The sequence below is a fragment of the Gossypium hirsutum genome, chromosome A12 (assembly GCF_007990345.1).
Source record: "Gossypium hirsutum isolate 1008001.06 chromosome A12, Gossypium_hirsutum_v2.1, whole genome shotgun sequence".
Classification (NCBI taxonomy): Eukaryota; Viridiplantae; Streptophyta; class Magnoliopsida; order Malvales; family Malvaceae; genus Gossypium; species Gossypium hirsutum.
In genome coordinates, this window is record NC_053435.1 from 59765214 (window position 1) to 59837302 (window position 72089).

The 72089-nt window shown below is 37.3% G+C and overlaps 1 protein-coding gene and 1 long non-coding RNA gene across 3 annotated transcripts; one reads left to right on the forward strand and one right to left on the reverse strand.

Annotated features, from left to right (window-relative positions):
• The first annotated feature begins 29815 nt into the window (after positions 1 to 29815).
• Positions 29816 to 41113, forward strand: LOC107933825 (S-adenosylmethionine carrier 1, chloroplastic/mitochondrial). Of its 2 annotated transcripts, none has more exons than XM_016866119.2 (13): positions 29816 to 29983; positions 30154 to 30274; positions 30661 to 30768; positions 31106 to 31192; positions 31972 to 32044; positions 38536 to 38626; positions 38882 to 38935; positions 39025 to 39120; positions 39369 to 39458; positions 40186 to 40237; positions 40490 to 40551; positions 40645 to 40725; positions 40833 to 41113. In XM_016866119.2, the coding sequence occupies exons 2-13, from the start codon at positions 30220 to 30222 to the stop codon at positions 40956 to 40958; spliced, it is 975 nt and encodes a 324-aa protein (XP_016721608.1). In that variant the 5' UTR covers positions 29816 to 29983; positions 30154 to 30219; the 3' UTR covers positions 40959 to 41113. The 2 variants fall into 2 exon arrangements, with proteins under 2 accessions (XP_016721608.1, XP_016721614.1); XM_016866125.2 differs by lacking the exon at positions 29816 to 29983 and adding an exon at positions 30406 to 30559.
• Positions 37227 to 38529, reverse strand: LOC107933835 (uncharacterized). The gene is made up of 2 exons (XR_001693715.2): positions 38077 to 38529; positions 37227 to 38034 (listed from the first exon to the last, which is right to left on the reverse strand). It is a non-coding gene; the product is annotated as an uncharacterized lncRNA (long non-coding RNA).
• Positions 41114 to 72089: the final 30976 nt, after the last annotated feature.

A 72089-nucleotide genomic window follows, 5' to 3' on the forward strand; every position in this document is an offset into this window, starting at 1 on the left:
CCTTAAACAGTTTATTCACTCTTACTGACTGCCCTAATGGACTTAACACAGTAACTTCACTCGTAGTGTTTTCACACACCGCACCCAAAGTCTCAAACACAGTGCATGCTATATAAGAGTGCGTAGACCCAACATCAATCAATGCAGAGTAAGGTACATGATGAAAAAAGAACATACCCATAATAACATCTGGGGCATCTCTGTCCTCTCAGCGATGTGCAGCATAAAACCAGTGCCGACTGCTTCACCTCAATATGACCAGTACCTCTACCCGGTGCTCCACGACTACGACCCATACCAATTCCACCTCTGGCCTGACCACGGCCTCTCGGTGGCTGCTGAAAACCCCTCTGCAGTTGAACAGTACCCATACCAGCAGCTTGTATCTAATCGGGCCTCTGTGGACAATCTCTGATACGGTGCTCTATAGATCTGCACCTCAAACATGCCCCTAACCTCTTCCAAAACTCGCCCTGATGGCGCTTTCCACAATCAGCACAAGGTTGCGGTCCAGTAACAGCAACAGGGGCCCTAACTCTAGCTGGCCCATCAAATCTGGCCTTTTTTGAAGGCCACAAAGCTGAACCTGAGGGCTCACAAACCCTCTTGTTCTTTCCCTTATCCTTTTCTCAGTTCTGGCGTTCAGTGCGCTTCACATCTTCGGCGATCTTTGCGTTCTCTACTAACACGGCAAAATCTCGCTCCCTCTGTGGAGCTATCAGAACCCGTAAATAATCTCAAGGTTGTCCTCGAAATGAACACAGTGCTCATATTCAGTTGCCACTATCCCATGTGCATAGCGGCTAAGTCATAGAAACTCAGACTCATATTCAGCTACCAACTTATCTCCTTGAGTCAGATTCAAAAACTCTCTCCTCCGGGCATCTACATAACTAGCGACCACAATTTCCCTTAGAACACATTCTTGAAAAACTTTCAAGTCAACCGTTAGGGTTGAGTACCCTCTTTCACTGTAAGCCACCACTGATAGGCTTCATCTCGCAACAACGACACTGCACCTTTCAGTTTCTACTCTGGGGTGTAGTCAAGATCATCCATAATCCTCTCTGTGGCCTTTATCTAATATTCAGCCACATTAGGGTCAACTCTAACCATACCCCTAAAGATGTTAGTCCTATTAGACTTGATTTGTTCCATTACCGACCCACGGCCCACAGTACCAGTATTGGGTCCAGCGACCCTTTTCAGAATTCGTAGCATAGCTTGGGACAATGCGTCGTCCTAGCCACCCAATCGTGTGACCTAGTCTCAATCATAGGTGAAGCTGGTGCCTCTCTTGCCTCAACGTTAGGTATATGGCCCGATGCTGAAGCCCAGCTCGAGCACCTCCACAGCATCTGCTGCGGCCTCTTGTACCCCTTCCACGAGTACCTCTGGTGCTCATTATGCATCAGTTTTACAGTTCTAGTGTTTATTAACGGATGTTTTATGAAAAAATAGCTTCAATAATTCAAAGTTGTTTGTTTTTGCAGATTATAGTCTTACTACAGTTTTAGGTTACCCTAAGAAAGGTTTCAGTACAGTCTATTATCTATGATAATCTCAGTATTTTAATTAAATCGAACAGTAGTTTTAGAGAACTTAAAGAATTGGCATCAGAGACTCAGTAAAAACAACATTTGGAAAAAACACTTTAAAATATTTTTTCATCATTTGAAATAATTCTTTTAAAATTCATGTTTTTAGGAAAAACCCAAATCCACAGTCGAGTTTTGCAACCTGGGTCTGATACCACTAAATATAACACCCCAAACCCAGCCTAGACGTTATGGCCGAATCTATGATGTCACATTGGAGTGTGTTTTGAAAAGCGTAGTTCTATTAGAAAAGTTCATTTATGTTAAAACCTCGTTTGTGATCTTTATGAGAAGATAAGTTATTTTATTCATTTGTCAAGTTACAGGTTTGTCTATCAAAACATGTTTCATACTAAATCGTAATTACATCTTAAAACATTGTTCGTTGTGGAAGCTTTTAAAACAAGTTACGTGGTAGTAGTTGAAAATCATTTACCTTTTGAAAACCCGAGTCCTACTGCTAATAGATTTAAGCCAATTTAAATAAATCCCCAAATAAAAATAAAAATTTAAAACGGCCTTATTACATTAAATTTATCCAAATAAAACTACCTTTACTAGAAATCAAAAACGAAAAACATAAACAGTGGTGTGGCCATCTCCGAGTCCCTCACAGCACCGACCTGCCTAAGGATTAACTGCGCAGATAAGCAGAAGAGTGAGTTTATAGAAACTCAGTGTGTAATCCCTATTTATCAAATAGTAAATCATGCAGTGTAAACAGTCTGGGCCTAAGGCCTTATCAGTAGCAATATTAGTATGGGCCTTAGCCCATTACGGTAATAGTAGCAGTGTGGGCCTTAGCCCAATTTAGTACAGTATTGAGATGCAAAAAGAGATCCTACCCATCCATCCTCTACACTCCACTCCGTCCAACCTTACACTCCATGTGGGGATAAAATCGACCCACCCATCCCTATACTCCAGAATATAGCACCGATTGCAGCACTAAACAGTATATTCAGCAGAGCTACCAGTACAGTACACTTCCTCCAAACATATCAAACCCACCCCCATGCAACATTTCATGTCATAATATATAGGTGTATGTAAAATATCATGCTCGAATACAGTGAAATATAGCATAGGGGTATATTAGTCATTTTACCTCTAGGGGTATAACAGTCATTTCATCAGTATAGGGCTTAAGTGTACTTACCGGTCCATCAGTAGGCCTACAGTAGTCTTAGGCGACCCATGCGACCTTAACAGACAAATAGAGGAAATGGCCCAAAGCCCATAATACGACCCATGTGGGCCCACACGCTCGTGTGGCCCAATAAGCCCAAATAATGGCCTTGGCCATGTAAACTACACAGCCGACCCTATTTATCTCTACACGTAGTGTGGTTTACCCGTAGGGGCCCACGGGCCTGTGGGGCCTACATGGACCATTTCAGCCCAACGTCGCCCAAAACGACCTAAGCCCACGAAATCACTCGTGGTGGTCTCTACAATCAGATGCTCACACTTATGCGTTTAGATGACCACACGAGCGAGCTTACGCCCGTGTGGCATCGATCCAACTTTTTTCGTTTCACAATTGAAGTAGTGTGATTACACACCTGGTTGTGAAACCGAGTGAATTAGCCCACGTGCACTCCACCTAACACAACAAAAACTTCGGTTAAAATCCAGCATGCGTATTTAAAAGAAACCCAAACTGAAACTTGTTCCAAAAGACTATTTACTGACGTCTTGCTTGAACGAGCATGGTTTAAGCCCGCTTAGAACACTGACGAAAGTTAATATCAAACACTTGATGATTATCTGTAAGACAAGCGAACCCATTAAACATTGTAACACCCCTAACCTGAATCCGAACGCCAGATTAAGGCTAAGAGGTATTACCGAACTAAACATTTAATTATCTCATTCACAGTGTCAATAAATATAAACAGAGATCGAGTTGAAATACATACTGATATTTAAGTTATACGCAATTTTCGTATGGCCAAAATATTTACAATTTCAAAACATAATTATCATCAGCCTAACCTATACATGCCATATCGAGTCCAAAATATAACTATACCAAAAAGATCGATAGTGTGATGAACTGCTGACGATCCCCGAGTCGGTGGCCAAAATCAACAATCTATAAAACAGAAAAATAAAGAACAGAGTAAGCTTTCAAAGCTTAGTAAGTTTTAAGCATCAAAAACAATTAAAGACTTATCGAAAATCAAAACATTCATTCACACTTAAGTATCATTCTTTAGTACTAATAATTCACAAAAATCATTGACTGAATGTACATGAGTACATAAATAAATTTTAACATATAATTCATATACAAATATACCATGACCGATTAAATCATTCTCATATTCACAAATATAACCATCAATCATATTTATATATATATTCTTCTTTGATGCTAATGATTCACTTCGAAATCAATTCACCGATGAGTAAGTAATACGTACCTGAACATTTTAAATGTATAGTACTTACTCGACAATGGTTTACTGCGAACATTCAATATCGTAATCTTACTTAACTTACTGGCATTAAACCTGTTAGGTCTTAGGACTTGAAACCAATTACCAGCACAAGCCCGCGGGAATTTAAACCCGGTATAATACCAGCTCGAAGCCTACGGGACTTTAGCCCGGACATATTTCTAGCACGTAGCCTGCGGACCTTAAGTCCAGATATAATTCCAGCACATAGCCTGCGGACCCTAAGTCCGGATATAATTCCAGCACATAGCCTGCGGACCCTAAGTCCGGATATACATCACTGAATGTCATGCATACTTATTCGCAAGAAAATTCAATTCACATAACATCTCACAATCATAGTTCATTTATTCTATTCGAATAATAGCATAACATGGGCACCATTCATATAACTTTTGGCTCAATAACATACATAAGAATATATGTCCATTTACTTTCCAAGCTTAACTTCTAATGTCTATTTGGCTTTAAGCCTTAAACATAAATTATTTGTCACTCAACTATATTCAAATAGAATCAATAGATCGCAGTACAGTTATCATACACATATCAAGACAATATCAATTACGTACTAAATGTGACTATTCAAAACTTACCTCGGATATACTTGAACGGTTGCGGAAAGGCTACTCAATTACTTTCTCTTTTCCCCTATCCAACTTCGACCCTCTTTGCTCTTAAGCTTGATTTAAGCCTATGGTAACCGAATGAAGTTTTCTCCCCTTTCCTCTCTTACATTTCGGCCCAGAAGAACAAAGGTGAAGCTTTGTTTTCATCACCCATTTTCTTTTTATTAATTCATTACTAAATTAAAATTATAAAGCCATTATAATTAAATAATACATATATTCCATAAAACATATCATCATTGCCGGCCACTACCTAAATAAAATGAATATTTGACATGCAAGTCCATCCTCTTTGTCACATGCATTAATAGGCCACTTAAGATTAACCTATCACATTTCAGAATTTTCTCACATAAGTCCTATTTAATAATTTCACATACAATTGACCAAATTAAAACATGAAACTTTCACACGTGCATGTACACATACAGTAAGCATAGATTATAATGGTTAATTATTTTTATGACTCGGTTTTGTGGTCCCAAAACCACTTTCCGACTAGGGCCAAATTAGGGCTGTCACAACTCTCCCCCACTTAAGGAATTTCCGTCCCCGAAAATCTTACCAGTGAATAGATTTGGGTATCGTTCTTTCATAGATTTCTTGGTTTCCCATGTAGCTTCTTCGATCCCGTGGTTGAGCCATAACACCTTTACTAACGGAACCTTTTTGTTTCGCAACTCTTTCACCTCGTGAGCTAGGATACGAATCGGTTCTTCTTCATAACTCAAATCAAATTGAATTTTAACCTCTGATGGGTTAAATATGTGCGATGGATTGGATCTATAACGTCGAAGCTTCGAGACATGAAAAACGTTGTGAATCTTTTCAAGATCAGGGGGTAAAATCAATCTGTATGCGATTGGCCCAATTCGTTCGGATATCTCATACGGTCCGATGAACCTCGAACTCAATTTGCCTTTACGGCTAAATCTGAGCACCTTTTTCCAAGGTGAAACTTTAAGAAATACTTTGTCTCCAACCTGATATTCAATGTCTTTTCATTTTAAATCCGCATACGACTTCTGATGATCTGAAGCTGCCTTCAGACTTTCACGGATTACTTTTACTTTTTGCTCAGCATCTTTAATCAAATCGACCCCGAAGATTTTATTTTCACTAAGCTCGGTCCAAAATAACGGTGTACGACATTTACGACCATACAAAGCCTCATAAGGTGCCATCCTAATGCTTGATTGAAAACTATTGTTGTACGCGAATTCAATCAAAGGTAAATACCGTTCCCATGAACCACTAAACTCAAGGATGCAACATCTCAACATATCCTCGAGTATCTGAATTATCCGCTCTGATTGACCATCAGTCTGAGGATGAAAAGCGGTGCTAAAATGCAACTTGGTACCCAATGCTTCTTGCAATTTCTTCCAAAATCGCGATGTGAATCTCGGATCTCTATCCGACACAATAGAAATAGGTACCTCGTGTAACCTTACAATTTGAGAAACGTACAATTCAGCTAGTTTGTCCAGTGAATAATCCGTACGTACGGAAATAAAATGAGCCGACTTAGTCAGTCTATCAACAACAACCCAAATCGCATCTTTCTTACTTGACGATAATGGCAACCCAGATACAAAATCCATCGTGACTTGATCCCATTTCCATTCGGGTATCATGATCGGTTGAAGTAACCCTGAAGGCACTTGATGTTCCGCTTTCACTTGTTGACATATCAAACACTTCGAAACAAAATCAGAAATGTCTAGTTTCATACTGGGCCACCAAAATTGACGTTTCAGATCGTTGTACATTTTTGTACTTCCCGGGTGGACTGACATTCGGCTACTATGAACCTCGCTCAAAATCACCGAAATAAGTTTCAAATTTCTTGGAATACACAATCGACTTTTGAACTTCAAACAATCATTGTCTGTGACAACCCAAATTAGACCCTGGTCGGAATGTGGTTTCGAGACCACATTACCGAGCCAAAAATTTATTTTCGTGTTTTAATTGCATAAATTGTTGTGTGACAGTGAATGTATGAGAAATTAAATGCTTAATATTAGCATTAGGATTGTGAATTCATTCAAAAAGGACCTAGTTGACGAAGTTAGGAAAGATGATAGATGAATTATAAGGATTAATTAATAATAGGTTGGAGGAACTATGGTATGGTTCGGTATGGATGGAGTAAATTGTCTCATTCCATTTTGTTTCCTCTTGTGATAATGTTATTGATGTATAGTAGTGCATTGCTTATGACTTACTGAGTTATAAACTCACCCGGTGTTTCCTTGTCACCCATTATAGGCTGCTTGGACTCATCTATTTTTTGCGGGGTCGGGCCGTCATCGAAGTCATCACACCGGATAGCAAGTTTTGGTATTTTCTTCTTAGTTGGCTTAGAAGAACATTTTGGCATGTATAAGCTATTACGTTGTGTTTGAATTTTGGCATGTAAACTTTAAGCCATGCGAAAATGGCACGAATGTTCGATTGAGTTGGATCAAGGGTAGGCATGAAATGGACCTAGTTACTTTCGTAACAGATGCTGGCAGCAGCAGTGTCATGAGATTGAAAAATCACTAAAAATAGTAGGAGTGGAATTAATTGATGAATAAATTATGTAGTCGAAGCTCGATGAGTCTGCTTTCATGAGGAAGTAACGAAAAGATCATATGGGCAGTATATTAAGAGATAATCAGATTTTTGTGGGACAGGGCCAGAACGGTTTCTGGATTCCCTGCTCTGACTTTGGAATTTCATTAAAAATTAACCAGAGATAATTAGGGGTCGTACCATATATGTACAGATTCCTCTCTGAGTCTAGTTTTCATAGAAACAAACGGCATCAGTATTGGAGCCCCGTGCAGGGAGATATCCAAGTCGTAATGGGCAAAGGTCAGTGTAGTCGACCCCTGCAACTTGGGAGACTTTGACTAATAAACTGTACTAATTGGCCCGACCAAAAATTCTAGAAAAAAATACATAGATGGGCACATGAGTCTAGTTTCGGGGAAAAATTACGAAACTGATTTTCGAGTTACGAAACTCAAGATATGATTTTTAAAACGACTAGTACACAGATTGGGCAGTGTCTGGAAAATAAATTTTGTGAGGGGTTAAAGCCAGTTAACACCTCGTGTTCGACTCCGGTGTCGGTTTCGGGTTCGGGGTGTTACATTTTATTGGTATCAGAGCCATGGTTTAGTCGGTTCTAGGACTACCATAGCACGTATGAGTCTAGCTATACATGCCTTAATGTTAATGTTTAAAAGGGTGATGACTTCTGACGGTTGAAATGTTTTTGTTTTGATTAGTAAATGGATCCCGGTGAAGAAAGAACCCTAGCGGATGACGTTGAGAGCGTAGCGGATGCTCCTGCACAAGGGACGCCGCCTGTTGAACCTCAGTCATCTGCGAATAATCAAGGTGAGGGGGCTAAACAAGCCTTCTTTACCATGATGAATGAGTGGGTCGCGCAATATGCCCGAACCAACCCGGCTGTCCAACAATTCCCAAATTTGAATAATCCACCCCAAGAGCCTGTAAGGCCATCAGTCGCTGATCCTGTGAGGCTGAGTAAGCCACCTGTAGACTTGATTAGGAAGCGTGGGGCCGAGGAGTTCAAGGCCATAGTAACTGATGATGCCGAAAGGGCCGAGTTCTGGCTTGATAATACCATTCGGGTGTTCGATGAATTGTCATGCACACCCGATGAATGTCTAAAATGTGCCGTATCTTTGTTGCGAGACTCAGCCTACTATTGGTGGAGGACCTTGATTTCCATAGTCCCGAACGAGCAAGTAACTTGGGACTTCTTTCAAACGGAATTCCGGAAGAAATTTATTAGCCAACGGTTCATTGACCAGAAGCGTAAGGAGTTCTTGGAACTCAAGCAAGGCCGTATGACTGTATCTGAATACGAACATGAATTCGTAAGACTTAGTAGGTATGCCCGGGAGTGTGTAGCTGATGAGGTTGCTATGTGCAAAAGATTCGAGGAAGGATTGAATGAAGATTTAAAGCTACTAATGGGTATTTTGGAAATAAAAGAATTCGTAACACTAGTCGAACGAGCCTGCAAGGCGGAAGAACTTGGAAAGGAGAAGAGGAAGACTGAATTTGAAGCTAGAGATTATCGTAAAAGATCGACGGGTAAAGCTCCGTTCTCAGCTGTAAAGAAGTTCAGGGAGGACATTAATAAGTCGAGGGCGACTGCGGGAATTTCCATCAGGGCAAGACCATCGATGGGCTCCCGAGCTACTTCGGTAGCTAGTGTGGGCAATAATCGTCACGAGAAACCTGAATGTCCCCAATGTGGAAGACGACACCTAGGTGAATGTTGGGGCAAGTCTACTAGCAGGGCCTGTTACGGATGCGGTTCGAAGGACCACCTCATTAGAGATTGCACGGAGCTGGATGAGAAGAATAAGATTCAAGGTGCAAGACCTAGTGGAGTGACATCTAGAGGTAGACCACCGAGAATTTTTGGAGGCAGGGGTGGTAGTCAGAGGGGGGCTTCTGATACGGCCGATCGCACCGAGAACCGTGCTCCTGCTAGAGCATATGCCATTCGCGCACGAGAGGAGGCATCCTCCCCCGACGTCATCACTGGTACCTTCACTCTCTTTGATACTAATGTGATTGCATTGATTGACCCTGGTTCTACTCATTCATATGTATGCGAAACCTTAGCAACCAGTAAGACTCTACCTGTTGAGTCTACTGAGCTCGTAATTCGAGTATCAAACCCTTCGGGCCAATGCGTACTTGTTGATAAAGTGTGTAAGAGATGCCCTCTAATAATCCGAGAATCCTGTTTTTCGGCCGATTTGATGCTTTTGTCGTTCGACGAGTTTGATGTTATTCTTGGTTTGGATTGGTTAACCGCGCATGATGCGGTTGTGAATTGCAAAAGCAAGACTATCGATTTGAGGTGCGCAAATAACGAAATAATCCGAGTTGAGTCTGCGGACTTAAGGGGGTTGCCAGCTGTAATATCAGTAATGTTGGCCCAGAAATATGTAAGGAAAGGGTGCGAAGCATACCTCGCGTATGTACTTGATGACAAGGAGTTAGAAAAGAAACCCGAATCGGTGCCGGTGGTCTGTGAATACCCGGATGTTTTTCCTGAAGAGTTACCGGGTTTGCCACCTGTTCGGGAGGTAGAGTTTGGTATTGAGCTTGTACCTGGAACTACGCCTATTTCGATCGCTCCGTATCGTATGGCACTAACCGAGTTAAAAGAGTTGAAAGCTCAGTTGCAAGAATTGACGGATAGAGGTTTCGCTCGACCGAGTTTCTCACCTTGGGGTGCCCCAGTATTGTTCGTGAAAAAGAAGGACGGAACCATGAGGTTGTGCATTGATTATCGTCAACTGAATAAAGTGACGATAAAGAATAAGTATCCGTTACCGCGTATTGAGGATCTGTTCGATCAATTAAAGGGAGCATCGGTGTTTTCAAAGATAGATTTGAGATCGGGTTATTATCAGTTGCGGATTCGAGATTCGGACGTACCCAAAACTGCTTTCAGAACGAGGTACGGTCACTACGAGTTCTTAGTGATGCCGTTCGGGCTCACTAATGCCCCTGCGGTGTTTATGGATTTGATGAATCGGATCTTCAGGCCGTATTTGGATCGGTTCGTAGTTGTGTTTATTGATGACATCTTGGTCTATTCAAGAGATGAGACCGAACATGCTGAGCATCTGAGGCAAGTGTTGCAAATTTTGCGGGATAAGCAGTTATATGCTAAGTTCAGTAAGTGTGAGTTCTGGTTAAGAGAGGTTAGCTTCTTGGGTCATGTGGTATCCGCATTGGGTATTCGAGTTGACCCGAACAAAAATTTCAGCCATACTTAACTGGAAGCCTCCGAGAAATGTTACCGAAGTCCGGAGCTTTCTAGGGCTTGCCGGTTATTACCGACGATTTGTCAAAGGTTTCTCGATGATAGCCACACCAATGACGAAGCTACTTCAGAAGGATGTTAAGTTCGAATGGACGGAGAAATGTCAGAAAAGCTTCGATCAACTGAAAACTCATCTGACTGAAGCTCCAATTTTGGTGCAACCCGAATCGGGTAAAGAGTTTGTCGTTTATAGTGACGCATCCCTACTTGGGTTGGGTTGCGTATTGATGCAGGAAGGTCGAGTTGTGGCCTATGCGTCGAGACAATTGAAGCCACACGAGAGAAATTATCCGACCCATGATCTCGAACTAGCCGCCATTGTGTTTGCATTGAAAATATGGCGACATTATTTGTTTGGTGAGAAGGGCCATGTGTTTTCGGATCACAAAAGTCTCAAATATTTGATGACTCAACGAGACTTGAATCTGCGACAAAGACGTTGGCTTGAGTTGTTGAAAGATTACGAGCTTGTCATTGATTACCACCCGGGAAAGGCTAATGTGGTTGCGGACGCCTTAAGCCGGAAATCACTGTTTGCTTTGCGAGCGATGAATGTACACTTGTCTGTTCTACCTGACAATGTGTTAGTAGTTGAATTAAAAGCCAAACCATTATTGACTCATCAAATTCGTGAAGCTCAGAAAGTTGATGATGAATTGGTTGCAAAACAAGCTGAGTGTGTTCCGAACAAGGAATCGGAGTTTCAGATTGATGATGATGGTTGTTTGAGGTTTAGAAGTCGTTTGTGCGTTCCAAGGAATTCGGAACTCATTCCGATGATACTGAACGAAGCCCATTGTAGCCGAATGTCAATTCACCCGGGGAGCACGAAAATGTACAACGACTTGAAACGTCAGTTTTGGTGGCATGGTATGAAGCGAGACATCTCCGACTTTGTTTCGAGATGTTTAATATGTCAACAGGTGAAAGCGGAACATCAAGTGCCTTCAGGATTACTTCAGCCGATCATGATACCCGAGTGGAAATGGGACCGAGTCACAATGGACTTTGTGTCCGGACTGCCATTGTCCTCAAGTAAGAAGGAGGCGATTTGGGTTGTTGTTGATAGGCTGACTAAGTCGGCTCACTTTATCCCCGTGCGTACGGATTTTTCATTGGATAAACTAGCCGAATTGTATGTTACTCAGATTGTGAGATTACATGGAGTACCTATTTCTATCGTGTCGGATAGAGATCCGAGATTCACCTCGCGATTTTGGAAGAAATTGCAAGAAGCTTTGGGTACCAAGCTGCATTTTAGCACCGCTTTTCATCCCCAAACCGATGGTCAATCCGAGCGGATAATTCAGATACTCGAGGATATGCTGAGATGCTGCATCCTTGAGTTTAGTGGTTCATGGGAACGGTATGTACCTTTGATTGAATTCGCTTACAACAATAGTTTTCAATCAAGTATTAAGATGGCACCTTACGAGGCTTTGTACGGTCGTAAATGCCGAACGCCATTGTTTTGGACCGAGCTCGGTGAAAGTAAAATTTTCGGAGTTGATTTGATTAAAGAAGCCGAACAGAAAGTAAAGGTAATCCGTGAAAGTCTGAAGGTAGCCACAGATCGTCAAAAATCGTATGCGGATCTGAAACGGAAGGACATTGAATATCAGGTGGGAGATAAAGTGTTCCTCAAAGTTTCGCCTTGGAAAAAGGTACTCAGATTTGGCCGTAAAGGCAAGTTGAGCCCGAGATTCATTGGGCCGTACGAAATTTCCGAACGAGTGGGGCCGGTTGCATATAGATTGATTTTGCCTCCTGAACTTGAAAAGATTCACGACGTCTTTCATGTTTCGATGCTTCGGCGCTATAGATCTGATCCTTCGCACATAATTAGTCCGTCGGAGGTTGAAATTCAGGCTAATATGAGCTATGAAGAAGAACCGATTCGTATCCTAACTCGTGAAGTGAAAGAGTTGCGAAATAAAAAGGTTCCGTTGGTTAAGGTGTTGTGGCTTAAACACGGGATCGAGGAAGCAACCTAGGAAACCGAGAGCTCGATGAAAGAACGATACCCAAACCTATTTACCGGTAAGATTTTCGGGGACGAAAATTTCTTATGTGGGGGAGAGTTGTGACAACCCAAATTAGACCCTGGTCGGAATGTGGTTTCGAGACCACATTACCGAGCCAAAAATTTATTTTCGTGTTTTAATTGCATAAATTGTTGTGTGACAGTGAATGTATGAGAAATTAAATGCTTAATATTAGCATTAGGATTGTGAATTCATTCAAAAAGGACCTAGTTGACGAAGTTAGGAAAGATGATAGATGAATTATAAGGATTAATTAGTAATAGGTTGAGGAAGCATGGCTTTGCATGTCAATTTGCCCATAAAATTCAGGTGGCCGGCCAAGGAGTGATAATGCTCCACTCATTCTAATTTAATATGTTTCTTTGGTGAACAAATGATGGGGATAATAATAGAAAAGGGAACAAAAAAAAATGGGTGTCATACTTGCCATCTCCTAGCCGAAAAACCAAGAAAAAGAAGGGGAGAAAAGAACTTGGAAGGAATTCGGCCATTGCTTGTGCCTAGGGAGAGTGTTTGATGTTGTGGCATGAAAAATGAGGGAGTTTGAATGCTTAATAAGGAGGGAAGAAGGAGTGTTCATATTTTCTTTCTTTTGCAATTGTTCTAACTAGAGGAAGAAGAGGAAGCAAGATTCGGCCAAGGTGGTCCTTTAGACCAAGGTATGTTCAATGATATTTTTGGAAGCTTACCCTACCTTTGGGGTGATGAGTCTAGATTCTATCTATTCCATGGTTGGATTTGGGGTTGTTGGAGAGTTAGGATTCGGCTAAGGAGTTTAAAAATAAAAGCTAGTTGATACCTTGATGCTATTAGCATGCTAGTTATATGGATGTGTTAAGTTGCTTGTTATGTTAGCATGAAAGTTGAAAATTGTTAAGCTATTTTGTTGGAGGTGCCGAACTTAGGACTAGGAAGAGAATGAGTATTCGGCTAACATAGTGGAAAGGTGGTGTTGCCGATTGCTAGATTTAGACTAGGGGAGTGGCTATAATGGGCATTAAGATGTGGGACTTAAGAAATGTAGTTATATGTGGACTTACATGATGTTATAAATAGATGTGAAAATATGCTAGATTAGGAAAACTCGATTAAGTGTTCATGAGATGAAATTAGGTGTTTAAATGATGTTATAGTTGACATTGTACATGTATACATGCATTTCGGCCATGGTCTTTGCTTGAATTTGAGATTTGTAATGTGATTTTCCTAAATTGTCTATGAATTTTTGGTTGTTGATTCCATGGTAATGGTATATTGAATCCATGAAAATTTAGTAAGGTTGCATTCGGCAACTTGCTTGGAATTAAAAATTGATGTCTAAGCTTAGGTGATTTCGATGATGATATATATATATATTCATAAGTATATTTAGTTGATTCGGCTTTGGTAGTTGCATGAGGCTATTGGCCGAATATACTAACATACATATACATGTGAAATTGGATTGTAAATATTTAGCAAGGTGGTTAAACTAGTTAAATTATTGATTTAGCTCAAGGAGTTAAAGGAGGTGAATCGAGCAAAGGCAAAGAAAAGGTTATCGAGTAGCCGAGTTGGAACCGTCTTACCCAACACGAGGTAAGTCATTAAGCATGTAGTTGGTATTATTTCAAATGGTCATAATGTGTATGTATTGATGCTGAATGGAATGAATAAATATACATATATATATATGCATGTACGTATGTGATGATGAAATTGTTGAATGAAAGAAAAGAGGTAAGATGTACTGAGTTGTTGATCTCGGCACTAAACGTGCGGGATAACCATTTATGACCATGAGATTGGCGCTAAGTGCGCGGGATTAAATTGTACAGCACTAAGTGTGCGATTTGACTATGTTGCACTAAGTGTGCGAAATGAATATGATGCACTAAGTGTGCGAATTGACCATGCGGCACTAAGTGTGCGAGTTTGACTATGTAGCACTAAGTGTGCGATTTGATTACGTAGCACTAAGTGTGCGAGTTGATTATATAGCACTGAGTGTGCGGGCTCAATATACATTCGTGAATCATTATGGACACTATGTGTGCGACACTATTGAGTCGATCGCGGACAGCGGATCAGGTAAGTGTCTTGAGTACATGGCTAATAGGTGCTATGCTTATACTTGGTGTTGAGCTCGGTAAGTTGAACCTATGTGACAAATATACTTGAAGTCACGTACATAAAATTTATCATAGAATGGGTGAAAGGCCGTTTAGTTGTATGTTTGTAACGAAAATAAAATGATTTATGAAAATGCCTCGAATATCCTATTGATGAGTAGGTGGATTGTGAATACATAAATTGGTATGAAATTGAATCGATAGGTTGGAGGAACTATGGTATGGTTCGGTATGGATGGAGTAAATTGTCTCATTCCATTTTGTTTCCTCTTGTGATAATGTTATTGATGTATAGTAGTGCATTGCTTATGACTTACTGAGTTATAAACTCACCCGGTGTTTCCTTGTCACCCATTATAGGCTGCTTGGACTCATCTATTTTTTGCGGGGTCGGGCCGTCATCGAAGTCATCACACCGGATAGCAAGTTTTGGTATTTTCTTCTTAGTTGGCTTAGAAGAACATTTTGGCATGTATAAGCTATTACGTTGTGTTTGAATTTTGGCATGTAAACTTTAAGCCATGCGAAAATGGCACGAATGTTCGATTGAGTTGGATCAAGGGTAGGCATGAAATGGACCTAGTTACTTTCGTAACAGATGCTGGCAGCAGCAGTGTCATGAGATTGAAAAATCACTAAAAATAGTAGGAGTGGAATTAATTGATGAATAAATTATGTAGTCGAAGCTCGATGAGTCTGCTTTCATGAGGAAGTAACGAAAAGATCATATGGGCAATATATTAAGAGATAATCAGATTTTTGTGGGACAGGGCCAGAACGGTTTCTGGATTCCCTGCTCCGACTTTGGAATTTCATTAAAAATTAACCAGAGATAATTAGGGGTCGTACCATATATGTACAGATTCCTCTCTGAGTCTAGTTTTCATAGAAACAAACGGCATCAGTATTGGAGCCCCGTGCAGGGAGATATCCAAGTCGTAATGGGTAAAGGTCAGTGTAGTCGACCCCTGCAACTTGGGAGACTTTGACTAATAAACTGTACTAATTGGCCCAACCAAAAATTCTAGAAAAAAATACATAGATGGGCACATGAGTCTAGTTTCGGGGAAAAATTACGAAACTGATTTTCGAGTTACGAAACTCAAGATATGATTTTTAAAACGACTAGTACACAGATTGGGCAGTGTCTGGAAAATAAATTTTGTGAGGGGTTAAAGCCAGTTAACACCTCGTGTTCGACTCCGGTGTCAGTTTCGGGTTCGGGGTGTTACATTGTCGTCGATTTGAAACTCTGATTCTACATTTGAGACACATTCGGTTTGTTTAGCAACCAATTTATCATCGACTTTTTGAGCTCCACGTATTTGATGAATCAATAATGGTTTGGCCCTTAATTCTGCTACTAACACATTATCAGATGAAACAGACAGGTGTACATTCATCGCTCGTAAAGCAAACAGTGATTTACGACTTAAAGTATCAGCAACCATGTTAGCCTTTCCCGGGTGATAGTCGATGACAAGCTCATAATCTTTCAACAACTCAAGCCAACGTCTTTGTCGCATATTCAAATCTCTTTGAGTCATCAAATATTTGAGGCTTTTGTAATCCGAATATACATGGCACCTCTCTCCAAACAAGTAGTGTCGCCATATTTTCAAAGCGAATACGATGGCAGCTAATTCAAGATAATGGGTCGGATAGTTTTTCTCATGCGGCTTCAATTGCCTCGATGCGTAAGCTATAACTTGACCTTCTTGCATCAACACACAACCCAGCCCAAGTAAGGATGCATCACTGTAAATGACAAACTCTTTACCGGATTCGGGCTGCACTAGTACTGGAGCTTTAGTCAAATACGTTTTCAACTGATTGAAGCTCTTCTGACATTTTTCTGGCCATTCAAACTTAACATCTTTCTACAGTAGCTTCTTCATTGGTGTGGCTATCATTGAAAAACCCTTTACAAACCGTATGTAGTAACCGGCAAGTCCTAAAAAGCTCTGAACTTCAGTAACATTTCTTGGAGGCTTCTAGTTAAGTACGGTCGAAATTTTGCTCGGATCAACTCGAATACCCGATGCGGATACCACATGACCCCAAAACCTAACTTCTCTCAACCAGAACTCACATTTACTGAATTTAGCATATAATTGCTTATCCCGTAAAATCTGCAACACTAATCTCAGGTGCTCGGCGTGTTTAGATTCATCACGTGAATAAATCAAGATGTCATCTATAAACACAACTACAAACCGATCCAAACACTGTCTGAAAATTCGGTTCATCAAATCCATAAATATTGCAGGGGCATTAGTGAGCCCAAACGGCATCACTAAGAACTCGTAGTGACCGTATCTCGTTCTGAAAGCAGTTTTAGGTATATCTGAGTCTCGAACTCGCAACTGATAATAACTCGATCTCAAATCTATTTTTGAAAACACTGAGGCTCCCTTCAGTTGATCAAACAAATCATCAATACGCGGTAATGGATATTTATTCTTTATTGTCACTTTATTCAACTGACGATAGTCGATGCACAACCTCATGGTTCCGTCCTTCTTTTCACAAACAACACTAGTGCACCCCAAGGTGAGAAACTCGGTCTAACGAAACCTCTATCCGTCAACTCTTGCAACTGAGCTTTCAATTCCTTTAATTCGGTTGGTGCCATATGATACGGAGCTATCGAAATCGGTGTAGTCCCAGGTACAAGTTCAATGCCAAACTCTACTTCCCGATCAGGTGGTAACCCCGGTAATTCTTAGGGAAAAACATCCGGATATTCACAAACCACTGGCACTGATTCAAGCTTCTTTTCTGATTCTTTGCTATCAAGTACGTGTGCAAGATACGCTTCACACCCCTTTCTCACATATTTTTGAGCTAACATCGAGGATAGTATTATTGCTGGCAATCTGTTCCAATCAGTAGACTCAACTCGGATTATCTCATTATTTGCACATCTCATTCAATGGTTTTACTTTTGCAATTCACAACTGCATCATGTGCGGTCAACCAATCCATACCGAGGATAACATCAAATTCATCAAATGGTAAAAGCATCAAATCGGTCAGAAAGCAGTAATCTCGGACTACTAGGGGGCATTTCTTACACACCTTATCAACAAGCACATAACGACCCAAGGGATTCGACACTCGAATAACAAACTCAGTAAACTCAACAGATAAAGTCTTACTGGATGCTAAAGTCTCACATACATATGAATGAGTAGAACTAGGTCAATCAAAGCAATCACATTAGTATCAAAAAGAGTAAAAGTACCGGTAATAACATCTGGTGATGAAGCATCCTCGCGTGCACGATAGCATAACCTCTAGTAGGAGCACGAGCCTCGGATCTGGTTGTAACATCTCTAGACCCTCTCTGACCGCCGCTAGCATTCCCCGTATTCCTAGGTGGTCTACCTCGTGCTGTAGTATTACTCAGTTTCCCACTCTGATTCACATTTTGTTCAGATAATCTTGGGCAATTTTTGATAAAGTGGTCGGCTGACCCGCATTTATAACAGGAGTGATCATGAAATCTACAACTCCCCGAATGCCATTTACCATAATACTTGCACTCGGTTCTGTCCCGACGTTCGTTTCCAACATTGGCAACTGAAATGGCTCGTGTACTCACAGGGGGTCGATCGTGGTCTCGTCTGGAAAAACCCGAAATATTCTTTGATCGGCCTAAATCATCTCGAAATTCTTCGACGATTGCTGAAAAGACTTTCCTGAAGATCTTTTACGAAATTCTCCAGCTTCGACATCAGCTTTCTTTTTTTTCTTTACTAAGTTCTTCGGCTTTGCAAGCTCGTTCGACAAGTACTATGAACTCTTGTATTTCAAGAATGCCAACAAACATCTCTATATCTTCATTTAGCCCATCTTCAAAACATTTACACATAATAGCCTCAGACGATACACATTCCCGAGCATATCTACTGAGTCTGACAAACTTTCGTTCATAATTAGTAACTGACATGAAACCCTATTTAAGCTCAAGAAATTCTTTTCGTTTTTAATCAATGAACCTCTGACTGATATATTTTTTCGAAATTCAATCTGGAAGAATTCCCACGTCACCCGTTCTTTGGGTACAACAAAAACCAATGTATTCCACCAATAATAGGCAGAATCACGTAGCAGAGATATGGCACATTTCAGGCATTCATCAGGTGTGCAAGATAGTTCATCGAATACTCAGATAGTATTGTCCAACCAAAATTCAGCTTGCTCAGCATCATCGCTATCTGTAGCCTTAAATTTAGTAGCCCCGTGCTTTCAGATTCTGTCTACCGGAGCCTTATTTAACCTCATCTGATCAGTTACCGGAGGTATCATAGGTGCAGGGGTGTATTATTCGGGAGTGGGGGTTGTGAAACAGCCGTATTAGTTCGAATGTATTGGTTGAACCAATCATTCATCACACTATAAAAAGCCTGTCTAGCCTCCTCGTTCTGATTGCTTGCAATAGGTTGAGAGTCCATCGGCGTTGTCCCATGCGAGGGAACAGGCGCTACACTCTCAACATCATCGGCTACCGCTCGATTGGGATCGGGATCCATTACTATACGAAAACACATTTTTAACTATCAGAATTCATCATACTACCGTATTAATACTATATGGCATGTATAGCTAGACTCAAGCACTCAACGTTAGTCCTAGAATCGACTAAACCGTAGCTCTAATACCAATAAAATGTAACACCCCTAACCTGAATCCGAATGCCGAATTAAGGCTAAGAGGTATTACCGAACTAAACATTTAATTATCTCATTCACAGTGTCAATAAATATAAACAGAGATCGAGCTGAAATACATACTGATATTTAAGTTATACGCAATTTTCGTATGGCCAAAATATTTACAATTTCAAAACATAGTTATCATCAGCCTAACCTATACATGCCATATCGAGTCCAAAATATAACTATACCAAAAAGATCGATAGTGTGATGAACTGCTGACGATCCCCGAGTCGGTGGCCAAAATCAACAATCTATAAAACAGAGAAATAAAGAACAGAGTAAGCTTTCAAAGCTTAGTAAGTTTTAAGCATCACAAACAATTAAAGACTTATCGAAAATCAAAACATTCATTCACACTTAAGTATCATTCTTTAGTACTAATAATTCACAAAAATCATTGACTGAATGTACATGAGTACATAAAGAAATTTTAACATATAATTCATATACAAATATACCATGACCGATTAAATCATTCTCATATTCACAAATATAACCATCAATCATATTTATATATATTCTTCTTTGATGCTAATGATTCACTGCGAAATCAATTCATCGATGAGTAAGTAATACGTACTTGAACATTTTAAATGTATAGTACTTACTCGACGATGGTTTACTGCGAACATTCAATATCGTAATCTTACTTAACTTACTGGCATTAAGCCTGTTAGGTCTTAGGACTTGAAACCAATTACCAGCACAAGCCTGGGGGAATTTAAACCCGGTATAATACCAGCTCGAAGCCTACGGGACTTTAGCCCGGACATATTTCCAGCACGTAGCCTGCGGACCTTAAGTCCAGATATAATTCCAGCACATAGCCTGCGGACCCTAAGTCCGGATATAATTCCAGCACATAGCCTGCGGACCCTAAGTCCAGATATACATCACTGAATGTCATGCATACTTATTCGCAAGAAAATTCAATTCACATAACATCTCACAATCATAGTTCATTTATTCCATTTGAATAATAGCATAACATGGGCACCATTCATATAACTTTTGGCTCAATAACATACATAAGAATATATGTCCATTTACTTTCCAAGCTTAACTTCTAATGTCTATTCGGCTTTAAGCCCTAAACATAAATTATTTGTCACTCAACTATATTCAAATAGAATCAATAGATCGCAGTACAGTTATCATACAGATATCAAGACATTATCAATTACGTACTAAATGTGACTATTCAAAACTTACCTCGGATATACTTGAACGGTTGTAGAAAGGCTACTCAATTACTTTCTCTTTTCCCCTATCCAACTTCGACCCTCTTTGCTCTTAAGATTGATTTAAGCCTATGGTAACCGACTGAAGTTTTCTCCCATTTCCTCTCTTACATTTCGGCCCAGAAGAACAAAGGTGAAGCTTTGTTTTCATCACCCATTTTCTTTTTTTTAATTCATTACTAAATTAAAATTATAAAGCCATTATAATTAAATAATACATATATTCCATATAACATATCATCATTGCCGGCCACTACCTAAATAAAATGAATATTTGACATGCAAGTCGATCCTCTTTGTCACATGCATTAATAGGCCATTTAAGATTAACCTATCACATTTCAGAATTTTTTCACATAAGTCCTATTTAATAATTTCACATACAATTGACCAAATTAAAACATGAAACTTTCACACATGCATGTACACATACAGTAAGCATAGATTATAACGGTTAATTAGTTTTATGACTCGGTTTTGTGGTCCCGAAACCACTTTCCGACTAGGGCCAAATTAGGGTTGTCACAAACATATTGCTTACACAAGGGTTAAACATCGCATAACAACCCAAAAAATCATGGATAGGAATATTCGGCCAAGATCAAGAACCCCCAAACCAAATTCAATAAAATACCAACGAATAGTGTTACCTTAGAACAAGAGACGAGAGGAAGATTCCGATCGTTCTTGAAATCCCAGAGAACTTCTTCACTCCACGAGTAAAACTACAACCCGAAACAAAAAATACCATGACCCACGAGAAAAGTGATAGAAATCGGCATTTAGGGAGAAGAGGAGAGACTATTCGAAAGAGAAGAGATAACAGGGACCTACCAACCGATGTTTAGCCAACGCAAAAGTCATTGAGTGAAAGGGAGAGAGAGAACTGAATTTAGAGAGAGAGATGGGAGAGTAAACCACCAAGGCTTAAGAAGGTAGGAAAGTAGAAGAGAATGGCAATGAAGACTAGGAAGAAGGTTGATGGAACAAAACAATGTTCGGCTATAAGAACAATAAGGGAAAAAGATTTGTGAAAGAGTAGGTAAATGAAAAAAAATCGGGATAGGTAAAAGGTAATGCCTCAAAAACCCCAAGCAAGAATTGGTTAAAGAGATATGCTGAAAAGACCCCAACAACCAAAAACGCAAAGAAAAGTAATGGGAAGCGAAAGAAATCAAGAGGGACAAAACCAAAAGTGCACAGTCTCAATACTTACCTCAAGTCGATTCCCCCTACACAAATCGATTCCCCTTGAGTGCCTAGAGTCCAAATTCAGCACTCCTCCCTCTCTCACCTCAACTCCCCCTAATCCTCTCCTCCAATCTCTTTACAATCCCCTCCTAAAATTTGACTACCCACTCCACTCCCCCTCAAACACTCCAACCGCCCACCAACTCTAAAGTTCCACTGCCAATCAACCACTTACATGGCATAGCAGCAAAATGTATACCTTTTGTGTGCAATAGGATTCGAACCCAGGTCTCCTAACAGAAGCTGCATGCACCTATCCCTTGATCCAATAAGCTTTTTATGACTCATTCTTCCCACTTTAATTAAGAATCTCACCAACAGGAGTCAAAGTTTATTCAAGCCAAAACAAAATTTTGTACCAGCCATGTCTTGAACTCAGGACCTCTCCAACACTCCTCAGGACACCCAACCACTGAAGCAAACATACATTTATGCAATACAACAAAAAAAATAAATACCCACATTTTGGGGCATTACATGTGGCAAATTAGCTTGGAAAATGGCCTATTTTTGTCCACATGGGTAGAGACATGGGTATGTGTCTTAGCCATGTGGGACACACGGTCATGTTACACGACCATGTGTCCCCTGAGGTACCGTTTGAATTAAAGTCAGCATACCCTATAGTTTTGATACGGCTTAAACACACGGGCGTGTCTACTGGCCGTGTATGGCACACAGGCTGGCACATGGGGGTGTGGCCGGCCGTGTGACCTAAGTCAATAACCCCTTTAGATTTCACACGGCCTGGCACACGAGCGTGTACTCGACCATATGGTGCAAGTCAATTTGCATGTCTTGTTTTCACACAGCTTGTGGCACGGGCGTGTCTGGTAGCCGTGTGAGACACACAGCCTGTTCACACGGGCATGTGGCCCTGAAAAATTTAAAAATTTTGTAAGTTTCTCAAAGTTTGTGAATGTTATCAGTTTAGTCCCGAACCACTTCTAAGCATGTTTTAAGGTCCCGTAAGACCTTAGAAGGGACAATAAGATTGAGGTGGATGTATTTTGTTTTTGAAATACATTAATGTTTGTGAATGATGTGTATTGATTGGTAATGCCTTATAACCCTATTTTGGTTAAGAATACGGGTTAGGGGTGTTACACATCGTCACACTATCCACCTATATTTTGGTACCTATGAACTTTGGTATTTAAGTATATGGCATGTATAGGCATTTTAAGTCATTTTGATTATGAGTTGATAATGATCTTGGATATTTGTAATGTATTATAAATATATATGTTTCGGTTTGTAAATTTAGCTATGAGAGTTGGCTTAATTTGGTGAATTTTTTTTATATGCATATATGGTTGATATTTTGAGTTCATGGATGGATATGTGAATGGCTTGGTAAATAGCCTATTTTTGTCCACACAGGCGGAGACGCAGACGTGTGTCTTAGCCGTATGTGACACACGGTCAAGTACATGGTCATGTTTCTCCTGGTGTTGATTTTGAAATTAAGTCAGTATGCTCCACACGGCCTCACACACGGGCGTGTGACCTGGTTGTATGGCACATGTTTGGTATAGCCTAGTACACGACCTGGCACACGGTCGTGTGTGGCCATTTTTAGGGCACACGGTCGTGTGTGGCCATTTGTTGGCTGTGTGACTCAAGTCAGAGAGTTACACGGGGCCAGACACGGGCTGGGACACGACCATGTGCTCCCATTTTGAATGTCTACACAGCCTGTGACACATGCGTGTCTGATGGCCGTGTGAGACACACGGCTTGGCCATACGGGCGTGTGTCCCCTGTTTTAAGGAAAATTTTATAAGTTTCGTAAAAAAATTATAAGTTATCAGTTTAGTTCTGAACCACTTCCAAAGCATGTTTAGAAATTCAAAAAATGTATGTCAAATGAATGTTTAATTGTATTGTGAGTCCAGTAACACTCCGTATGTAACATCCTGAATTAGGGCCGCAGTCAAAACAGTGGTTTTGAGACCACGAATCCAAAATAAAAATAAATATTTTATAATTATTTGATGGTCCATGATATGATGTCATGTTTATGTGAAATTTTCATAAAGAAATTCTATGCCTAAAATGTCTAATTTGACTTTAAGGACTAAATTGAATAAGTTGCAATGTATGTGTTTCTAGAAGCTTTTGGTATGAAATAGCTTTGAATTATTATTTAGAGGTCCTTAAATAGAAATTTGCCTAATTTTTATTTTTATGGACAAAAATGGGCATGCATGGATAAATTTTGAAGTTTAATGAAAAGGGCATTTTGGTCATTTGGTTAATAAGATAATAAAAAGGGAAAAGTCAAGCAAAAATTTACTCATCTTCTCCATGCCATAGTCAAAATTCTCAAGCTCTCGATAGTTAGGGTTTTTCAACTTTTCAAGCTTGAAAGTAAGTCAATCCTAGCCTTGTTTTTGATGTTCTTTGCATTTTTGAAGTCCTTAAAGCATGATCTATCCATTTCTAGCCATATTTTGAGCTATGATTTATGTATGAAATTTGACCCATGGGTGAAATGTTTGTATTTTGATGTTTAATGGAAGAATATGAAGGTTTGATGCATGATAAACATATTTTTCTAAGTGCTTTTTTATGAAAATACCAAAAAGGACTTGTTTGTAAAACATGTAAAAATAGGTGTTAAAAATGTGATTTGATGAAAACTGTGGGCTGTTATAAGAGGGAATATGAATCGGCTAGGCTTGGGTAACAATGAAATTGGACACATTTCATTTTACGAGCTTAGGGACCAAAGTGTAAAATGTGAAAGTTTAGGGGTAAAATTTTAATTTTTCCTAAATATAATTTTTGGACTAATTTGAATAATGTGATGATTAAATGAGCTGAATTTGCTATTATAGATCAAGAAAAACGGAGTTCGGACCTAGACTAGGGAAGGAACATGATTTTGGACTAAATCGAATTAATTGTCCATATTTTGTACCGAGGTAAGTTCATATGTAAATAATGCAATGATATTTCATGTTTGAATGTTTTATTTATGTATGAATCTCTATGTTTAATTATTATGACGAGTGTATAAACAACTTTATTACCTATGAACATGACATTGTGAATGAGTTCGAGGAATATGCGTTATCGAGAAAATCTTGTTTGAACCTTAGGAATAATGTAGGATACAATGTGACATGTCACTAGGAACTATGTGATTATGAGCTCATGAAATTATGTGTATATGTGATTATGTGAATCCGAGTACTAGTCTTGTACGTTCTACCAGTGGCTGGGTAGCCCGGCATGTGTTGCAGGTACCTATCAGCTTGTGTGAGTAGCCTGAGTAGTTACGTCTTGACTGTCAGCTTGTGTGAGCAAGCCCGTGATTAGCTCGAGAGCGAGCAATGTGTGATATGTGATATGAGGTAGCAAGTGGCTACGTGTGAGGTACTATGTGCAAGCTTTCCATGTATCCGATAGTATTCTGAGAGTTTAACAGGTAAACCTGTGAGTTATTCGACAAGTAAGTCAATGATGAGGAAATGTGACAATGTGTTACGAGTTGGTACAGATATGTACAAAAAAAAATTTATATGAATGAGCTTGGTATGTGATGAACTTTTGGTAAGATTGAAGTTCTGTAAGTTAAGCCTTTGAATTTATGATAACACATAAGTAAACTATGTTATGTCATTGGTATTTATATATATATATATGATTATGTTTCTATTTATTTGCATGTGAACTTACTGAGCTTTATGATTACTCCCCTCTCTTTTCTATTTTCTCATAGTATCGCAAAGCTAGCTCAGGGATAGAAGGGCATTGGAGGCTCGATCACACTATCAATTGGATATTTGGGTATAATTAGTCTCAACATTTTGAGTATGACATGTGTAGGGATTTGGTCTTTTTGTTATGTGTCATATTGATTAGCCAAATGTGTTGGCTCATGAAGGTATTATGATTATTTTGTATTTGGCCATTAGAGGTGGCTCATATTGATTATTAGCTTGTAACCCAAATTATTGGTGCATGCATGCAAATGTACTTAGGCTTTAATGTGGTTATGGCTGCTTATGGTTAATAAGTGTGATGGATGGCATGTATGTTTGGTGCATGAAATATGAATTAATGTGCATGACAATAAAGGAGATGCAAGTGTGTAACTTGAAAATAGGTTAGTAAAGATGATAGACAAATATAAAATTGGTGTGGAATGCCATATGAAAGCATGATAGTTTGAATAGGTGATATGTTAACATTATCAAGTCATAATTTAACCATGAATGTGGATGCTTGAGTATTCAAATCTGCCATGTTGCATGCCATGAAGTGTGTGTAAGTATGTGAGTGTTTAAAGGTGGCATATGGCTTGGAAAATAGCCTAGAAATTGTCCACACGGTTAGACACACGAGCATGTGTCTAGGCCGTGTGTGACACACGGTTTGTCCCATAGGCATGTGATCAAGCCTTGTGTCCCCTGTACCCTAATTAATGCAAACAGAATACCGAGTAGTAAACACACGGGCAGAGATACAGCCATGTGTCTCAGCCATATGGAGGACACGGCCTCAAGATTTGGGCGTGTACCGAAGCTGTGTGAAGTCTGCACTTAATTTCGAGAATTTAAATCGCCACACGGCCTAAGCACACAGGTATATGACTTGGCCGTGTGAGCTTATTTTGTTGATGATGTCATAGTCAGAGAGTTACACAGGCTGGGGGCACAGGCATGTCCCAAGCCACACGGGTGTGTGACTCTCCAAAGTATGAAAAATTTTTTAAGTGTAGTAGAAGTTTCGAAAGTTTTCTCTTTACTCTCGAACCACTCCCAACGTATGTTTTGGGCCTCTTAGGCCTTTATAAGGGACAATTTGCACGTGATTGAAAAGTTTTAAATTTGTATGTTAGTTTACGTTTAAGTTTAGTAATGCCTCAAACCCTGTCCCGGCATCGGATACGGGTAAGGGGTGTTACACCATAGCCTTATTCCAGCGATAAATACGGGTGAGGGGTGTTACACGGGTGGTCCACATGGTCGTGCTCAATTGGGAATTTAAGGTTTTCGATGATTTTGGTACCACACGGCTTGGCCACACGGGCATGTGTCCCCACACTGGCCTGTGAAATCTCCATACGGCCATATGTCCTCTGGTTTTAATTTTTAACACTTTTGGACAGTGAGTTACACGGGTTGTTCACATGGGCGTCTGTGGTCTTCACATAGGCATGTAGACCGCCATACGACCTGGGTACTTCTACACGGCCGTGTGGCCCTATTTCACCAATTTTTGTACTGTGCCTGTTTTTTTTCTGATTATGATTCTATGTGTTTCGACCTTTGGGTAGGTCTTAGTAAGGGTGGTCGAGACTTTGTTTCGGCCTGGATTTGTGTTATTTGTGATCATAGCGCTAATTAAGCAATTCATTTGAGTGTTAATTGATGTTATGTTATATTTGGTTCTGATTCTGGGCATTTGAATGTGTGCATTTTTTATTTCGTATTATGTTTCTGTAAGTCTGTCTTTGAATGGTGTGCATTTTGCATTTGCATTGGTCTTTTTGGGTTGGGTTGTGAAGAGAAGAAAGAATGTTTTTTATCTGGCAGTTTAACTGCATCTTATTGGTACAGTAGTTTACTACAATGCACTGTACTGCATATACGCCAACCTTGCTGCGTATTATTATCTGACTGGCGTAGTCCACATACATGGTTGTAGGCTTGGATGGGCCTTTCGAGGTCCTATGTGGTGTGTTTGGTTGGATGACCTTAAACAGCTCTTTTGGGGTGTGATCGAGGGACGGATAGGTGTTTGGTTGGATGGGTGGGTTTCTTTTCTACTTTACTGCATTCATGCGCATATGGTTAAGTGATTGGGTGTAAGTTCATTTGTCGATATTCTGTCTAGTTGACTTTACATGTGTGACTAATTTTGTACGTATTGAGGTGTTAGCTTAATGACATTTTGGAACACTATGTTTGTGATGGTAAGTGTTTTGGTACTGACCTTTTGACGGGTTATTGGTTGAGTTTTTGTCTATGATGAAGTGTGTTTGTTGGTCACGTTCTGTTAGGACGTTGATCCCGAATTTACCTTCTGTTTCTGTATATCTCTATAAGTTTGTTTTGCTATTGAACTGCTATCTGGAATTCTCTTCTGTAAACTTGATGTTAATCGTTTTGAACTCACACTGAGCTCGAGTAGCTCACTTTTCTCAGTTTTCCTTTTAAGGTATTTCAGTATGCTGTTGCTGGATTCGGCACGTCGGAGGTCTCAGACAGCCACGTTTTAGAATCAACTTAAATGTATTTTCATAAATATCGTTTGTTTTCTAGCTGGTTAAACTAAAATTTTACCTACGATCACTTCAGTGATCAATGTGACCTTTGAGATTCAGTCTAAACATCTAGGCCGGATTTTGGGGCATTATAACGTCACGAGTGAATAACTCTGTAAACGAGTTCAGGATATATTCTACTTGGGTCCAGTCTAATGTACTGCCAGTCCATTCAATCACATTTATATCTTTATCTTCTGGGAGTCATCCGTTCCGATGCCCAAGACAAGGCATCTCCCAATTGGACTTAATAAACGGTATATTAGTCTTTCAATCAGTTTGCTCATTTCCGATTAGATTAAAGACATTTTTAGGTTTGTATACTAATATAAACTGTCTTTTCGTATTACGATTAGACCATGTAATACCATTTAGTATTAGTTAAACATTAGACAACCAATGAGCTAATATTTACTTTTATTTTCCTTTGCATACAAAAACTAAATGAGGACATTATACGAAGGATACTAATGTAATTCATGAATAATTTTATAAACTAATCTGTTCGAAAAAAAATTATAAGTGTACAAATGGATACACTAAGGGCACCAAGTCAAATATAAGACTTTAGATGAATGAAGGAAACTTGAAATTTGACACAGCTTGAAAACACAAAAAGTTCAAGTTAGATCTAAGAATTAAAATGGCTAATTTGCCCTTTTTTATTTCAGTATAGGGATTGAAATGCAATCTAGCCCTAAGTACAAGGGTTTCGCTGGTACTTTTTCCAAAATAGCATAATATAAAATATTATAAACTTAAAAACAGGTTGGGCCAGGCTTGAGTCTTGAATGTTCACATATCATGGAGCTAAAACTTTAGTCTAGCAAACCATGCACCCTTACGTGATTTCTTTATTTCATATCCACCTGAGTTAGCCTAACTCTTAAAAGTGAAAATTCACAAAAGAAATTCTCTAAAGCATTAGAATAAAATGAGAGCAAATTAAAAAAGACAAAGGAACTCGAATTGAATAAAAAAGCCAAAAAAAAAAATAAGCATGCTAAGTGTTTGAGTAAATGCTCTCAAATATATTCAATAACTTTGAATGAGATATAATGAGATGATGAGAGAGAATGCCTCTATTTATAGTTAACCTCCTCTAGATTCAACGGTATAGTGTAATTTACATCAACGAAAGAGATTAAAATCTATCTATAAGATGAGAGTCCTAAATGATTTAAACTCTACACAATATTATCCCTTAAGATTACAAATATTAACCATAATAACTCTAGTTTTACTGGAGTATTCTACTGGGCCAACAAGACTTCAAATAAATAGGTTTTTCCATGTATTCTATGAATCGAGCTAGTTCAAGTAGGTTAAATGAGCTTCATTTAATTAATTAACCTCCATGAGATATTTTGTGTGCATTCGTTACGGATTTTGATCCACTACCAGTGACATGAGACTTGAACGATCACACTCGAACTTGATTCGTATTTTAAATAGGCATAATTTTTTTTTGCTTAAGCCAATTTTTAAGACTTCATATTTTTATCCAAAATTTATCAAATTTCATATAAACATCTGTGCTTGAGGAGGCAGCCCAACCATATAGAAATCTAGTTTACAGATATACTATACTTTGAAGTCTCAAATAAATTTAAAACTGGGTTATAGTTTGGATAAAAAATAACATAACAAAACAATTCCTAAAAATAAAACAAACAACTGAAAAACCAGAAGAGAATTTTCCTATCTCTCTCTTTGTATTGCAGTCTGCCAAACGGAACAATTTACCACTCTCCCAAAAAGGTATCTTCTTTCCTTCTCTATGTCTCAATATGATATATTCTTCATAGACATAAGTTAAATTTTGAATTGAAGCAACCGGTTGCCTTTTTTTCTCTCACTAGATTCTAGGGGTGAAATTATTTTCAGTGTTTGATTTTCTTTTTCTGCATTTTATGTTTTTAATCTTTCAGGAAATTCTTCTTCAGTCCAGTGATAGTATTATAGTGGAGAGTCGAAAAGTGTTTGGTTTGGTTAACATGGGTCCATTTACACTGGCTGTTGACACCAAGAGCTCTTCTCTAGTATCTTCTGGTAATTAACCCACTTTAATTAAATTTATATAAGTTTTTGGCATACTTTGATTTATTTTATATTTAAATTTATGGGTTTAATTTTCTTTTCTTTCTTGTGGGTTTAACTGTGACAATCTGTTTTTCTTTAAGAATTTTGATTTCAGATATAGTTAGCCAGGATCCATGGATTAACTTTACTAGATATATGTATGTGTACGTGTACATTTGAGCCCGGAGTTTAGCTTTGCTGGTTCATGGAGTTACCAGTGACATAGAGTAGTCTCAGGATTTGAATCCAGAGCATGTATAACTCATTGCCCTATCCAGTGACCAAAGCATCCTTGTATAAAAAAAATTATTCTTTTGGTTTCCTTTTATTGTTTGAACAGTTGGCATGTTTTGCAGATGTATCAAATAGGAAGATTAAAAACTTACAGCTGCAAACAAAGAAGTGCTTTGCATCAGTCAGCATGGAAGAGGAAAAGCCTTTTGATTTTCTTCGTATTTTATTTGGTATGTATAACAAATTGCTTGAGCTGCCATTTTGGAAAACAGACTATTATTGAAATTGGATAGATAATGTACTTGAAAAAAAAAAAAAAACGAAGAAAAAAACCCTATTTGAACTACAGAATAAACTCAGCTATGAAAAGGTTTGTTGTATCAGCGTGAGTCTTTATGTCTTATGTGTATGTGGAGACACTTTTGCTTCCCGTTCAAACATGAGAAAAAAGGATTCAGTGGTAATTTTTTTTCTTTTGTCAAAACTGCCTTCACTGGTTATCAGTGTGGCTAGTTTGGTAATGTTTGCCAATATGTTAATGTATTACTTGTATGGAAAATTTTGCAGAGGGAATCATAGCTGGAGGTACAGCTGGTGTTGTGGTTGAAACTGCTTTATACCCAATTGATACAATAAAGACACGGCTGCAGGCAGGTGTTTCTTGAGTACTTGAAAAAAATGCTATAATGGTGGTCATGAATTTTACTTCCACCTTATGTCTAGTCCAGCAGTCCAAGTCTTTACCAGGACTTTTACACATTAAGTTTTTTATGAGGGACATGAGGAAAGGAAAGGGGAATGCGGAGGAAAAAAGAGAAAATCAGCTTGTATATTTTAGTTGTTTGGTTGTACGCAATGAAGGAATAGGATTAGGGATGAAAATAACTCAATGTTCTGGGATGATCCTTTCTGCATTTTCTTCCATAACTGAATGGATTTAATCTTGTGAGTGAAAAGATGTAAATCCATGTAATTTCCTTCGGACAAAAGATGAAATTGGTTCTATCACTTTGAATTTTACTTCCAATTTTGTTCTTTCTACCAGAAGAAGTGTTAGGCTAATAGATCATCTTCTCTCTCTCTCTCTTTTTTCTTTTTTTCTTTTTTTTTCTTCTTTTTTTTTTTGTTTCCATTTTTACATTCCTGTTTATCACAGGTTTTTCTACCTAATTTGCATGACTGGTGCTAGGTGGCCAACTGCTAATGATTTTTTCTTTTCCTGCAAAATGAACTACATTTGGTCCAAGTGCAAAATCTGTGTAAATCTCTTTGTAAATAAATTAACCTGTCATAGTTATGAGATAGAAATGCTTCTTATTGTGGATTCAATATGGACAAGGAACTCAAGAAGATTTCATTTAGTGCTTGTTTTGGTTTTAACTTTAGCTTTTTGATCAAAACTTTTTGATGTTTACCTTCTTTCTTCTAGGCAGCTCGCGGTGGAGGTAAAATAGTTTTGAAGGGGCTTTATTCTGGATTAGCTGGTAATCTTGCTGGTGTCCTACCGTAAGTACCTTTGCATTGCAGAACTTTCTTATTTCCCCAAGCATATTAGAATGTGATAATTGTTTTGTGATTCAGTAGTCATATTTACTCAAGATGGTTCATTTTTTATCAGAACATGTACAAATTACTATTGAGATGTGAAAATCAGTTCACAGGGTGGTTGATTTGATTTCCCCTTATTTGGCTCTATAATTAAGATGTAACTCTGTGATTTTTAATGCAAACACTGCAAGTAACTGAAAAGTAAAACAGCCCTAGCAGAAAGTTTTCAGGGGAACAAATATGACTTCCTTCGATGTCACTGTGTCTTCTTTTGTGGAGATAATGATGATGACTAAAAGATCATTATTGGGCAGCAGTTACACAAGGATTCAGTGTCTTAGTTTGTCCTTGTGGCTACTATTAATCATAGACAGTGATACCTGCACAAAAAGGCAGCGACCTGTTCACTTATTTGAGCTGCCATCCATCAGACGATGAGTGCTTCTTGTTCTTGCCTGCCCCATTTGGGCTTTCCGTTGAATTGGAACCTTTATGCATTGCTAGATTTTCTGCTCAATCTAAGAGCCTACCTATTGGGCACCTATGGAACCATTTTGGCTCCCACTCAAATTGAAACATTTATGCATTCATAGACTTTCTAATAGCCTACCTATTGGGCACCAATTGGTAGTTGAAACTCTCAATTGCCATTTAGCTTTTGGCATTTGACCTACATAGGCTTTATCATGCCATGCTTTGAACTTCTAGAAGCAACTTCCTTCCGTATAAAGCCTTCCTTTGTGCCAACTTATATGCTATATGTGAACTTCAACGGAGACTGGTCTTAGGTTTTTTGTTAAAAATAAACTCAACACGTTGCTAAGGTTTAGCTTGACTCATCTTTATGCTCATGCAAAAGAGTTGTACTAAGTTTGGTTGTTTGAGGTGTAATTTATATGCTCATTGTTGGTTGTTAATTTCCTTGAAATATTTGTTTATCATGAATATGTATTTCTTAACCGACCTCAAGCAACTTCTGTTTGTATGGTACTAAATTATTTAACTTCTTATTTGCCTTTATAAACCAAATTGAAGTTTCTTCAATTTGTTTAATCAAGGAGCTTATAGTTGAACTTTCAAGATGTTTCTTCTACTTCAATTGCTCTGCCCCTCTCTTTTTTACTATTCTAAGTAACTTTGCATGGCATTTGGAAAAAGAAAATATCTTAGTACTGGTTGTTCATGTTTCCAGGAACATGTATATAGGCTTGAAACATTTTTGGATAGTTGGCAAAATATTTTTAGGTAATAGACATCACTGCATGTAGTGATTATATACTGATATATGTTATTGTTGAGAAAGAGAAATTTTGGGAGAAAAAGAGTTTGTTGAGAAAGGAAATTTTTAGAGAAAAATGACTCTTTTCTTTTCCATGATGTTTTTTAGTTACAATAGCCTTCATTTATTCTTGCTAAAATATTAAAAACAAAAGTCTATCACAAAGCATGATATTAGGCCCTAATAACGATCAATATTAAGAAATGCAACAATGGCATAGGGCTTTTAATGATTTCATATATTTTTTAATAATGTTTATTAACTATTAGACATATTATGGACAACAAGGGCTAGGATTATTGGTTATCTTTAAGGTTTAAATCTAAGGCTAGTGTCATAAAATATATATGATTTAAATCCTGGGCTAGGATTAAAACAGTATTTCTAATCCTAGTATAAATAAGCTGTAAATATTTTCAACCACAACATTCTTATTATTTTCTTTGAATTAATACATTAACTAGAGGTTTTCTATAACCCAACTTTTTCTTAAGTTCAGTCTTTCCTACTCGAATGTTCAGTCTTAATTTTATTGACATTGTTGTTTCCCCTTAAACTACACCAATATTGGCATCAAACTAATATGCGCCTTGATGTAGGATCTAGTCACAGGTCTAGACAAGGAAGAATTCTTGCTCTGACCTATGGTTACTCAAAGAGGCAGATTTGTCCTAGACTAAACCCCCTTTGAAAATAATGTTCCTTTTTTATAGAATAATTGTTTACCTCTTTATTTCATATTGGTAGCCTTTATAGACTATTAATAACAAAGGAAAGAGTCCTAATTGACATAAAATAGAATTCCTAACTTAGAGTTTATGAAGGAAACAAAAACCTAATATAATAGAGAAAATAAGCAAAACTAAAACCCTTAATAAAACCTGATATAATAAATAAAACTAAAACTCTTATTGCAATAAAAGTGTCCATATCGTTACTCCCCTTCTCGGAATTGAGCTTGTCCTCAAGCTCAAATTCAAAATAAGCTTCAAAAACTTATCCAGAATCATCTATCTTATCTTCATCTTGCTTGCCTTCAACATCTGGTATTTCTATCCAAAATAACCTTTTACATTTGTGTCCCATGGAATAGGATTCATCACAATTATAACACAGCCCCTTAGCCCTTCTTTCCACCATTTCTGCCCATGTCAATCTCTTACTAAATGGTGTAGAAGAACCTATTTTGCTGTTGTTCCCTATTGGTTCCGTTGTTTGCCCCCCTTCTTTTGCAATGCTCTTAGTTGATGAAATGATTGAATTGTTGCCAGTGTTTTGGGAAGTTGGCCAGTTCAGGATGGCTCGAGATGATAGTTTGGAAGAGACATTTTGTTTACGTTCCAATGTTCTAGCCATATTCATTGCAACTCCAAGGTTTTCCGATTGTTGCATCTCAATATCAATTTGATGTTCCTCTACCAACCCGCCAGTAAAGAGGTTTACTTGTTGTCAAGGTTAAAGATCAGTAGTCCCAACCAATAGTGATTGAAATTGGCAATGATATTCCTTTACAGTCCCAGTTTGTCTCAAGTTGGCAAGTTCCCCAAAGGGGTTATTACTCATAGCTGGCCCAAACCTTACATGACAACACTCTTTGAAGCGCCCCCAATTAAGATTTGCCTCATCTTCTTCCGTTTGATCAAACAACAATTGTGCCTCTCCTAAGACATGGAATGAAGCTAAGCCTATTTTGTCTTCTTCGTTAGTCCGTTGATTGTCAAAAAAATATTTGCATCTTTTCAGCCACCTTAAAGGATCTCCAACACCATCATAACTGGGAAATTCCATTTTAGAGTATCGTGGCACCATGCACCCACCTTGTTGAGAGTTTGAATTCCTTTTTCTGCCTTCGCTACTACCCTGTTCCTCACTATTTTTCTCTGAATACCCTTTCGTTGTCTTTTGGACCAAAGGAGATAACACTGCCATCTTCTCCTCTAATGCTTGCTGCCTTGTAGCCATTTGTGCCATGAAAGCCTCCAGTTTGGCTACCAAAGTCTCTTCATCACCCATGACAAAAGGCTTTGATACCAAGTTGATATGCGCCTTGGTGTAGGATCTAGTCACGGGTCTAGACGAGGAAGAATTCTTGCTTCGACCTATGGTTACTCAAAGAGGAAGATTCGTCCTTGACTGAATCCCTTCCGAAAATATTGTTTCTTTTTTATAGAATAATTGCTTACCTATTTATTTCATATTGGCAGTCTTTTATAGATTGTTAATAACAAAGGAAAGAGTCCTAATTGACATAAAATAGAATTCTTAACTTAGAGTTTATGAATGAAATAAAAACCTAATATAATAGAGAAAAATAAGTAAAACTAAAACTCTTAATAAAACCTAATATAATAAATAAATAAAACTAAAAGTCTTATTGTAATAAAAGCATCCATATGACAAACCTTAAGTAGAATCTAGAGTTTATATTAAGGTTTGCTTTTAAGTCATGGTTGGATGCGATAGAGGTTGAGAAAGAGGAAATCTAGTTTAGGAACCAGAATTGGTTGTGATGTAATATGTGATTGAAGAATTTTCACGTGCATTTTATGCTTGGTTGCAACAAGAAGTTTGAACCTAGTTTCTTTGTTGAAGCGTTGATCAATCTCAATGTGTTTGGTTTAATCATGTTGCACTAGTTTTGGGCTATATTGATGGGAGCCTTATTGTCACAGTATAAGGGTAATCCTTCTTCTTCTAACAAATTTAGTTCTTCGAATATTTTTCGCAACCACAATAGCTCATAGACACCCTGAACCATAGCCCTATACTCTACTTCCGCACTTGATCGAGCAATTACAGTTTGCTTTTTGCTTCTTGCTTCTTGCTTCTGTAAGTGATTAGGTTTCCTCCCACAAATGTGTGATATCCAGAGGTAGTAGACCTACTATCATCTGGAGTACCAGCACAATCTGCATTTGTAAAGGCCCCAATCGGGAGGTGACATGCTTGGAGAAAAGGAGATCCTTTCCTAGAGCTGATTTTAGATAGTGTAGAATGTGAAAAATTGTCTGCATGTGAGATTTTTGAGAATCAGGCATGAATTGACTTACCAAACTAACTGCATATGCTATATCTGGTTTAGTGTGCAATAGATAAATAATTTATCCAACCAGTTTCTAATATCTTTCCTTATTCGCAGACTCCGCCATCCCTGCTTGCAGCTTATGACTGCTCCCAAGAGGCAATTTTGCTAGTTTGCAACCTATCGTACTTGTTTCTTTCAATTGTTTCTGTCAAGAGGTGCAAAATGTATTTTCTCTGGGAGATAAAGATTCCTCGATCTGGCAACTTCAATTCCTAGGAAATATTGCATTTTTCCCAGATCATTGATTTCAACTTTCCAAGCCAATCGCTTCTTGGGATGAGCCATCTCTTCTTTGTCATGTCTTGTTATAACTATGTCATCAACATATACTATACGGAGGGTGATCTTATCCTTTATAACTATGTTATAACACCATGGCTTTGTTAACTTTGTCAAACCATGCTCTTGGAGACTATTTCAACTCATACGAGGCTTTCTTTACTTCTCAATTTCTTCATTGCTGACCATCTGAATAATCTGCAAATCTTCAATTTTATGGGCAGAATTGTTCTATTTGATTTGGTACCAGAGTTTCACAAGGTAAAGGAATGCAATACGTAGCAAAGAAAAAGAAAAGAAAAACACATGGCAATAGTAATGATGATGGTTGAAACTAGCTTAGAACAAAAAGGAAAAAAAAAAATTATGCAGTAGTGACAGTGATGAAGGTCGAAATAGTAGGAGAAACCAGAAAGGGAATGAAGCAATAAAGGTTGCTCAAGAGTAATAAATCCCAGATAAAAATCCCTAATGCTTTGATACAATGTTAGGGAATATAAGGTGAAAATAATTTTAAAATTCTTATTCATCTACCTTCAGAATACACTGTTTTTTGGATGATTACAAAGGGAAAAAAAGAAAATTAAATCATAATAAAATAGAAAATCCTAATGAAATCTCTCAATTTAAGGGATGTCAAGCTAATCTTCCTAAGCTATTTACAGCTCATCTAGACAAGATCGCCTTTCATATGGTTAAATGCCCCTCAATCCACAATCCGAATGCCGATTTTCTCTTGTCTAACAATTAGAGTACTCATATAATTACCTTTTTGAGTTATCTGATTTCCCAGTTAAGATTATACCTCTGAAATGAGTTTTATCTAATTTCCCAGGTAAGATTATACCTCTGAAATGAGTTTTCTCTGCTGCATGCCATGGCTGATTTGGGAGGTTTTGTTTCCCCTTCTTGTTTAGGAATCTTTTATAACCTACTCTAATTTTGAGAAAGAGAATTTTTGGAAGAAAAAGAGTTTGTTGAGAAAGATAAGAAAAAAGGAAATTTTTAGAGAAAAAAAAAACTTCATTCTTTTTCATGCTTTTTGCTTGTTACAATATCCTCTATTTATACTTGCTAAAATCTTATAAACATGAAACTATCACAAAGCATGAGATTAAGCCCTAATAATGGGCATTATTACAAAATCTTCCTAAGCTATTTACAGCTCATCTAGACAAGATCGCCTTTCATATGGTTAAATGCCCCTCAATCCACAATCCGAATGCCGATTTTCTCTTGTCTAACAATTAGAGTACTCATATAATTACCTTTTTGAGTTATCTAATTTCCCAGTTAAGATTATACCTCTGAAATGAGTTTTATCTAATTTCCCAGGTAAGATTATACCTCTGAAATGAGTTTTCTCTGCTGCATGCCATGGCTGATTTGGGAGGTTTTGTTTCCCCTTCTTTTTTAGGAATCTTTTAGAACCTACTCTGATAAAATGTTGAGAAAGAGAAATTTCGGAAGAAAAAGAGTTTGTTGAGAAAGATAAGAAAAAAGGAAATTTTTAGAGAAAAAAAAAAACTTCATTCTTTTTCATGCTTTTTGCTTGTTACAATATCCTCTATTTATACTTGCTAAAATCTTATAAACATGAAACTATCACAAAGCATGAGATTAAGCCCTAATAATGGGCATTATTACAAAATGCAATAATTGCTCATAGATTTTCTCTACCGAACCTCAATCAATATAACTATTCCTAAAATCGTTTTACCAAATGCTAGTTAACATCCCTTGATTTCCACAGTTATTATTTCTTACTTGTGGGTTCCAACTTGGTAATAACTTTTCTATGCACAGGGCTTCTGCTGTATTTGTAGGTGTGTATGAACCTACTAAGCAGAAACTATTGAAGCTTTTCCCAGAAAATCTTAGTGCCGTTGCTCACTTGGTGAGGGATTCCTCTATTTCTTCTTGATATGGATATATTTCATTCATGATAAACTCACTACAAGCTAATATATCCTTATAATGATCTACATCTACTATAGAGGATAAACCTTTTCCGTGACTTGAAACATCCAGCTTAACCTAAATTTGGTTGAATAACCTCCTTGATTTCTCATCCCAATCATTAAAAGTTTAGTTAGACTTTGACTGATGGTTTGGCTGTACGATCTTATTAACATGATTGAATCCTGTGCAGACTGCAGGAGCCATAGGAGGAATTGCCGCTTCACTTATTCGTGTTCCAACTGAGGTAGATATGTTTGATTATGCATATTCTTTTATTGAAAATTGAGTTACTAGTCCTTTTCTCATTATGTTTTGTTTTTGCTAACAACTTAGGTTGTAAAGCAAAGGATGCAGACTGGGCAGTTTACTTCTGCGTCTAATGCTGTTCATGTTATTGCATCAAAGGAGGGATTTAAGGGCCTCTATGCGGTATGAGATGCCCTCCTTTTTCCCTCTCTCCTACCATGATGAATCCTCAAACATCTGTTTGTTTTTAATAATATTCTGGACCGTCAAATTTAGGCATCTAATCTTATTTCTGTCCCATATGGAGGTTGAGGGTGTTTTTTTTTCGAGAGAGAATCAGTCTGTTGCTTTTTTCATGAATGAAAATCCTTAAGCTATTGCGAGTTGTGAATTATTTTTTACATCACCTGACCCTTGTTTATAAGTTGTAGGGTTATGGATCTTTTTTATTACGAGATTTGCCATTTGATGCCATTCAATTCTGCATCTACGAGCAAATTAGAATTGGTTACAAGGCAACGGTAAGCTCTCATCTATATGATCTTTTCCAATGCCATTGCTGGTAGTATGGCACATAAAACTGATAGATTCACTCGTTTTCTTAATTACTTGATTGTTATTGCCCTCTCTTCTCCCCGTCTTGCAATCTATGGCATTCAAAAGCTACTTTCTATGATATATTTTATTTTTTGATGCATTCTATGTCTATGGTGTATGAGTTTCTTCGTTGTGCATTAAAGAATTAGTGGCAGCAAAGAAGACTCCCAAGACACATTAAGAAAGGCATGTTGATCTTGCAATTTTGCTGAAAGCTTGAGGAATAAATCTAAAGCGTCCGCATATGTTTTTGTGTTTAAGTTGGTCCACATCTACGGTAAATTATATAATTGAAGCTTAAGGGCATTGGTCCAATAAGCTATAAACTGCAAGTTTTAATATATGGCATGTTGGATACTTAAACACAACTTGTCCATAAAATTTTAAGCAAAAGAGAATATCAGGAGGAACATAGTACATAAATTAAAATTTTCATTACAAGGTATTTCATAATGCTACAAGTGAAGCCCGGGGGAGGTTGTTTAAGTTTATTTGGCTGCATAAATTTGCTCATCTATTGATTTGCCATCAAGACATCAGAGAGGGCAGGATTGTTGTTGGTGTAAAAATGGTTTCTGCATATGCGATGAGATGAACGTACTTATAATTGCATTTTTTATAACTTTATGGGTTTTCTTTCTTATTTTGCAGGCTCGAAGAGATTTAAATGATCCTGAGAATGCTATTATTGGTGCTTTTGCTGGTATCATGAGATTCTTGTCACGTACCCAATCCCATAATCTATGTTACCGGACTCTTCTTTTTTTTTTTTTTTTTTTTCCCTATTGCACCCGTGTCCCACCTATGTCCAATACATATTTGGACAAACTTTAAAAAGAATTTAGCATAACCGTCTTTAAAACACAACCTTATCTGATACTCATGTTCGAGTCCGAGTAATATAGACTGATGCTTGAATCAAATGCCATACTTGCTTAATACGATCTTATCACAGGTGCGTTGACTGGAGCAATAACAACTCCCCTGGATGTTATTAAAACGAGGTTAATGGTTCAGGTATAGTATTTATCTTGAAGATATTTATATACCCTTATGGTTGTATAATAGGGCATAATAAGATGAGAGTTGATTATCTGTTGGTTTCCATAGGGATCAGCAAACCAGTACAAGGGAATCTTTGATTGTGTTCAAACTATTATTAGGGAGGAAGGCCCCTCTGCTCTTCTTAAGGTAGGAGTCTTCTCCTGAAGAATTTACTACCTCACATCTTCAGGATAAGTTTATACATACATAAGCACATACATACATACATGAATACTTATATATTTCAACTGCAGGGCATTCAGCCAAGAGTGTTGTGGATCGGTATTGGCGGTTCAATCTTTTTTGGCGTCCTTGAAAGCACGAAACGACTACTTGCAGAGAGGCGTCCCAAACCCACTCAGCAATCACAACATGATTAACTCCTCTGACCGATCTCAGATGTTTCTGAGTTTTAAGTTGTTTTCTGTTTTAACATTCGTTAAAAGTTCATGCAGAAGGGGGAAAATGTTAATGGTGAAGAAAGCATTTTGTAAGGATCGATTTTCGTTTAACAAGAAAAATGAATTTTTTTTTATTACCTATTTTTTACTCTTCTATTTCTCTTGTTTTTACTCTATTATTTTAATCCATAAAACGTTATCAGATGCTCTTATCAAAATTCTTTATCTGAAAACCCGTACAAAGAATTCCTTTCATCTCCCTTCCTTACCATTAACCATTTGAAAATTTCTGAAAAAAAAAAACCCAATTGTACTTGAAAGACTCAAATTTGAATCCCTTAAAGTCTTTAAACCGCACAATTTTTGTAAGAAACTTTAGAAAAGCACTCAAAAAGTCAAAGGCAATTGACAATTTTCGTCAAAAACTTTATAAAACAAATTCCCACCAATGAAAAGAAAAGAAAGTTAAAATTACCAAAAGCAAGAATTAAACATATGCCCCCTAAAAACCAACATTGCATTTAAACCACTCATCTATTCAAACGTTTAGGCTATATATGTACCACAAAATTTATAAAAACATTTTATTTGTATCTAATCAGATTTATTTAATTAAGAATTGATTATCAAAGTTATTCTTCAAAATCATAGACGACAAGATTTAAACTTTTTTAGGAAGTTATTTATTTAATGCTTTATATTTTATTATTTTTTAGTTAATTCGTGATTATTTATCATTTATTTATTAATTAATTTTATTTTTATATTTTCGAAAATGTTAAATAATTTGATCTCAACATTGATTTTAGTTCTTGACGAACAAAATTTAGATAGGAATGAGGCTTCAACTATTTATTCACATCAATTTTTTTATATATACTTTTACATCGTATGAGTAATATATTAATTTGTTTCATACAAAGTATATTTTTAATTTTATTAAAATTATTGTTAGAATGTCGGTAATGACAATGTATTGTAAAGAAAAAAAAGAAAAATAAAGAACACACAGATTTTTACGTAGAAACCCTTTCAGGAAAAAAATCACGGGCAGAGGAGAATATAATTCACTATGTCGAATTCGAATGAATATAAGAGGAGTAGACTATGTCTATTTATAGGTTGAAAAAACATATTCTCATAAAAGGAGTGTAGTAAGGTTAAAACACCTTATTTTTATCAATATCAAATAAATGAAGTGTAATAAGGTTGAAAAACCTTATTCTAAAATAAAATAAAATAAAAGAAGTGTAGTTCTATATGGATTTTACTTTTATTTTATTTTACCACTGTGTTTTATTTTAATAAGGATTCGGGTCACTCAATTCTAACAATCTCCACCTTGATGCGAATTCTTAAACAAACAAGTTCTTCATGGTGAACTCTTAACGAACAAGTTCTCCACCTCTACCATAAAAACTCCTTAAGGGTTTAACTTCAACAATGAACATAAAACCAAGTCTAAGCAATACTCAAACTTGGTTATGGGAAGTGACTTAATTATCATATCTATAGGATTTTCATGAGCACTAATTTTGCTCACAATAATATCACCATGAACAGTAATATCACGAACAAAATGATACCTAACATCAATGTGCTTTGTTCTCTCATGAAACATTTGATCTTTTGTAAGGAAGATGCACTTTGACTGTCATAAAATACTGTATTGATTTAAAGGTCTTTATTGAATTCACTAAAGAGTCCCTTCAACTAAATGGCTTCTTTACAAGCCTTAGTATCGCCATGTACTCAACTTCAGTGGTAGACAAAGTGACTGTAGTTTGCAAAGTGGCTTTCCAACTAATTGCACAACCTCTGATTGTAAAGACATAACCTGTGAGAGGACTTCTTCTATCAAGGTCTCTAGCAAAATCAGCATCAACATACTGGATGGCTCCATCTCTAGTTCTTCCAAACTGTAAGCAAACATCAGTAGTACCTTATAAGTATCTTAAAATCCACTTAATTGCTTTTCAGTGTTCTTTACCATGATTCACCATGTATGTGCTAACTGCATTGACTATATATGATAAATCTGGACATGAACATACCATAACATACATGAGAGATCCCACTGCACTAGAATATGGAACATGTGACATGTACTCAATTTCATCATCTAATTGTGGACACAAATCCTAGAAAGTCTGAAATGGGTTGCTAAAAGAGTACTAACAGGCTTAGTACTCTGTATATTGAACCTGTAAAGAACTTTCTCAATGTACCCCTTCTGACTTAGGTACAATTTACTTGTTTTTCTATTTTTGAGAATCTCCATACCAAGTATCTTCTTTGCTGGTCCCGAATCTTTCATCTCAAATTCTTCACTTAGTTGGGCTTTGACCTTTCTTATCTCTCATTTATCTTTTATTGCTATCAACATGTCATCAACATAAAGGAATAGATACACAAAAGAACCATCACGATTTTTCTTAAAGTAAACATAACTATCAAAACTATTTCTTTTGAAATCATGAGAAGTCATAAAAGAATCAAACCTCTTGTACCACTGTCTTGGTGACTATTTCAAACCGTAAAGGGACTTTTTTAGCAAACAAACATAGAACTCTTTTTTCTGAGACTGTAAAACCCTCTAGTTGTTGCATGTAAATATCCTCCTCAAGTTCTCCATACAAAAATGTAATTTTTACATCTAACTGCTCATGCTTCGAATCATGCATGGCCATAATACCAAGCAAAGATCAAATTGAACTATACTTCACAACTGGGGAGAACAGATCTGTGAAGTCCACTCCTAGAATTTGACTGTAACCTTTTGCAACAAGCCTTGCTTTATATCTAGGTTTTTCAACTTCTAGAGTCCCTTCTTTATTTTTAAACACCCATTTACAGTGAACAATCTTTTTTCCTTTAGGAAGTTTCACAAGATCCCATGTTCTATTTTTGTAGAGTGATTCCATCTCCTCTTACATAGCAAACATCCACTTTTCTGAGCCTTCACAACTAACCGCCTCAGAATAATTAGATGACTCTTGGTTTGCATCTATTCTTCAGCAACATTTAAAGCATAAGCAGCTAGATCAGTCTTAGCATACCTCTTTGGAGGTTTAATCTCTCTTCTAATTATGTTTTTGGCGATAGAGTATTGTGGTGAAGAAGCAATTCTATTCTAAATTTTTGTACTAGCTTGAGGAGTTGACTCTGTTGTGGATTCTGGATTAATATGATGCTCCACCTACTTTTGCTATTCTTTATTGGAAGAGTCTTTAAGAGATAAGTTAAGTAGCATAACAGTTTCATCAAAAACAACATCTCTGCTAATCACAACTTTTCCATTTTCAAGGTACCATAACTTATACCCTTTTACACCATCTTTATAACCAAGAAAAACACATTTAATGGATCTCGGTTCCAAGTTTCCATTATCAACATGAGCATATGTAGGACACTCAAAGATCTTTAAATCAGAAAAATCAGCAGGATTACCAGACTATACCTCTTGTGGTGTCTTTTTCTCAATGGCAATGGATAGAGATCGGTTGATCAAAAAACATGCAGTAGAGGCTGCTTTGGCCCAAAATGACTTTGGTAAGTTGGCATTTGAAAATATACATCGAACCATCTCCATGATCGTTCTATTCATTCGTTTTGCAACATCGTTTTGCTGTGGAGTATGACGAACTGTCAAGTGTCTCATGATCCCTTCTGACTTGCACAGTTCATTAAACTCATCATAACAGAACTCTAAGTCATTGTCTGTGTGGAGGTGTTTTATTTATTTTCTTGTCTGTTTTTCAATCATAGTTTTCCAAGACTTGAATGCGAAAAACACATCACTTTTCTACTTCAGGAAGAACACCCAAACGTTTCTGGAAAAATCATCAATAAAAGTTACGTATAATTAGCTCCACCTCTCGAAGGCACTCTGGATGGCCCCCACAGATCAGAATGAATATAATCTATTGTTCTCTTCATGTTATGGATTCCTCTGGTGAATCGAACACTCTTTTGCTTTCCAAAAACACAGTGCTTACAAAACTTCAGTTCACAAATTCCTTGCCCATCAAGAAGTCCTTTTTTGCTCATTTTTGCCATGACATTCTCACTCATATGCCTTAGGCGCATATGCCAAAGTCTAGTAACATCATCATTTGACAAGGAAGAGGAAGCGACAAGTGCATCACCAGTAATGGTAGAACCCTGCAAAACATATAACTTACCAGTCTTTATCTACCCTTTCATCACGAGGGAACCTTTGGAAATATTTAAAACCCCACTTTTAGTTGTGTATTTGTACTCTTTGAATCAAGGGTACTCAAAAAAATCAAATTTCTCTTTAATTCTGGAACATGTCGCATGTCACTAAGGGTTCTGACAACTTCATCGAATATCTTAACTTTAATTGTTCCAAAACCTGCGATTTTACACGACGTATTTTTTCCCATCAAAACAACACCTTCAGACTTTGTTTCGTAAGTTGTAAACTAATCCCGATTGGGACTCATATGGAAGGTGTAGCCCAAATCAAGGATCCACTCTTTACTCACTTCAAAATTATTGATAGAAGCACCTAGGAGTTCACCATCGTTGTAGTCTTCTACAACTTTAGCTTCACCAGATTTTTCTGGTTGTTTTCCCTTTTAATTTGCAACCTCCTTTTTTATCTTATTTTGCATCTTATAGCACTCAGATTTAATGTGCCCTTTCTGTAACAGCCCAAAATTGACCCTAGTCGGGAAGTGGTTTCGGGACCGCTAAACCGAGTCACCGAAAGGTTTGAATGTGATGTTTATTGTCTAGAATATGTAATCATGAATGTGTGAAAATTTCAAGCTTCGATTTAGTCGATTGCATGTGAATTTAGTCAATAGGACTTATATGAGAAAATTTTAAAATGTGATAGGTCAATGCATGAGGACCTATTAGTGCATGTGGAAGAAAAAGGGGACTTGCATGTCAAATTCCCCCTCCCTAATATGTAGTGGCCGGCCATGCTATGGGTGGAAACATGTCACCAACATGTTGTATTAGTGATGTATGGTAAGGGAAATAAAATATTAAGCATGATAATTAAATAATGAAAGGAAGGGTGATGGAAAAAAAAAAAAATAATGGTCTCACCCCCTTGTTGCCGTGAATTGAAGAAAGAAAACAAAAAAAAAGTGTTCATTCTTGAACATCCTTGGCCGAATAGAGGAAAGAAAGGAAGGGGGAAGAGCTTGAGAAAATCGGCTATGGTGGTTTGCTAGACTAAGGTATGTTTGATGTTGTCTTTGAGATGCATGCATGTTTTAAATAGCCCATGTTCAAATCTTGAATCTTGTTAATAACATGAGCAATCGGTCATGAGAAAGTGTTCAAGGAATGGTTGTTGTTCATGTTATTTGGATGAGAAATGGTGAGTTTTGTTGTTTCATGTTAAAGTTAGGTGAATGATGATAGAGGAGTGTTTGAACTATAAAAAAAGAATCGGCTACCTTGTTATGAGCTAGGGCCGAATGTGAGTTTGGTTGTGTTTGAATATTACATGCTTGGTAGAATGGTGGATGAAGGTGCCGAATGTATGTTGGATTGATAGAGTCTCCAAATTGATTTTATGTGTGTATGCATGACCGAATATACGTGGTCACATGAGTAAGGAAATGAGTTATTTGATATGTGGTAAAAGTTAAGTACTAAATCGAAGGTTGCTAAAATTGCCATTTCTTTAGCCGAATATGTGCTTGATCAATGATGGAATTGTTGAATGATTAGTTGGGTAACAAAAGAGGCATTCGGCCATCTCTTGAGAGCTTGTGTGATGTTGGGTTTAAAATTAGCAAAGGTAACTTACCTAATGCATGTGCATGTGTGATTAGATTTTTGATGACATGGTAGTTGCATGAGGTTATTAGCCGAATATACTAACATACATATACATGTGAAATTGGATTGTAAATATTTAGCAAGGTGGTTAAACTAGTTAAATTATTGATTTAGCTCAAGGAGTTAAAGGAGGTGAATCGAGCAAAGGCAAAGAAAAGGTTATCGAGTAGCCGAGTTGGAACCGTCTTACCCAACACGAGGTAAGTCATTAAGCATGTAGTTGGTATTATTTCAATGGTCATAATGTTATGTATTGATGCTGAATGGAATGAATAAATATACATATATATATATGCATGTACGTATGTGATGATGAAATTGTTGAATGAAAGAAAAGAGGTAAGATATACTGAGTTGTTGATCTCGGTACTAAACGTGCGGGATAACCATTTATGACCATGAGATTGGCGCTAAGTGCGCGGGATTAAATTGTACAGCACTAAGTGTGCGGTTTGACTATGTTGCACTAAGTGTGCGAAATGAATATGATGCACTAAGTGTGCGAATTGATCATGCGGCACTAAGTGTGCGAGTTTGACTATGTAGCACTAAGTGTGCGATTTGATTACGTAGCACTAAGTGTGCGAGTTGATTATATATAGCACTGAGTGTGCGGGCTCAATATACATTCGTGAATCATTATGGACACTATGTGTGCGACACTATTGAGTCGATCGCGGACAGCGGATCGGGTAAGTGTCTTGAGTACATGGCTAATAGGTGCTATGCTTATACTTGGTGTTGAGCTCGGTAAGTTTGAACCTATGTGACAACTATACTTGAAGTCACGTACATAAAATTTATCGTAGGATGGGTGAAAGGCCGTTTAGTCGTTTGATTGTAACGAAAATAAATTGATTTATGAAAATGCTTCAATGTCCTATTGATGAGTATATGGAATGTGAATGCATGAATTGATATGAAATTGAATCGATAGGTTGGAGGAACTATGGTATGGTTCGGAATGGATGGAGTAATTAACCTCGTTCCATTTTGTTTTCTCTTGTGATAATGTTATTGATGGATGGTAGTGCATTGCTTATGACTTACTGAGTTATAAACTCACTCGGTGTTTCCTTGTCACCCATTATAGGTTGCTTGGACTCATCTATTTTTGCGGGGTCAGGCCGTCATCGAAGTCATCACATCGGATAGCAAGTTTTGGTACTTTCTTCTTAGTTGGCTTAGAAGAACATTTTGGCATGTATAAGCTATTACGTTGTGTTTGAACTTTGGCATGTAAACTTTAAGCCATGCGAAAATGGCACGAATGTTCGATTGAGTTGGTTCAAGGGTAGGCATGAAATGGACCTAGTTACTTTCGTAACAGATGCTGGCAACAGCAGTGTCATGAGATTGAAAAATCACTAAAAATAGTAGGAGTGGAGTTAATTGATGAATAAATTATGTAATCGAAGCCCGATGAGTCTGTTTTCATGAGGAAGTGACGAAAAGATCATATGGGCAGTATATTAAGAGATAATCAGATTTTTGTGGGACAGGGCCAGAACGGTTTCTGGATTCCCTGCTCCGACTTTGGAAATTCATAATAAATTAACCAGAGATAATTAGGGGTTGTACCATATATGTACAGATTCCTCTCTGAGTCTAGTTTTCATAGAAACAAACGGCATCAGTATTGAAGCCCCGTGCAGGGAGATATCCAATTCGTAATGGGCAAAGGTCAGTGTAGTCGACCCCTGCAACATGGGAGACTTCGACTAATAAACTGTACCAATTGGCCCAACCAAAAATTCTAGAAAAAAATACATAGATGGGCACATGAGTCTAGTTTCTGGGAAAAATCACGAAACTGATTTTCGAGTTACGAAACTCAAGATATGATTTTTAAAACGACTGGTACACAGATTGGGCAGTGTCTGGAAAATAAATTTTATAAGGGGTTAAAGCCAGTTAACACCTCGTGTTCGACTCCGGTGTCGGTTTCGGGTTCGGGGTGTTACATTTGATTGGTATCAGAGCTATGGTTTAGTCGGTTCTAGGACTACCATAGCGCGTATGAGTCTAGCTATACATGCCGAATGTTAATGTTTAAATGTGTGATGACTTCCGACGGTTGAAATGTTTTTGTTTTGATTAGTAAATGGACCCCGGTGAAGAAAGAACCCTAGCGGATGACATTGAGAGCGTAGCGGCTGCTCCTGCACAAGGGACGCCGCCTGTTGAACCTCAGTCATCTGCGAATAATCAAGGTGAGGGGGCTAAACAAGCCTTCTTTACCATGATGAATGAGTGGGTCGCGCAATATGCCCGAACCAACCCGGCTGTCCAACAATTCCCAAATTTGAATAATCCACCCCAAGAGCCTGTAATGCCATCAGTTGCTGATCCTGTGAGGCTGAGTAAGCCACCTGTAGACTTGATTAGGAAGCGTGGGGCCGAGGAGTTCAAGGCCATAGTAACTGATGATGCCGAAAGGGCCGAGTTCTGGCTTGATAACACCATTCGGGTGTTCGATGAATTGTCATGCACACCCGACGAATGTCTAAAATGTGCTGTATCTTTGTTGTGAGACTCAGCTTACTATTGGTGGAGGACCTTGATTTCCATAGTCCCGAACGAGCGAGTAACTTGGGACTTCTTTCAAACGGAATTCCGAAAGAAATTTATTAGCCAACGGTTCATTGATCAGAAGCGTAAGGAGTTCTTGGAACTCAAGGAAGGCCGTATGACTGTATCTAAATACGAACATGAATTCGTAAGACTTAGTAGGTATGCCCGGGAGTGTGTAGCTGATGAGGTTGCTATGTGCAAAAGATTCGAGGAAGGATTGAATGAAGATTTAAAGCTACTAATGGGTATTTTGGAAATAAAAGAATTCGTAACACTAGTCGAACGAGCCTGCAAGGCGGAAGAACTTGGAAAGGAGAAGAGGAAGGCTGAATTTGAAGCTAGAGATTATCGTAAAAGATCGACGGGTAAAGCTCCGTTCTCAGCTGTAAAGAAGTTCAGGGAGGACATTAATAAGTCGAGGGCGACTGCGGGAATTTCCATCAGGGCAAGACCATCGATGGGCTCCCGAGCTACTTCGGTAGCTAGTGTGGGCAATAATCGTCACGAGAAACCTGAATGTCCCCAATGTGGAAGACGACACCTAGGTGAATGTTGGGGCAAGTCTACTAGCAGGGCCTGTTACGGATGCGGTTCGAGGGACCACTTCATTAGAGATTGCACGGAGCTGGATGAGAAGAATAAGATTCAAGGTGCAAGACCTAGTGGAGTGACATCTAGAGGAAGACCACCGAGAATTTTAGGAGGCAGGGGTGGTAGTCAGAGGGGGGCCTCTGATACGGCCGATCGAGCCGAGAACCGTACTCCTGCTAGAGCATATGCCATTCGCGCACGAGAGGAGGCATCCTCCCCCGACGTCATCACTGGTACCTTCACTCTCTTTGATACTAATGTGATTGCATTGATTGACCCTGGTTCTACTCATTCATATGTATGCGAAACCTTAGCAACCAGTAAGACTCTACCTGTTGAGTCTACTGAGCTCGTAATTCGAGTATCAAACCCGTTGGGTCAATGCGTACTTGTTGATAAAGTGTGTAAGAGATGCCCTCTAATAATCCGAGAATCCTGTTTTCCGGCCGATTTGATGCTTTTGCCGTTCGACGAGTTTGATGTTATTCTTGGTTTGGATTGGTTAACTGCGCATGATGCGGTTGTGAATTGCAAAAGCAAGACTATCGATTTGAGGTGCGCAAATAACGAAATAATCCGAGTTGAGTCTGCGGACTTAAGGGGGGGTTGCCAGCTGTAATATCAGCAATGTTGGCCCAGAAATATGTAAGGAAAGGGTGCGAAGCATACCTCGCGTATGTACTTGATGACAAGGAGTTAGAAAGGAAACCCGAATCGGTGCCGGTGGTCTGTGAATACCCGGATGTCTTTCCTGAAGAGTTACCGGGCTTGCCACCTGTTCGGGAGGTAGAGTTTGGTATTGAGCTTGTACCTGGAACTACGCCTATTTCGATCGCTCCGTATCGTATGGCACTAACCGAGTTAAAAGAGTTGAAAGCTCAGTTGCAAGAATTGACGGATAGAGGTTTCGCTCGACCGAGTTTCTCACCTTGGGGTGCACCAGTATTGTTCGTGAAAAAGAAGGACGGAACCATGAGGTTGTGCATTGATTATCGTCAACTGAATAAAGTGACGATAAAGAATAAGTATCCGTTACCGCGTATTGATGATCTGTTCGATCAATTAAAGGGAGCATCAGTGTTTTCAAAGATAGATTTGAGATCGGGTTATTATCAGTTGCGGATTCGAGATTCGGACGTACCCAAAACTGCTTTCAGAACGAGGTACGGTCACTACGAGTTCTTAGTGATGCCGTTTGGGCTCACTAATGCCCCTGCGGTGTTTATGGATTTGATGAATCGGATCTTCAGACCGTACTTGGATCGGTTCGTAGTTGTGTTTATTGATGACATCTTGGTCTATTCAAGAGATGAGACCGAACATGCTGAGCATCTGAGGCAAGTGTTGCAAATTTGGCGGGATAAGCAGTTATATGCTAAGTTCAGTAAGTGTGAGTTCTGGTTAAGAGAGGTTAGCTTCTTGGGTCATGTGGTATCCGCATCGGGTATTCGAGTTGACCCGAGCAAAATTTCAGCCATACTTAACTGGAAGCCTCCGAGAAATGTTACCGAAGTCCGGAGCTTTCTAGGGCTCGCCGGTTATTACCGACGATTTGTTAAAGGTTTCTCGATGATAGCCACACCAATGACGAAGCTACTTCAAAAGGATGTTAAGTTCGAATGGACGGAGAAATGTCAGAAAAGCTTCGATCAACTGAAAACTCATTTGACTGAAGCTCCAATTTTGGTGCAACCCAAATCGGGTAAAGAGTTTGTCGTTTATAGTGACGCATCCCTACTTGGGTTGGGTTGCGTATTGATGCAAGAAGGTCGAGTTGTGGCCTATGCGTCGAGACAATTGAAGCCACACGAGAGAAATTATCCGACCCATGATCTCTAACTAGCCGCCATTGTGTTTGCATTGAAAATATGGCGACATTATTTGTTTGGTGAGAAGTGCCATGTGTTTTCGGATCACAAAAGTCTCAAATATTTGATGACTCAACGAGACTTGAATCTGCGACGAAGAAGTTGGCTTGAGTTGTTGAAAGATTACGAGCTTGTCATTGATTACCACCCGGGAAAGGCTAATGTGGTTGCAGACGCCTTAAGCCGGAAATCACTGTTTGCTTTGCGAGTGATGAATGTACACTTGTCTGTTCTACCTGACAATGTGTTAGTAGCTGAATTAAAAGCCAAACCAGTATTGACTCATCAAATTCACGAAGCTCAGAAAGTCGATGAGGAATTGGTTGCAAAACGAGCTGAGTGTGTTCCGAACAAGGAATCGGAGTTTGAGATTGATGATGATGGTTGTTTGAGGTTTAGAAGTCGTTTGTGTGTTCCAAGGAATTCGGAACTCATTCCGATGATTCTGAACGAAGCCCATTGTAGCCGAATGTCAATTCACCCAGGGAGCACGAAACTGTGCAACGACTTGAAACGTCGGTTTTGGTGGCATGGTATGAAACGAGACATCTCCGACTTTGTTTCGAGATGTTTAAAATGTCAACAAGTGAAAGCGGAACATCAAGTGCCTTCAGGGTTACTTCAGCCGATCATGATACCCGAGTGGAAATGGGACCGAGTCACAATGGACTTTGTGTCCGGACTGCCATTGTCAACAAGTAAGAAGGATGCAATTTGGGTTGTGGTTGATAGACTGACTAAGTCGGCTCACTTTATCCCCGTGCGTACGGATCTTTCATTGGATAAACTAGCCGAATTGTATGTCTCTCAGATTGTGAGATTACATGGAGTACCTATTTCTATCGTGTCGGATAGAGATCCGAGATTCACCTCACGATTTTGGAAGAAATTGCAAGAAGCTTTGGGTACCAAGCTGCATTTTAGCACCGCTTTTCACCCCCAAACCGATGGTCAATCCGAGCGGATAATTCAGATACTTGAGGATATGTTGAGATGTTGCATCCTCGAGTTCAGTAGTTCATGGGAACGGTATTTACCTTTGATTGAATTCGCTTACAACAACAGTTTTCAATCAAGTATTAAGATGGCACCTTATGAGGCTTTGTACGGTCGTAAATGCCGTACGCCATTGTTTTGGACCGAGCTTGGTGAAAGTAAAATTTTCGGAGTTGATTTGATTAAAGATGCCGAACAAAAAGTAAATGTAATCCGTGAGAGTCTGAAGGTAGCCACAGATCGTCAAAAATCGTATGCGGATTTAAAACGAAAGGACATTGAATATCAGGTGGGAGATAAAGTGTTTCTTAAAGTGTCACCTTGGAAGAAGGTACTCAGATTTGGCCGTAAAGGCAAGGTGAGCCCGAGATTCATTGGGCCGTACGAAATTTCCGAACGAGTGGGGCCGGTTGCATATAGATTGATTTTGCCCCCTGAACTTGAAAGGATGCACGATGTCTTCCATGTTTCAATGCTTCGACGTTATAGATCCGATCCGTCACATGTGATTAATCCCTCAGAAGTTGAAATTCAATCTAACTTGAGCTATGAAGAAGAACCGATTCGTATCCTAGCTCGTGAAGTGAAGGGGTTGCGAAACAAAAGGGTTCCGTTAGTAAAGGTGTTATGGCTCAAACACGGGATCGAGGAAGCTACTTGGGAAACCGAGAGCTCGATGAAAGAACGATACCCAAACCTATTTACCGGTAAGATTTTCGGGGACAAAAATTTCCTGAGTGGGGGAGAGTTGTAACAGCCCAAAATTGACCCTAGTCGGGAAGTGGTTTCGGGACCGCTAAACCGAGTCACCGAAAGGTTTGAATGTGATGTTTATTGTCTAGAATATGTAATCATGAATGTGTGAAAATTTCAAGCTTCGATTTAGTCGATTGCATGTGAATTTAGTCAATAGGACTTATATGAGAAAATTTTAAAATGTGATAGGTCAATGCATGAGGACCTATTAGTGCATGTGGAAGAAAAAGGGGATTTGCATGTCAAATTCCCCCTCCCTAATATGTAGTGGCCGGCCATGCTATGGGTGGAAACATGTCACCAACATGTTGTATTAGTGATGTATGGTAAGGGAAATAAAATATTAAGCATGATAATTAAATAATGAAAGGAAGGGTGATGGAAAAAAAAATAATAATGGTCTCACCCCCTTGTTGCCGTGAATTGAAGAAAGAAAACAAAAAAAAAAGTGTTCATTCTTGAACATCCTTGGCCGAATAGAGGAAAGAAAGGAAGGGGGAAGAGCTTGAGAAAATCGGCTATGGTGGTTTGCTAGACTAAGGTATGTTTGATGTTGTCTTTGAGATGCATGCATGTTTTAAATAGCCCATGTTCAAATCTTGAATCTTGTTGATAACATGAGCAATCGGTCATGAGAAAGTGTTCAAGGAATGGTTGTTGTGCATGTTATTTGGATGAGAAATGGTGAGTTTTGTTGTTTCATGTTAAAGTTAGGTGAATGATGATAGAGGAGTGTTTGAACTATAAAAAAAGAACCGGCTACCTTGTTATGAGCTAGGGCCGAATGTGAGTTTGGTTGTGTTTGAATATTACATGCTTGGTAGAATGGTGGATGAAGGTGCCGAATGTATGTTGGATTGATAGAGTCTCCAAATTGATTTTATGTGTGTATGCATGACCGAATATACGTGGTCACATGAGTAAGGAAATGAGTTATTTGATATGTGGTAAAAGTTAAGTACTAAATCGAAGGTTGCTAAAATTGCCATTTCTTTAGCCGAATATGTGCTTGATCAATGATGGAATTGTTGAATGATTAGTTGGGTAACAAAAGAGGCATTCGGCCATCTCTTGAGAGCTTGTGTGATGTTGGGTTTAAAATTAGCAAAGGTAACTTACCTAATGCATGTGCATGTGTGATTAGATTTTTGATGACATGGTAGTTGCATGAGGTTATTAGCCGAATATACTAACATACATATACATGTGAAATTGGATTGTAAATATTTAGCAAGGTGGTTAAACTAGTTAAATTATTGATTTAGCTCAAGGAGTTAAAGGAGGTGAATCGAGCAAAGGCAAAGAAAAGGTTATCGAGTAGCCGAGTTGGAACCGTCTTACCCAACACGAGGTAAGTCATTAAGCATGTAGTTGGTATTATTTCAATGGTCATAATGTTATGTATTGATGCTGAATGGAATGAATAAATATACATATATATATATATATATATATGCATGTACGTATGTGATGATGAAATTGTTGAATGAAAGAAAAGAGGTAAGATATACTGAGTTGTTGATCTCGGTACTAAACGTACGGGATAACCATTTATGACCATGAGATTGGTGCTAAGTGCGCGGGATTAAATTGTACAGCACTAAGTGTGCGGTTTGACTATGTTGCACTAAGTGTGCGAAATGAATATGATGCACTAAGTGTGCGAATTGATCATGCGGCACTAAGTGTGCGAGTTTGACTATGTAGCACTAAGTGTGCGATTTGATTACGTAGCACTAAGTGTGCGAGTTGATTATATATAGCACTGAGTGTGCGGGCTCAATATACATTCGTGAATCATTATGGACACTATGTGTGCGACACTATTGAGTCGATCGCGGACAGCGGATCGGGTAAGTGTCTTGAGTACATGGCTAATAGGTGCTATGCTTATACTTGGTGTTGAGCTCGGTAAGTTTGAACCTATGTGACAACTATACTTGAAGTCACGTACATAAAATTTATTGTAGGATGGGTGAAAGGCCGTTTAGTCGTTTGATTGTAACGAAAATAAATTGATTTATGAAAATGCTTCAATGTCCTATTGATGAGTATATGGAATGTGAATGCATGAATTGATATGAAATTGAATCGATAGGTTGGAGGAACTATGGTATGGTTCGGAATGGATGGAGTAATTAGCCTCGTTCCATTTTGTTTTCTCTTGTGATAATGTTATTGATGGATGGTAGTGCATTGCTTATGACTTACTGAGTTATAAACTCACTCGGTGTTTCCTTGTCACCCATTATAGGTTGCTTGGACTCATCTATTTTTGCGGGGTCAGGCCGTCATCGAAGTCATCACATCGGATAGCAAGTTTTGGTACTTTCTTCTTAGTTGGCTTAGAAGAACATTTTGGCATGTATAAGCTATTACGTTGTGTTTGAACTTTGGCATGTAAACTTTAAGCCATGCGAAAATGGCACGAATGCTCGATTGAGTTGGTTCAAGGGTAGGCATGAAATGGACCTAGTTACTTTCGTAACAGATGCTGGCAACAGCAGTGTCATGAGATTGAAAAATCACTAAAAATAGTAGAAGTGGAGTTAATTGATGAATAAATTATGTAATCGAAGCCCGATGAGTCTGTTTTCATGAGGAAGTGACGAAAAGATCATATGGGCAGTATATTAAGAGATAATCAGATTTTTGTGGGACAGGGCCAGAACGGTTTCTGGATTCCCTGCTCCGACTTTGGAAATTCATAATAAATTAACCAGAGATTATTAGGGGTCGTACCATATATGTACAGATTCCTCTCTGAGTCTAGTTTTCATAGAAACAAACGGCATTAGTATTGAAGCCCCGTGCAGGGAGATATCCAATTCGTAATGGGCAAAGGTCAGTGTAGTCGACCCCTGCAACATGGGAGACTTCGACTAATAAACTGTACCAATTGGCCCGACCAAAAATTCTAGAAAAAAATACATAGATGGCCACATGAGTCTAGTTTCTGGGAAAAATCACGAAACTGATTTTCGAGTTACGAAACTCAAGATATGATTTTTAAAACGACTGGTACACAGATTGGGCAGTGTCTGGAAAATAAATTTTATAAGGGGTTAAAGCCAGTTAACACCTCGTGTTCGACTCCGGTGTCGGTTTCGGGTTCGGGGTGTTACACTTTCTTCTTGTAGAAGTTACAAGTTTTACCTCTATTTGAAGACTTCGATCTACCATTAAATTTACCGCGATGATTCTGTTCCTATGTCCTTCCACGATCATCATCAGCATTTCGATCTTGTCTCCCACGAACAATGAGACCCTCTCCCTAAGAGTCGGGTTTAATCATAGGATGCTTCAACTTACCATATGAGGTCAAAGGATCATAAACCTCATCAATTGTGAGAGACTTGCGGCTATATAAAATGGTGTCTCTAAAGGTTGAATAAGACGGGGGTAATGAATAAAGTAGAATCAACCCTAGATCTTCCTTATCATATTGAACCTCCATGGCCTCCAAGTTTGAGAGAATTTCTTTAAACACTGTTAAGTGTTCGTGCACAGATGCATCTTCCTCCAAACGATGAGCATAAAGACGCTGCTTCATATGCAGTTTGCTGGTTAGAGTTTTTGACATACATATTTGTTCCAGCCTTTTCCATAATGTAACAGCGGTCTTCTCCTTCATCACATCCTGTAAAATTTCTTTAAACAAATGCATATGCAACTGTGTTAGCGCCTTTTGATCTTTACACCTCTTCTTTTCCTCTATCAATGTCGAAGACATCTTATCTATTCTTAGCAGGGCATCCTCTAAGTCCATCTTCACAAGAATTGCTTGCATCTTTATCTGCCACAACGCGAATATGTTGTTACGGTCCAACAGTGAAATTTCATACTAAAGACGTCATTACTGTGATTGAGATGAACAACTCGGAAGCTGGGATACCAATTTGTTAAAAAATAGAACGTCGATAATGATAATGTATCGCAAAGAAAAGAGAAAGAAAAATAAAGAACACACAGATTTTTACGTGGAAACCCTTTTAGAAAAAAAAACCACATGTATAGAAGAAGATAATTCACTATGTTGAATTCGAATTAATACAAGAGGAGTAGACAATGTTTATTTATAGGTTTAAAAAACCATATTCTAATAGAAAGAGTCTAGTAAGGTTGAAACACCTTATTCTAATCAATATCAAATAGATGAAGTTTAATAAGGTTGAAAAACCTTATTCTAAAATGAAATAAAAGAAATGTAGTTCTATATGGATTTTACTTTTATTTTATTTTTCCACTGTGTTTTATTTTAATAAGGATTCGAGTCGCTCAATTCTAACAATTATTTTTTCTTTATTTTTTGTTGGAAATATTTGATTTATTCAGATTTGAACCTCTTAAGGTTATTAAAAGACAGTTACCGAAAAACTACCATGGGCAGTGTGTGTGTATATACGAGAGTTTTTCTTCTTATAAAAATAACTGTCTCGATAATTCTAAAAAAAAAGAATAATAATGGCCATATAGCCATTACAAAAGTTTAGAATAACATTCTGCCAAGAGGTTGTAGATGAGAGCTTGGGTTCGATCCCAAGCAATCCCATTTCTCTTCCCAAATTAAAAAAAAAGAATAACATTTTGCCATTACAAAATGACATTTGGCCATTTGAACAAAAATAGTTTTTCTTCATTGGTATTTTGTAATAGCTCATTTTCAATGAAATTGGAACAGTGGTTTCGGGACCACAAATCCGAGTTAGAAAGAAAATTATTTTAATTTTAGTGCATGGTCTGCATTATGATAGGAATAACGTATGAAAATTTCATTAAAATTTTTTTACTGATTACATGTCTAATTTAATAAAGGACCAAATTGCATAAAATGCAAAAGTTGAGTTCTAGTAGCTATAAGTATCAAATAGCTATGGAATTCAAAATTTGAGTTCCTTATATGTCAATTAGACCATTAAGTGGAGTTAGCAGATAAGTATGATTATTCATCCATGGAAATTTAATTAAAGAAAATGATGAAATTGGAAAGTAAAAGATGAAAAGATGATAAATGTCATCATTTTCATCATCTTTCCTAAATAGAAAAACATGGAAACCCTAGCTAAGAGAAAAGAGCTCAAGCAAGCTTACTTAGCTTGATTAGGTAAGTAATCTTGTTCCGTTTTTAGTAATTTTTATATTTCCGAGATCATAATAACTTAATCTAACTATTTTGGGGATTAATTTTCAAAGTTATCAAATTATTAAAATTTTTCCATGGATGAATATGCATGAATTATGAACGTTTATGGTAGAAATGGAAAGGTTGTTGATAGATAAACAACTTTTGTAAAGGAAATTTTAATGAAATTGTGATTTAGGGACTAAATTGAAAAGATGTAAAATTCATGGAAAAATTCTAATTTTTGTGAAATATATGGGCTATAAATGTTATATGTAAAAGTTGGCTAGGCTTGGAATAAGGATTAAATTGCATGATTTTCATTTTTCAAGCCTAGGGATGAAATCGTAATTAATCAAAAGTATAGACGCAGAAGGGTAACTTTTCCTAAGATGTGAATTGGATGGAATTGAATGTTAATTTTATTAAATTGAGTTAAATTTACTCGTATAGATTCGGATAGACCTAGTTCAGAATTGGATCCGGGAAAACAAAAAGTATCAGAATAATAGTCTACGAACACAAACATTGTCGAGGTAAGTTCGTGTAACTAAATTGTGTATATTTATATGTTTGAATTGAATGTTATATATGTGAATTGTGTAAATTTTATTTACATGAAATTGATTACATATCCGACAAAGACTGATAAATGTCAAGTCCCGTTTGAATAAATGACATTTGATGGATACAGGATTTCCTGTATTGGTTGTTGTAACACCCCTAACCCGTATCCGTCGCCTGAACAAGGTTACAGAGTTTAACCGGAGTTTATAAAACAATTACAGATAATTCATGTCATTTACTATTCATATTTGAAACTATTCATATCGTCACTTGAATGGATTCTTATGGCCCAATTTAAACATTAGAATCAAGTTGGGACTAAATCGGGATCTCAGAGAATTTTTCGCAAAATTTAAAATTTTTTCTTTAACACGGGGGTCACACGCCTGTGTGAATAAGCAGTGTGGCTCACATGGCCAAGTGACTGCCCATGTCTCAAGCTGTATGGACATTCGATATGAGGCACACGACCGTGTCTCAACCCGTGTAACTCTCTGACTTGTGCCATACGGCCAGCTACACGCTCGTGTACTAGGCCGTGTGGTCCATTTAGTTTTCACAAATTAGGTGCAGGTTTCACATGGCCAAGACACATGCCCGTGTTCTAGGCTGTGTAGCACACACGGCTGAGACACATGCTCGTGTCGCTGCCCGTGTGCCCAATTTTGAGAATCTTGTTTCTCAATTTTAAGATGCAGGGGACACACGGCCAATCCACATGCCCATGTACCAGGCCGTGTGTCACACACGGTTAAGACACGCGCCCGTGTGTCTACCCGTGTAGACAAAATATGGCCATTTCCTAGCCTTATTTCTCACCCAAATTAGCCATTAACCTATAACAACATTTATACACATTCACCAACCAATCCAAGGCATTATAATCAAACCTAATACTAGTATTGTAAAAGATATATTAACATGTATATTCAAATGATTAAGCTTACCAAAATTTCATTTATGTTCTTAGGTAAATTTGTGTCATATATATTAATGCAAATTCATTTATCACTTGATTCATATATCATCTATTACTTAGCCATTTCAAAACACATCAAACATGTTATGGCTTTATTATTATATACCAAAACATATCATTCTAGTCATTCCAATGGCTAGATTATAACAACCATTTACATGCCAAAATTGGTAAAATTAGCCTATACATTCCATTATACCAAAATAAGTTTATTATTTATACCAAAACGAACTGGTGGATAGTGTGATGATACTCCAACCGGTCTCCAACCTTTGGAAGCTTTCGAGCACTATAAAACAGAGAAAAGAAAACCTAGTAAGTATTTAATGCTTAGTAAGTTCGTATAACGGGAAGTAAACTTACTAATCATATTCACTTAAATAAGCATAATAATATCATGCTTTCCAACAAATTAGAAAATTTTCCTAATCATACACACTCAAATAAGAAAGTTAGTCACATAATTCTCATGTACATCAAGTAAGCATGGATGAGCTCATTTTGCTATAAACTTTTAGAAGCATTCAAGACATAATTCTTTTAATCTCATAATTTCTCATGTCATGAGTTTTATCCGTTGAATTATTGAAATATAGATGGATTCTCAGGTAGTACACACAAGGTGTACAAAACTGTAAACTGTCAACTCATAATCAGGGGTGCCCATTAGGGCAGTTAATCAGGGAGCACACTTTCGAGCCACATATCAGGATGCTCAGATGAGCCATGTAACAGGACACTTATCCAGGCTAAACAATAAACTTATAAGAGTTTTAAATCATGGAGCTCATAGAGCTTAACAGATAACTCCGAAGAGTTACTATCAGGGAGCACCGGATAAGGTAACAGGGAGTTCAAGTGAGCCATGTCTGGAATCCCATAAAAGCTTATATTAGGACGATCACGTAGAGCTGTGTTTGTGTCCGCATTATATGCTGGATCACAATCGATCAAATCATTTAACAGGATGCTCACACAGAGCTGCAGTAGTGCGCAACACATACATGATCACTACTAATCAGGATGCTCGTAAGAACTATTTATCAGGATGCTTGAGAGGGCTTTAACAGGATTGCTCATCCGAGCTATATGCTGTCTACAACATATGCAGGATCACATGTAATATGAAATATCACGTATATCCATCGAATTTCATTATTCAAACGAAACTTAATATTTTTCGAATATGTTTGAACATATGATTATTTCATTTATTTATTTTTAACATTTATATAATTCATACAATCACATACCACATTCAATTAAAGCATATAAATAAACACACTTCGGTTACACGAACTTACCTTGACACTTGTTTATGTATGAAAATCTACTAATCCGAAACTTTTTCTTTTCCTCGATCTAGCTTCGAATTTTAGTTGTCCGAATCTATATAAATGAATTTAATCATCAACTTATCACATTTCATATTCATTTGGATTCAATTTACACCTTAGGAAAAATTACCATTTTGCCCTTAGACTTTTCATAAATTCCAATTTCGTCCCTAGGCTCAAAAAATAAAATTCATGCAATTTAATCCTTATTTCACAAAATTTAGAATTTTTCCATGGGTTTTACCACTTTTCAATTTAGTCCTTAAATCATGATTTCATTAAAATTGTCTTTGTAAAAGTTGTTTATCTATCAACAACCTTTCATTTTCTACAATAAATTTCAAAATTTCAGCATATTCATCAATGACAAAACTTTTTTACTTTGATAACTTTTTAAATTAATCCCCAAAATAGATAGATTAGACTATCCCGATCTCAAAAAATAAAAAAATTACTAAAAATGAGACAAGAAAACATACCTAATTAAGCTTGATTAGTTTCCTTTCTCTTCTAGGGTTTCCATGTATATTTTGGGGATGAAGATGATATAAAATGATAATATTTCTATTTAATTATTTATCATCCATTAGTTTTTCCACTTTCCAATTTAGTCATTGACTTTTTCTAATTTTTCATGGATGATTCATCAAAAATATCTACTAACTTTTCTTTAATGGTCTAATTAGGACCTCAAGTTTTGAATTCCATAGCTATTTGATCCTTCTAGCTACTAGAATTCAACTTTTGCATTCTATGCAATTTGGTCCTTTCCATAATTAAGCACATAATAGATAATTTTTTCCTATCAGAATTTTCATATGACATTCCTATCATAATGCAAACCATGAAATAATATTAAAATAAATTTTCTTTTCGGCTTGGATTTGTGGTCCCAAAACCACTATTCTGATTTCACTAAAAATGGGCTATTACAGTTATAGTCCTGCATATGTTGCAAACACACCATACCTCGAAAGAGCGTCCCATTATAAGCCCTCTCAAGCTTCTCGTTAATAGCTCTTTGGAGAATCCCGATTGGTTGTGATTCTGCATGTGTTGTAGACTCACCACAGCTCTTATGAGAGTCCCGTTATATGGCTCTTCGAGAGCTCCTGATTAAAGGCTCTTTGTGAGCTTCCTAATATGGCTCACTTGAACTTTTTGATATATGGGTATCTCGCCCCTTACCCATGTTCTACACCGGAGCAGGGTACGAGACATTACCGGAACATAACACATGCAATCGTACGAAACCATGACATAGATTTTTTTTATATATATCCAAGTTAAAACAATTCAACTTTCCTACTTAATCATGCATCATCATACCTTATAGTTTGAACAATATTAATTAATATCAATGGTCATATACAAAATGAGCTATCAAATATTGATGGCCAACATTTTAGGCCAAATTAATTATGACATAAAACAAAATAACCAAGTCCTCTATACATGCCATAATCCAAAATATTGTTTTCAAAATACCAAAAAGTATTGATAGTGTGGATGGATCTCCGATGATCTCCGAATTCCGAGCTGGCTTAGTGATACTATAAGACAAAGGAAAGAAAAGAGAGTAAGCATAAAGCTTAATTAAGTACGTAAATAATAAACGATTTATCAACATATTTCTCAAGATAAAATAATCATAATAGTATATATACACATGTTCAGGTCAAGCTGTTTTCTTGAGTCACAGTCACTAAATTATTTATATCTGAAGCTAAAGAACTCCAAATTAAGATTGGCTAATTTTCCCAGAAACTAGACTCATAGATATTCTTACCATAAAATTTTCATAATTTTTGGTTTGGCCAATAAGTATAGTTTATTCTTTAAAGTCACCACTATTTTGCTGTCTGACAATTCCAAACCCTCTGTACTAAAAATTAGTTATCTCTTTGTACAAGATTTTGATATGTTCCTGTTTATTTTTTTTCAAAAATAAACTCATTAAGGATTTTAGGAATATAAATTATAACCCATAATTATATTTTTAAAATTTTTAATGATTTTTCCAAGTCAAAATAGGGGATTCAAAAATCATTCTGACCCTGTCTCACAAAAATTAAAATATCTCATAATATGAATTTTTTTTGCTTACACCATTTCCTTTATATGAAAATAGACTTAATAAGATTTAATTTCATATCCTATTCAACCTCTAATTCGATTTTCATAATTTTTGGTGATTTTTCAAAGTTACACAATTGCTGCTGTCCAAAATTGTTTTATTACAAATTTCACTCTTACATAATTTCACCTACTCCACTATATCTTAACGAAAGTTCGCTCAACTATCGAGCACATTGCTCATAAATTTCCACAAACATATACCTGCACTTATTCATCACATGGTCATGTTTACATGTATTTTCACTTAGTCGATTTCCCATTGAACTCATCGGAATAATAACAGATACGCGGTTGCCTGCAGATATTACCACCCTTATAACCGAAGCTATCTGGTACGCATAGTAGCCTGCACTTAGTACTACACATGCGACCAAAAGTTTGGTACACGTAGTAGCCTGCACTTAGTACTACACATGTGACCTAACCATCTGATACACGTAGTAGCCTGCACTTAGTAATACACACGTGATTGAAGTTGTCGGGTACTCATAGTAGCCTGCACTTAGTACTACACATGCGACCAAACTATTTGGTACACGTAGTAGCCTGCACTTAGTACTACACACGTGACCTAAAACCATCTTAAACACATTATAGCCTGCACATAGTACTACACATGTGTTCTCACAATGGATCATTCGTATCATTTCTATTCCGAAGGTTCAACCGGGAAATTCCTCATTTTTCAACATTTAACAAACTCATTCATAGTCTATTTCGATTCGTAATTTACATCAAATGATCATTCTATAGGTAGCCACATCTCATATAATAAATAAATATAATAACATAAAAAGAATTGATATATTATTTACATACAAACTTACCTTGGTGCAAAATATAGTAATTTTGCAATTTAATCTGATATCTTTTCATTTCCCCGATCAAGGTCGATTCCACATCTTTCTTGATCTATAATCACACATTTGACTTATTAATGGCTCACATTATTCAAATTATCCCAAAAACATCCTATAGTAAAATTTACAATTTTACCCTTAAAGTTTCACAAAATTATGATTTTGCCCTAGGCTCGAAAAATAAATTTTTATTCAATTTCCTTGTATTTTAGGCCTAGAAGAACCATTTTCATAACTGTGACAGTCTCCAATTTGCATTAAATCACACAATTATACATATTTTACAACTTTTACTAACTAGTCCTTTTATGTAATTTCATCAAAAATGACTTAGTAAAAGTTGTTTATCACACTCCAAACATTCATATTCATCCATAAAACATCAAAATACATGCATGTCATCTATGGGTAAACTTTTAAATATAAACCCTAGCTCAAAATATTAGTAGAAATAGGTAAACCTAGCTACGAGGATCTAAAAAATGTAAAGAACATTAAAAACGGGACTAAGACGCACTTACTATTGAGCTTGAGAGTTGGAAAAACCCTAGCTATGGTGCTTATGAGAGTTTCGCCAAGCTTAGTGAAGATGATACCAATTTTGGCTTTGTTTTCCCATTTTATTATTTTATTTACCAATTGACTAAATTGCCCTTCATTAAAAACTAAGGTGTTTTATCTTCCTTTAGGTATTTTTGTCCAAACTAGCATAATGGTCTAATTACTATCCAAGGACCTCCACTTTAAAAACCCATTACTCACAAGTACTTAGTACCTTTGTGAACTAGAACACATATTTTACAACTTTTGCAAGTTAGTCCTAAATATCAAATTAAACCCTCTATTGATAAAATTTCTAAATGAATTTTTCACACAATCATGCAATCATGCCATAGACCTTAAAATGATAATAAAAAAATTTTCTACTTCAGATTTTTGGTTTCAAAACCACTATTCTGTTTAGGCCTTAAATCAGGCTGTTACAAGAGCTTCCCGATTTATGGCTCTTCGGAGCTACCCGTTATTGGCTTGCATGAGTTTCCTGATTATGGCTCTTAAGAGCTTCCTGTTATAAGGCCCGGATAAGCCTCCTGTCACATGGCTCACATGAGCTTCCTGTTATATGGCTTGAGAGAGTGCTTTCTGTTTATGTGCTCTTATGAGAATTCTCGAATATGAATTGATAGATTACAGTTTTGTACACTTAGTGTGTACTACCCGTGTATTCATCGATATTTTAAATAATTCAACGACAAAAATCCTGACATGAGAACATATGAATCAAAATTGATTCGTTACTCGTATATATATATATATATATATATGAAATACATGGAACTTGACTTTTGATGAGCTCGTCCTTATTCTTGATATTCACATGAAAGCAATAACTAACATGTTTGGTGAGATCATGTGCTTAGGCTTTTGGCCAAGTTGTTTGGAATATGTTTGTATGCTTATCGTAAATGTAAATGAATGGTAAGATAATTTTCGTTATACGAACTTACTAAGCATTAATTGCTTACTTTATTTTATTTCCTCTGTTTTATAGTGCTTGGAGGCTCGTAAAGGTTTGAAGTTGGTCGAAACTACATCACACTATCCTACAGCTCATTTTGGTATAAATAGCAAAAATTTCTTTTGAGTATAATGGCATGTATAGGCTAAAGTGGTCAAGGATGGCATATATGTGTTTGGTTGGGATTAGCCATTGGTATGGCTTGTAAATGGTATCTTTTGATATATAAAATGGTCATAATATGCTTAATATGTGTTTGAAATAGATGATTAATGAAAATCAAATGAGCATAAAATTGATAGAACATGCTTATATGTACATATGGTATTTTGGTAAGTATAGATACTTGAAAATATGTGTTGATATGTCTTACATAAAAATTATTTTGGCTTGATTTGAATGATTTATATTGGATTGGGAATGTGTTGAAATGTTAATGTAGGTGAAAGACAAGTTTGGGTGAGAAATAAGGCTTGGAAATGACATTATTTTGTCCACACGAGTAGAGACACAAGTGTGCGTCTCAGCCATGTGTGACACACGGCCACGCTCACGGGCATGTGGTTCGACCGTGTATCCCCTGAATCTGTAAAATTGTAAAATAGAATGCTTAGGTATTTTCACACAGGCAGAGACGCGGGCATATGTCTCAGCCTTGTTTGGCACATGGCCTGGCACATGGGCGTGTGACTTGGCCGTGTGGCCCCTGCATCTAATTAACGTAAATTAAAATGTTCACACGGCCTAGCACTTGGGTGTGTGGCTTGGCCAAGTGACCTAAGTCAGTAACCACCTTAATTTGGACATGGACTGGGACAAGACTGTGTGCCCTTATTTCGAATCTCCACACGGCCTGAGACACTGGCGTGTGTCTCGACCGTGTGAGACACACGGCCTGGCCACACGGGCGTGTATCCCTTACACCTTGGAAAATTTTTGAGAATTTGCGAAATGTTCTTTGAGTTCTTGGTTTAGTCTCGACTTGTTTTAAATGCATATTTCAGGTCTCGAGGCCCGTTTAAAGGACAATATGATTGATTTCGGATATGAATAGTAAATGATATGAGTTAACTGTATTTGTTTTGTAAACTTTGGTAATGCTTTGTAACCCTGTTTTGGCGACTAAAATGGGTTAGAGGTGTTACATTTATTGGTATCGGAGCTACGGTTTAGTCGATTCTCAAACTAATGTAGCAAATACGAGTCTAGGTATAGATGCCATTATATAATCTGTGATAGTGCGATATCTCTTGACCATTTTAAATATGTTTTTCATATAGTAATGTTATCCAATTGAGTTGAATCCGAAGAAGCAGTGAGCAATGCTCAAGCTTCAATATAAAGAGCAGCATCTAGTAGTAGAAGGCCCGTATTTGAGGGCCAAAGAAGAGAGGCAAAAGAAGCCTTCTTCCAATTGATGAACGAATGGTTTATAGAATTTATAAGAGCAAATCTAGCTTTACAACAACCTCCCCCTCCTGTCTCTCAACTGGTTCCTGATATGCCACAAGGTATAGAGCTTGTTAGAATTGGTAAGCCTCTGGTAGATAAAATCTGTAAATATGGGGCAGAAAAATTCAGAGCTACTGCTGATGATGATCCTGAAAGGGCTAAATTTTGTCTAGAAAACACTATCAGGGTTTTGGATGAATTATCTTGTACACCAGTTGAATGTCTGAAATGTGTTGTATCCTTGTTAACAGATTCGACTTACCAATGGTGGAATACACTGATTTCTATTATGCCAAAAGAACAAGTTATGTGGGAATTTTTCCAAATTGAAATCAGAAAAAAATATATCAGCCAGAGATTCCTTGATCAGAAAAGGAAAGAATTTTTGGAACATAAACATGGTCGTATAACTATATCTGATTATGAACGAGAATTTGTTAGATTGAGTAAATATGCTAGAAAATGTATCTCGACCAAAGTCACAATGTGTAAGTGATTTGAAGAAGGCTTGAATGAAGACATAAAACTATTAGTTGGGATTCTAGAATTAAAAGAATTTGTCGTACTGGTCGATCGAGCTCACAAAGCTGAAGAGCTTAGTAAAGAAAAAAGACAAGCCGAGATGGAAATTAGAACTTCAACTAAAAGATTTACTGGAAATTCATATCAGTCAACCTCAAAGAAGTCAAAGAAAGATCATGACCATTCTGTTACCTCTGCAGGATATTTTGGGAGAAGTAAAAGCGTTCGATATTCCAGTCCAAGATCTTAGGCTACATCTGTAGCATGTAACAGCCCGTTTTTAGTCAACTCAAAATAGTAGTTTCAGAACCAAAAATCCAAAGTTGAAATAATTATTTTATTATTATTTTGAGGTCTACAGTATGATAATATGATTGTGTGAAAATTTTATTAAGAAATTTTATCGTTTGCTTACTCAATTTGATAAAAAAGACTAAATCGTGTAAAGTGTAAAACTTGTATTCTATTAGTTAAAGGTGTCTAATAGCTATGGAATACTAAGTAAAGGTCTTTAAGTGGTAATTAGCCCATTTATAAAGTTAATGGACAAAGATGGACATCTTTTAATGGTTTTAAAGGTTATATATTAAAGGTTAATATAGTAATTAGTATAATAAACTTAAAACAAATAAAAGAAAAATAAACATTCATCTACTCCAAGCTTTTATTCCACCGAAATTAAAGAACAAAAGACACCATTTTAGGGCTTGAAGCATTCGGCTCCTTCACTAGCTTACATGTAAGTGATTTTTACTCGGTTTTTAATGATTCTATGTTTTCAGAGTCGTAACTTAATCTAGCTAGCCCATGGGGTAATTTGCAAAACTATTAAAGGTTTAGGGTTTTCCATTGATGAATATAGGTGTATTTTGATGTTTGATGATAGAAAATGCATGGGTGTTGTTAGATAAACAACATTTGTAAAGTGATTTTTAGTAAAATTGTCTATTAGGGATTAAATTTGAAAATTGTGGAAATTTTATGGTTAAATTGTGAAATATATGAAAATTTTGGGCTTCTAGGAACTTAATTGATATTTGACTGTAATGGATTGAAATTGAATTACATGAATTTGTATTTTTATGAGCTAAGGACTAAATTGTAAAGAAATTGAAATATTAAGGGAAAAAGTGTAAAGTTGCCATAATATGATTTTTGGGCTTAATTGAATAGAATGATAATTAAATAAGCTAAATTTGATTACATATAGATCAACAAAAGTGAAGTTAGATCTAGATTGGTGAAAGAATTAAGAATTCGACTAGTTGATCTATTCTAACGTTTTTGCGATCGAGGTAAGTTCGTATGTTAATAAACATTATTGTAATTGTGTTTTAAATGCTTTATATTTGAATTACTGATGAATATGATTATACGAGAATGTTCGATGAAGATTCAGCAATATGAAATCCAGTTGAACCTTAGGAATAGATTAGAATACGAATGACATGTCATTAGGGGTTATGTGATTTGGGTGCTGGTCCGTACGTCTTACCGGTAACTGAGTTATCCGGCATGTGTTGCAAGTTCTCATCAACTTGTGTGGGCAGCACTGTGTAGCTACGTCATGACCGTTAGCTTGTGTGAGCAGACTCATTGATAGCTTGAGAGTGAGCATTATATGTGATATGAGATTGAGATAGCTTCGGCTATGTATTGGCCCTTACGGTGCAAGATTCCCGAGTATCTGATAGTATTCCAAATGGTTCAAAGGGTATATCAAAGATAAGGATGGGTATGTATGTGAACTATACAATCATTAAATCGGAGAAGTTGATGGACATTGTGTTTAATCCTTGGATTGAATATATGTGTTAAGTTATGCTTCAAATTGGAACTGCATTATATGATGTTTATGTTATTGTATTGTTGGTTTGTAAGTTTTACTTACTTAGGATACGAACTCAGTAAGCTTTATAGCTTACTTTGTTTACTTTTTTGTGCTTTATAATGTAATCGAAGCTTGCTTAGATTTGGGAGTTGTCAGAGATCTCATCACACTATCAAGCTATCACTTTAGTACTTTTGAACTTATGCATTTGGTTATATGGCATGAATAGGAGTTATGGTCATTTTGGTATATAGTTTGGTAATGGATTTATCCATTTGAGTTGGCTTGTAAATGTTAAGTGTTTGGTTTTGTGTATAGCCATAAGAGTTGGCTTATTTTGATATATTTGGCAATGTATATATTTGTGCAAATGGTCTTTTGTTGTGTAGTTGATAATTGCCATTTATATGTTTGTTGTGAATTGGCATTATGGATGTCAAATGGTTGAAATTGGAAGTTGATATGCTTATGGTTTTATGGCAAGATAATGTATGTACGAAGTTAATCATTTTGGTAAAATTGTGAATGTTATTGGCATGTTTTGCATAGGCAAGTTATGATGTTATGAACATTATAGTTTTTGGTATGGAAATAGCATGAATTAGAATTGATTGAGATTGGTTTGAATGCCTATTTATGCCATGTTATGTGCCATTTGGTTTATGTAGGTGATTGAAAGTTTGGGTGAGAAAAATGGCTTGGTAAATAGCCTATTTTTGTCCACACAGGCAGAGACGCGGTCGTGTGTCTCAGCCGTGTGTGACACACGGTCAGGTGACACGGTCGTGTGTCCCTTGGTGTTTAATTAGAAATCAAGTCAGTATGCTCCACACGGTCCAGCACATGGGTGTGTGACATGGCCGTGTGACCCAAGTTAGAGAGTTACACGGGGTCAGACACGGGATGGGACACGGCCATGTGATCCCATTTCAAATGTCCACACGGCCTGTGACACGGGCGTGTCTTTGGCCATGTGAGACACATGGCCGGGCCACATAGGCGTGTGTCCCCTGTATTTTGAAAAATTTTCTAAGTTTTTCAAAAATTTCCTAATTTATCGATTTAGTCCCGAACCACTTCTAAAGCATGATTTTGGCCTCACAGGCTCGTATTAGGGATGTTATGTATGATTGTGAATGGTTTATATTTGAAAATGAAAATTGCATGAGAAATGTATGTTTAATTGTGTAATAAGTCCAGTAATGCTCTGAACCCTATTTCGGCGATGAATACGAGTGAGGGCTATTACATAGCAAGTGCAGGTAGTGTTAGAGACACTAAACCTAAATGTAAGCACTGTAATAAATTTCATTTTGGAGAGTGCCACATGAAAAGCGGAGCTTGCTTTAGATATGGCTCTTTTGACCACTATCTTAGAGATTGCCCGGAAAAGTCTAAGAAAGATACTGCACAAACTTCAAAGCAAAACAACCCTGCCTCGAGAGGTAGACCACCTCATAACCCTGGTAATATTAGTGATAACTGAGGTACAAGAAATGATTCAACTGCCAAATCTGAAGCACGAGTACCAGTAAGGACATATGCTATTCGTGCACGAGGATGCCTCTGCACCAGACGTCATTACTGGTACTTTTTCTCTAATTGATACTAATGTTACTACTTTGATTGATCCTGGTTCAACAAATTCTTATATTTGTACAAAATTAGTGTAAAATAAAAATTTGTCTGTTGAATCTAATGAATTTATGGTTAAAGTTTCGAACCCCCTGGGCCAATATGTGATGGTTGATAAAATCTACAAGAATTGTCCGTTAGTGATACGGGGTTTCTGTTTTTCGGCTGACTTGGTGTTATTACCATTTGATGAATTTGATGTGATTCTGGGTATGGACTGGTTAACTCAGCATGATGTCGTGATAAATTGTAAACAAAAGCATATTATGTTGAAATGCCAGAATGGTGAAATGATCTGTATTAAATCTGATAAATTGGATGGTTTGTCTAATGTGATATCAGCCATGTCAGCATAGAAATATGTCAGAAAAGGTATGATGCTTATTTTACCTGTGTTAGATACTAAGGTGTCTGAATCAATGATTAAATCAGTGCCAGTAGTCTGTAAGTATTCTGATGTGTTTCCAGAGGATTTACCTGGATTACCACCAGTTAGTGAAGTGGAATTTTCAATAGATCTTGTTCCCGGGACA

What these genes read in the sequence shown, in the direction of transcription:
- LOC107933825 (XM_016866119.2), top strand. Translation starts at nt 30,220, where the DNA reads ATGGGTCCATTTACACTGGCTGTTGACACCAAGAGCTCTTCTCTAGTA. An exon ending in AAAGACACGGCTGCAGGCAG is followed by an intron (nt 31,193 to 31,971) that starts GTGTTTCTTGAG and finishes TCTTCTAGGCAG; the next exon opens with CTCGCGGTGGAGGTAAAATA. An exon ending in GAATTGGTTACAAGGCAACG is followed by an intron (nt 39,459 to 40,185) that starts GTAAGCTCTCAT and finishes CTTATTTTGCAG; the next exon opens with GCTCGAAGAGATTTAAATGA.